This window comes from Mus caroli, chromosome 11 (genome assembly GCF_900094665.2).
Source record: "Mus caroli chromosome 11, CAROLI_EIJ_v1.1, whole genome shotgun sequence".
NCBI classification, from domain to species: domain Eukaryota; kingdom Metazoa; phylum Chordata; class Mammalia; order Rodentia; family Muridae; genus Mus; species Mus caroli.
In genome coordinates, this window is record NC_034580.1 from 463,615 (window position 1) to 534,679 (window position 71,065).

The 71,065-nt window shown below is 41.7% G+C and overlaps 1 protein-coding gene and 1 long non-coding RNA gene across 4 annotated transcripts; one reads left to right on the forward strand and one right to left on the reverse strand.

Moving 5' to 3' along the window:
• Positions 1–3,842: 3,842 nt before the first annotated feature.
• On the reverse strand, positions 3,843–13,161 carry LOC110304905. Its single transcript, XR_002379115.2, has 3 exons — positions 10,692–13,161; positions 8,904–9,655; positions 3,843–7,302 (listed from the first exon to the last, which is right to left on the reverse strand). It is a non-coding gene; the product is annotated as an uncharacterized LOC110304905 (long non-coding RNA).
• An 85-nt stretch (positions 13,162–13,246) lies between these two features.
• Morc2 (MORC family CW-type zinc finger 2) lies at positions 13,247–55,240 on the forward strand. 3 transcript variants are annotated; one of them, XM_021176583.2, is made up of 26 exons: positions 13,247–14,562; positions 22,730–22,783; positions 26,308–26,342; positions 33,342–33,410; positions 33,757–33,847; positions 36,905–37,013; positions 40,648–40,807; positions 40,924–41,035; positions 41,493–41,618; positions 42,263–42,342; positions 43,119–43,201; positions 43,429–43,514; positions 44,528–44,668; positions 44,753–44,907; positions 45,048–45,176; positions 45,658–45,763; positions 46,384–46,516; positions 48,249–48,320; positions 48,403–48,780; positions 49,297–49,431; positions 49,523–49,577; positions 50,077–50,218; positions 50,350–50,574; positions 50,668–50,761; positions 52,895–53,083; positions 53,802–55,240. In XM_021176583.2, exons 1-26 carry the CDS (start codon positions 14,495–14,497, stop codon positions 53,868–53,870), a joined length of 3,096 nt encoding a protein of 1,031 aa, XP_021032242.1. In that variant the 5' UTR covers positions 13,247–14,494; the 3' UTR covers positions 53,871–55,240. The 3 variants fall into 3 exon arrangements, with proteins under 3 accessions (XP_021032242.1, XP_021032243.1, XP_029338938.1); XM_021176584.2 differs by having other exon boundaries at positions 49,297–49,428; XM_029483078.1 differs by lacking the exon at positions 13,247–14,562 and adding an exon at positions 19,775–20,248.
• Positions 55,241–71,065: the final 15,825 nt, after the last annotated feature.

The window sequence follows — 71,065 nt, forward strand, 5'->3', positions numbered from 1 at the left end:
TCCAGAAAACCTGAATGATGCTCTTTTCTGGCATCTGAAAGCACCAGGCATGAATATGGTGTACATACATATATGCAGGTCTCTCTCACACACAAACCTTAAACAAAAGACAAGGAAATAGCTACTGGCAATCCTGAGCCTTACAGGATGTCACCTTAAAGACATTTACCAACAGCTGACATTTGTTGAGGGCTTATTATGTACCAGTCATTGTATGTGTGTTCACTATCCTGCTTTCTAACTGGCAGTTTAAGGGATAGATTGCTTTTTTGTTGTTGTTAAATGAATAAACAGACTCAGAGATGATGGTTAGCTTATGTCCAGATAGTGGAAGAGAATTGGAAAAGACAAAGACAATTCAAATATCCTCATCAAAAGGAGGAAGGATAGTGGGTAGATAAAAGCAACAGATATCCAATACAAAGATCTCTTGGAATAAAGAGGGCCACCTAGCTGATAAACAATAACAACAAAAAAACCCAAACAATTTGTTAATTTTCAATTGGAGATAAATACTTGATTCATGATTCAAGTGTTCATCTACTTAGGGTGTAGTGCCGTCTTGTCTATAAGCCTGGCTAACAGCAGGTTGATTCAGTAGTATACATGGAATGAGATGTTCCTAAAAATGTTTCCATCAAACTATTTAGGTCTGAAGAAGAGAAAAAAAAAATCTCAAATAGAATGTGAAGACCAACATGCATTCTAGAAATGAAGTCCAAAGGTAAATAGTTTAGGCCAATGTTCATCAGGAACCTTCTGCTCTGAGGCTCTACCAGCATCCATATAAAGGTCTTTCTTCCTCATGGTCCAGCAGCAACACACCTCAGGATTCAGGCATTAGGTTCAGCCTCTAACTGACAAGTGGAAGAAGAGAAGATGGGTACATTGTTAAGGCAAGTCTCAAAAATTGCTTATGTCTTTGGCTACAAAAACCTAATAGGTATGACTTCTAATCTTGTGTCATTTGTACTGGTTTAGGGAGAACAAAGAAACTAAGCAAAGCAATATATTTTTCTAGTGTGTCAAGACTAGTCTGTGAGGATTGAGGAAGATCTACTTCCAATGCGTGTAAACAGAAAGAACAAAGAATTTTTTTATCTGGATTGAACCATTCTTTCAATATCCTGTTGGTTCTGCCTCTTTGAGAACCCGAATTTAGTGGGATTATACTTGCCTAACAGGATGAGAAATGTGTTTGAGGAACAGATGCAATGGTTCTCAACCTTCCTAATGCTGTTCCCCATGTTGCAGTGACCCCCAACCAGTTGTGGTGACCCTCAACCACAAAATTTTGTTGCTAATTTTTCTACTACTATGACTATCTGATATGTGACCCTGTGGGGTTGAGACTCCCCAGTTAAAAACCACTGAATAAAAGGAGATGACCAGTCTTTTTTCAGAATGTGGTTGTCTAATGGTCAGCCCTTTCCCTGCTGTAGTAGAGGCCTATCCAAAGGTTGAGCTTCGGCCATCTGGATTGCAAGCATCTTTAAAATGTAGTTGTGAAATTCATCTTTATTCTGTTCCTCTTTTTAGAGCTGGGGATCTAACTCAAGTCTTGAAAGTATGATGAGGTAGGTGTTCTACCATGATTCTTTTATTTTTAATTTTATCTTTCAATCTCCTGGAACTAGCCATGCACCAGGCTGGCTTTTAACATGCCTGTGACAGGCCTTACCATGACTGTTGGCAGAATGTGAACTTTGGATTAGGAAAGCAGTTGAACACTTTAAGCAGGGTTTTTTTGTTTTTTTTGTTTGTTTGTTTGTTTGTTTTTTAAGACAGGGTTTTTCTGTGTAGCCCTGGCTGTCCTGGAACTCACTCTGTAGACCAGGCTGGCCTCGAACTCAGAAATCCATCTGCCTCTGCCTCCCAAGTGCTAGGACTAAAGGTGTACGCCACCACTGCCTATTTCTAATTTTTGCTACTACTATTGATATTTTAGATTTTGTATCTTTTAAAAATATCTATGTGTATGAGTGTTTGCATCCATGTATGTATGCACATGGTATGCAAGGTCAGAATAAGGTATCACATGGAGCTTGGGATGGTTATGAGCTGCCATGTGGGTGCTGGGAACTGAACTGAGCAGATGGTACTCTTTTTTTTTTTTTTTTTTTTGGTTTTTCGAGACAGGGTTTCTCTGTATAGCCCTGGCTGTCCTGGAACTCACTCTGTAGACCAGGCTGGCCNACTCTGTAGACCAGGCTGGCCTCGAACTCAGAAATCCGCCTGCCTCTGCCTCCCGAGTGCTGGGATTAAAGGCGTGCACCACCACGCCCGGCTCAGATGGTACTCTTAATACATCTCTTTAGCCCCCTTTCATTTTCATTTAGACAGTATATTGTGTTTATAGAAGTCAGGATAACTTTCCTTAATACTTTTTTGCTTAAGAAATACATTATTAACAGGTGAATAAGAGATCTTACTTCCATGTTCAATTAACTTCTTATACCATATCTGTATGTATTATTTTTAGCATATGTTGAAGGGAGTCTTCAAAGAAGGGCTAGTGACTGAGAAAACACATTTCAAACTTTAATTTCTTTTTGAAATTACCTTTTAAAAAGACTGGTACAATCTACACTTCCACTAAAAATGTTAAAACAATTGTGTCCTAATTTATGTTAGCACTGTAGGTGGTTGCTGATATAAGCTTTTGCCATCTGATTCATGTGAATGGTACCTTTTGGTAGTTGATTTGTGTTTCACTGATTGCTTTGGATATTTTCATGTTTAAAGAAATACAGAAGAGCTCACTGGCTCATGCACAGATTGAATAGGCCACTGGAGGGAGACACAGCTCTATCACCTCCTGTGTAACATGGGCAAGTTACTTTATGCCTTTTAAAGGCTCTTTTGCAGTATTTCCTCTCTTAAAGCAGAATGTGAAGGCCTGAAACACCTAGCATAAAACAGCACTAAATGACTAACAATTCCACGAATGTGCCATGTTCTGATGAGCCACCCATACTACTGTAGTCCCTTGATAGATTCAGCCTAGTCACACCAGGTGTTTGTGTTGTATACTCTTATGTTCACATAACAAAAGTGTCTAACAAAGCATTTCTCAAAGATATATGCCTGTTGTTACAAGACACACAACTGTTAGTATAGTTAACCTATAGGAATCTTGTGTATGGGGGTAGTAATTATGAGTCTTTTTTTTACTTATGTTGGAGATGTGTCTTAGTCTAACAAATCCTGTTTTATATAGATAGATCATTCTCTTTGCCTTCTAGGGACTGTTTTATGAATGGCTACTGGTTTTCTTTTGGTTAATCATATTACTTTTAGAAAATTTTAGATAAGCTCTGGTTTAAGTAACTTGCCAGTGTCAAACAGTGGGCATTTATTTTTAAAATTATTTATTTTAAAATAAAGTTTAAAATTAATGTAGTCGAAAGTAGTCATACAGAATTTTAATACTATGTAATCTACTGCTCAAGCCAATAACAAACCTTTCTATGCATTTACAAAGATAAACACACAGCTTAAATTTGAGTTCACACCATACACTTCTATCAACTGTTTTGCTTTACCCATTGTGAACATTTTTCTATGTCTGGTCACAATAAATGTGTCTTTTTTATGTTAACTATGTAGGTTTTCTTTTTTCAGTGAACCATATTGTATTCATCATTTTCACTTGAATTTTTGTACCAGTAAGTTTTATGTTTCAGTAGTGTATTATTCTCAATTTCTGTTGTGCTTTTAGAAAATAATTCTAATGTGTCCTTGACTTATAGCTTAATAACTTGAATATGCCAAGTTCCATTGCTGCTAAATAGTGTTATTAGCCAGGACTCAATTTCAAGTAATAGAAACCCAACTCAAAGTAACTTAAACAAAAAGGGGAATTTATTGGTTCACATAACTGAAAAGTCCAGGTGATGTACTATTAGCTTCAGGCACAGTTGGATACAGGGGCAAAAATGTGATCATCAGAACTCAAGTCTCTTCCTCTTTTGGCTCCATTTCCCTCTGTACTGGCTTCATTTTCTGCCCGGCTCATTCAACACAGTAGTAGGCCTGGTTGGTTTGAGTTTTCTCCTACAATCATTCAACATAGTAGGTAGGCCCTGTTGGTTTGAGTTTTCTCCTACAAAGCTAAAGCATCTAAGAGAACTTCTCCACAACTGAGAAAACACCTAGGGTTGATTATCATTGGACAAACTTGAATCATGCATCCATTCCTGAACTAATCACTAGAGTCAAGATGGACTTTGCTGTGATTGATGAGGTTGCAACAAAATGTCCAGCATGAAAAGACTGTCTAAATCACCAGGACTGAAAATTGGAAGAGATGGTTCCAAAAAACATCAGGAAGTTAAGCGTGAGATGGAAATGGTCACTGGGCAATAAAAAACTAGCATCCAGGATAAGACCAGATATAGAGAGCTTAATCTTTGCCCATAAAGTTGACTGTTAGCAGCTGGTATTTCTTCCTTGGTAATCAAGTTCTAAAAATCACCAGGAGTGATGTCTGTTCTGTCCTCAGGAAACCTATAATCCACTTGAATAGACAATTTCCATTAGCCTCATAGTCTAGGATTCACCATAAGGTCCCCATTCAAGTCAGTATTAAGACTGACACCATTGAGCCCCACTACAATGGTGATATGAAGCAGGAAAACTAGCCTCCTACTTGGCAAGCAGGTCTGCGAGGCTATTCGAGTAAGTGGCAAATTAAGTTCAGCAGTAAACTTCTGGTGTTGCTGTTTCTTGTCAAGGTGAACTTACAATTTCTGGGCCAGTCATATTCATTTCTGAGTTACCAAAGAAGCAAGCAGTGTACTCTGCTGTCAATCTTCTATACTCCTATTAGATCAAATGGTGTTTCAGGTATAGAAAACAAGCAGGGTTGTTCTCTACTCCTCTACTTAAAGTTGCTGGTCAAGGAATATGCAGCACGGTCCTTCCTGTTCTGGTGGGGTGAGGTATGGGTTCCTCTTATTCAAAATTCTTTGGTGAAATTGGGCAAAGGAGAGGCTGAAACTGATTGTAGTCTTCTCAAAGCCAGTTAGTCTAATTGCAGTAGCATGTCAAAATAGGCAGGTTAAGAGCTGAAGACAGGTAAACAGACAAACTACTTCAGCAGGGCCAGTCATACCAATAATTAAGCTAGAAGAACAGGCAGATTAATAATGAAGCTCTGTAAATTAGTTTTTGTCCTGGGTACTCCATAGGGTTTAGTCCAGACATTATTTTTGGATCTTAAAGGGCCAGTTGGGTATAACAGCTTTCATTTTCTTGCTCACCTGTTGCAAGAACTGTCAGCTTAGAAGGCTATATCCTCAATGCAGACTTGAGGTTCTAGTTATGAGTCTATGCTACATCTGGAAGCAATAGGATCGTAGAGCCAGGTTTGTCATAGTTGGCTCTACTTTCTTTGGTAATCAAGTCTTCACCTTCTGTAATATAGCCCATCTCTAAGAATCATCTTAAAAGCAAGTCAAGACCTCAGACTGGTTGGGTGGCACTGTTGATTTAGATGAAATCCAAGACATGAAGATAGTAGAAAAGGCCCTAGATTAAGGCTTTTGCCTTAAGTTTTAGTTTTTTCTACTTATCCATTCACTGGTTAGATTCCCGATTCTTCATTTTAACTGAGTATGGCAGGAGGGAATAGCTGGCAGTGTAGCTTATTTTTGTTTTTAATACAAACACAAAAGAAAGAGCTAGCAATGTAGAGGTAATAGAAAAGTGAATTTGCAATTTCTTTACAAATAGTAGTTGCATATACAAGCAGAAGTCATTCAGAGTTTGATTTGTTAACTGTGAGCAGTCTAGAATAACCAGATGTGAGTCTGATTTGCTGATTTGTGGTGAGAATTACGTAACCATGATTAGAGGATAAGAAATAATGATATAAAGAAGGCAGTTCCAACGTTTACCCAGTGCATTCAGAGTAGCTGATAGCATTTGGCCCTTACATTGACTACGAAGTAGAGAAATGAGATTTTCTTAGGTCACAAATTGAAGTCTTGTTCACTATGATGATTTGGATGGTCAGGAATTTTATCCTTTCTACAAAAATAATCTTAATGTCTTAAGAATACTTCATAGTAAGGAGTCAGTCACTCTGTTAAGTGAAGAGACAGGTGAAAATTTCATTGAAATATCCCAAGGACAGAAACTCAGGAATACTGAAAAAATCCTTAGCTGCCATTTAGATTTTTTTCCAAGTCACTCTACTTTTCCAGCAAACAGGTTGACAATATGCTACTTGAAGTTACTAGCAAGCTATCATAGCCTAGAGTCAAATGCCTATGTCAAACTTTGCTTATCACACATATACAGTTGATGGTATCAGGCATGAAGACTAATCATTAAATATTTCACTGGGTAGAAGGAAAGTTTCCAGCCACATTTTAAGTCACAAGTATCACAAAGGATGCTCAAAGAGTGTCTTCAGAATCATCTGTTCCATATAGTGGTGAGTAGTTACTTTTGAATAGACAAGTATAGACGTGTTGGAGAAATTTAGTTTCGTTTTTTTAAGCCCTGGAAAAAGTATTTATTAAATAACAAAAAAACCATGGAGCAGTTTAATAACTACTGGTTGCATCAACATGACTTGAAACTTGAGATAATGATAACCAGGTTGCAAGTCCCTTTAGGAAAAATTGTATTTCAATTCTGCTTCATAGTTAATGAGGAGAGGTCAAAAGAACAACTTGGTCTAAGATGGCCTTAAGGAGGCATCAACTTCAATACCAGCTCTCATAGACTTCCAAGTCACGTACTTCTAGTAAGTCCACTAGCTATAGGTTGCTGAAAGTTAATGGTGTTCTTCAGTGTAGGATACATATGAATTGCTCTCTGGTTATATCCAACTCCAGGAAGTCCACCTTGGATGGAATGCTATTAATAAAACTTCATTAGACAATGCTGTATTATCATCATTCTCTGAATAAAGCATCTTCAAACATGTTGAGCATCAACTGAATATGAATTGTTTTGAAGAGAATGCCATTCAGGTCAAACATGTTGTCTAGGGTAGTGGTTTCAAGCAGGATTTTCTGAAGAGCTTTATATAAGGAAGTCCCTTTAGGCATCACCATGGTGGTCAAGGAAGATGGTTGTGGCAGGTTGTAGACCTTAACTCCCACTTCATTACTTCATCACCATGGTGGTCAAGGAAGATGGTTGTGGCAGGTTGTAGACCTTAACTCCCACTTCATTACTTCATCCAGAGCAGCTTCACTTTACTCTGGACTTCCACACAGCTTTCCTTCAAAGAACTTCATGAGCATAAAGCCTTTGGAAAATCAGTGATAAGTTGTTCACAAAATGCTGAAATACAAAAAATAGGTAATGGAAACCAGAATGTGGTAAGCAAGCTCAATGTTAAGACAAAGCAGACAAAGTAGACAAAGTTTTTCTATTTTTTCTCTAATGTGGACCATGTTACAGATAGAATTTAAGTTTTATTATAAATTTTGATTAAAGTTGGGTTTAAAATTGACTAAAAGGGTCAACCATGCTCTAGTGGATGTCTCATTAAGTATCTGAGCAGCACAAACTGGGGGATTAAAAAAAGACATGAAATTAAAAGAGGGTAGGGAATAGTTCTGGGGAAGTTGATCAAAATACATCGCATGAAATCCCCCCAAAAAGGATAAAAATATTAAAAATGACTATCAGGGAACAATATTGTTGGTTTTAAGTTGTAATAGCACTGGGAAATGTATCCATTTCTTTGCAAATATTACTTGAGATGGTCCATGGTTGGATGACTTAAGCAGTAAGATCTCAGTGAGCCATAACACTAATTCTATGAAAAAAATCTTTTCTCTCCTTTCATACCTGAGAATCAATCCCCTTAAAAGTTCTTTAGTGAGAAGTTATTGCTATTTCAACTATGACAAAAGTCATCCCCCACCCCTATTCTTCCCTATTATTCCCACAAATATTTTAGAGTTTCCCTTGGCAAAAAGGTAATAATCAAAATGTGTAATCTTCAGATGTAACACACTAATTCAATCAGTTAACAACAAAGTATGAGAAAGGGTGTTTCAAAGACAAGGAATTTATTATGGGGTCTCTAGGCCAATTTGCCAATAATTAAGAACCACTGGTTACACAGCTGAGTTTACCGTTCTGTTAAAAAGAATGTAGGAAAAACAAAATAAAAACACCCTGCATCAATCCATGTCTAAATGATGTATATAACACATTGGGCTAAATGAAGCTTTGCTGCACATCTTGAGACCTTAATATACTACACTCCACTGTTTGTGCGGAAACACATACTACATATCTTATCACGTCATTGGATAACAAAAATGATAAATTACATACATATATATAAAAGCAAATGGCTCATTCTACCTATTAATTTGGGGACAGAAGACTACAGGTAAGCTTTCTGTGTTCAGGAACATTAACAAAACTTAAAGCAATTAACAGAAACAAGTGCAGATCTGTAGTTAATTTCTTTTTGGGGAGACCATGAAAATGTACAAGAAAATCCAAAAACTTTTGTTTCATATTGTGTATTTTTTTAAAAAACCAAATCATCAACCACCATGGAGACTACTTATTCCTACACTTTAGGGAGGTCATCAAAGGATTCTGGTCTAGCGTAGTTATCACAATTGCACTTCAAACACTGTGCTCTAATAAGGGCACCATGTAAATCGGAAGCAGATGCATCAGTCTCCAGTGATTTTAATACTGTGGATAGAGTGAAGGCTAAGATAATGCCAAGGGTAATACTGGACTGGGAGTCAGAAGGACTCACTTCTACCACTATGTCACCTAGGAATTGCTGAAGTACTTAAACAACTTCTGTCCTCTCATTTCAAAAAGTGGTGTTGACTATGTTGGTAATCGGCATATGTGTATATGAAAGTGCTTTGAACCTGTAAAGTGCTATATAAAGAGGAGATTACCATGTAGGTTCTATCTTGATATATCAAGAGGCCTTTTCAGGAATCTGGTTGAAGCCTTGTGAGATGGTTAAGTAAAGGGATTCCTCAGTAGAATTTCTTAAATTGGTGTGAAAAGTTTTGGTTCCTGAGTAACCCGAAGATGATACTATGAGGAATTCAATATGCCTTGGTTTTGATCCCAATGGGTCAGAATATCTGCTTTGTCATTTAGAGACAGCTACAGATTTTGAAGTAGGAAAAGAACAAGAGTCCAGTGGCCTTGACAGGATCCTAGGCAGTTCATGAAACTTCAATCATTTGAGATTGTGGAGTAGGGTCCAATGCTGTTCTCAGAGATGCCTTTCTTCAGACAGTGTTGACAATATAAACAAAACAAAATCCCCTGGTCCAAGTTTACTATGTGTCTCTGAAGAATAAACTGCAGAAATTAACTGTACATTTATGGAATAGACCTGGCCTTTGTTGTGATAAAATAGCTTCAGTTATTTGGCTTGAAGACTCTTGACTGCACTATAAAGGGCTGTGCTGAATCTGGGCAGAGTAGGACAGGAGTGGAGGTAAAGGCCACATCATGATGGCTGAATGCTTCTTGGGTCACAGTGGTCCACTGGAATGGTGTCTTCTTCAGTAGTAAGGTGGTAGGAATCACCATGGACAAAAATCCAAGTACCAGGTCTGTAGGCTGATGGAGTAGCAGGAAGGAAGGTCATTGGAGGGTCCAGGTGAACATTCAGCAACCAGGAGGCACGGGACTAGAAGGGGCAGGGAAAAAACAGGTAAGGTAACAAACACATGGAATTATAAACAGAGGATTCTAACACTGGGATGGGAGTCTGCTGTCAGCATATCTACTGTGTGATGGGTATTCACAAGCCTGGCTTAGATGGTGGTAAGAGAAATCGCTAAAAGAGAGGATTAGCCAAAAAGTAAAAGCTGGATGAACAAATGCAAAAAGTTTCCTGGCAAAGTTAACTGTCTCAGGGATGCAACAAATAGAAAATGCCTTAAGAGTGCTATACTGGGGCATTAATGTGTGCTCAGGCATTGTATATATATCTTAATGGAGGTTTCTAGCCCTACAACTATCAGGTTGGACATTATAGTTGGTAGGGAGGAAAAGTTTTCACAATTGGCACACACACACATAAAAAATGATATCTAGGTAATATACTAATTTTACCTTTAACTTTCCTGGTGCCATCTTAATGCTCTTGTCCTTTAAACATTGCCCTAACTTTTACATTAACAAACTCTATTTTGAGCAAGACAGTATATTACCTTGGTTGGTCCCCATTCTCAACTATAACAATTTGACTCTCAGTTTCTTTTTAGGTCATAAGGTTTCCTAGCTTTTTGTTTTTTGTTTTTAAATCTAGGATTAAGAAAACATGAAATCTAATCAACTCATATATCTAGAGTAATGTTAATTAGAATGTAGCAATTATACATACACTGAGGATTAAGGGTCCCTGATTTTCAAAAGGCTTCACTAGAAATGATGGTATGTTTGGGCAAAGATACATAAAACCAAGATTCTTTCAGTGTTTGCTATATGGAAAACAAAAAAACAAATGCATGTGATGAACCAGACTTTGCATATAAGAGATTAAAGTTATCCTAAAGATGTTCTTTTTAATATTAAGAGAGTTACAGGGTTAGAGAGCATCTTAGTTTTATGAAATTGCAGAGATCTGCCAGGTGAAGAATCACAGAAGTGCATTTCCAGTGTAAAGAGTATGAACAGCAAAAGCGCAGAAATGAAAAGGCATTTTGGAAAATGGCAAGTACCGTAGTTCACTTTGGATGGAGTGTTGTCAGATTGCACTGAGGTTCTGGACAGAAACTTGGGTCTTCAAGTTCCCAGTAACAGTGCTGGTGGCAGTGCTTGGTGAGTCGTGTCTCTCTTTACTCACGGCAAGATCAACCAGTTCCAAAATTGAATATAAAACGTCCACCTCCAGAGTTCCTGTCATATCTTGACAAGCTCTTCTGGGTCACAGGTCCAGTTCTTGAAAATCTGGGAGCTTGGAGTCCATGGTGGCAGCTACACTGAAAATGGAATCCACTCCAACTACTGCATGTACTTTATGAACCTCCAATCCTGGACATCTGTGTTTTGTCATGGAATTTCAAGTTTTTAAGTTCCAGTTGATATTTTCTCCTTCTCCAGAGGAAAGCCTTTTAACACCACAGTCTTAAAGAGTCTTTTGAGGTACATCCAGATTTAATTACAAAAGAGCTAAGACCAACACAGTTTTTCTTCAAAACAGTCATTTCTCTTGAAAGGAAACCATTTGTCTCTGGCCCTTTGGTAAAGGGAATAAGTCAACTTATTTTTTTAGACATTTGAATAAAATATCAGAATTGGTAACATCTAATCATACAAAATACACTTAAATATGTTTGTGTTCACTTGCTTAGAGAGCTGTACCACTTAATAAGCACCACTCCACAAAACAAAAATGTTTGAAACCCAACTGTTCAAACATTTTAATAGTGTTTGCTGGATAATGGCCTGGAATTTGATAAAAGCAGCTGACAATAAACAAACAAACAAACGGCATTTTGGCCATTCAGTCTCACATTTGCAAGCAATTAGAATACAAGGCTGGCTAGGAAAAAGTTAAGCTTCAAAATGATTCCAAATATCTGATTTTGTGTTCCAGCCAGAGTCCAACAAAGTTTTTTCGAAAACTTTAGCCTTCAATTTAAAAAACAAAACAAAACAAAAAAACACCAAAAAAAAAAAAAAATAATCCCAAACATTTTCAGGAATCCAACACCTGGTTCAGTCTGTTCCAAGTAGCCCTCTTGCTAAAAATCCATGTGCACTATTAATTGGTTTTGGCAGCACCATTTAAAAATAAGCCTGTTCACTATCAACCACGAAAACCAGGGATACAAAATAGGAGCAAATAATGGATGTCAATCATGGTTGTAAAAAAAATAGCTAACAAAAGAAAAGTAGTCAGGCACCAGTATGAGCAGCAGAAAACAATCGCTGGGCCAAAGATTACACTTCTTGTTACTCATGAACACATTCACTCCTAATTGTAGCTGCTTTCTAGTGGGTGCCATTGTACCATATGCATTAGCCACCCTTCAGGCACCCTATGGTGAAAGGAAAGGGCTTTGACTAAAAGCCAAGCAGTGAAGTGATGGTACCTGAAACAGCCATTATGCAATAAGAAGCAGCTCACATATACCAGGGACTCAAATGGGGGCTTCATATTGGTTGTGAAGGGTCCCAAATGACATGTAGGCCTCAGTTTCCTCCCGGTGGCAAAAACTGTTCTAAACTCTTCTGGGTCATAGCCCCCTTTGAAAACTCGCTACTGAAGGATCTACTCATCCCCCTAGAAAACACTTTCCCACGTGTTTCTGTACAGAAGAAGTTCAGGGAACCTTCCCATCTCCAACTCCAATGAAAGGTTCCCGAATTTAATTTCAGGGAATGAGCAATTGTTACGTCTTCTTGAAACTCAAAGGAAAAAAAAAAACAATAATCATCTTTCTGTAAACCGACACTTTTGAAGAGAGCTTCCAATTCCATACACACACTGATAGGCAGAGGAGGAAACTGAGGCGCAGACAGATTACAGAGTGACTTGCCTAAGGTCACTCGGCCAGCGAGTGGCTAGGCCCGGAAGCAAACCCAGATCTTCCGACTCCGGAGCTCGAATCCCCACCCCGGAGCTGCCGCCAGCGCTCTCGCTCCCCACTAAGGTGGCATAAGTAGGAAAAGGCAAAGGAGGAAGCCCACCACCAACCATCCTCCAGCTCCCTCTTGACCCTCCAACTGGGTCCTAGCAGGCCCCGAAGGGTGGCGCCAGGCCTCCAGGCCGGCCCCGGCCACCCCAGCCTCCCCCGCCGCCTCCCCGGGAGCGGGGCGGAGTTGCCCGCCGCCGCCAACCACCCGGACGACCCCTCGTCGGATCGCAAAAGCATAGGCCGCCGCCCGAGTTCTGCGTACGAGAAGAAAGACGCGGCGCGAGCGCCAACGGCCACCGGGCGCGCGCCGCGGCGGCCGGGCCTGCGCCCCAAGAGCTGGATGCCAGAGCAGGAGAAAGAGCCGCCAACCGATCGCTCGATCGACCGCACGCCCGCTCCTTCGCCCTACCAGACCGGGGAGGGGGGGAGGGCGCGCCAGGGCTTCTTCGAGTTAGGGGCCTGACTCCCCGGCGACAAGACAAGATGGCTCCTCTGCTCTGCGCTGCAGCTACCGTCCCGGCTGCGTCTCTCGGCCCGCCCCCGGTACTGTTCCTTTAAATGGCCGAGAGGGGTCAGGAAAGCAGGAAGAGAGGCGCGCGCCCTCACGTGATGGGGGCGGACCGGCCAAACAAGATCCGGTCACGTGGACCGACGTCGCTCGCCAATCAGAAGGTGGAGTCTCAGGGCGGGGGCGGGAAGACTTCGAGCTCTGTGATTGGCCGAAGGTGCGCTGGAGGCCTCGGCGGCCGGGCCGTCGGGAGTGAGCGAGGTGATTCGCGCTGCGTGCGCTTACGGAGACAAAGCGGTGGCTGAGGTAGCGGTGGCGCCGGCAGCACCGGCCGCAAAGCCGTACTGAACGCTGAATCTCGTGAAGCCCGTCCTGTCATCGTCTGTTGTTGAGGCGCGGCGTGTCGTGTCGTGTCGCGGCGCGGGCGGGCGGCGGCGGCAGCGGCAGCGGAGGCAGCACATGGTTCCAAGAGCGCGCTGCGGTGGTTGAGTTCCAATTCCACGGGGAGGGACAAAGGCATCTGCGAGCTGCAGGCAACGCCCGATCGGATCTGGTGGTGCACTCGCCACTGTCCTCTGTTCTCCCAGGCTCTGGGACTCACTCCTGTCTGTCGGTAGCGAGGAGGTGGCCACAGGACCCAGGCCTGGGAAGGCCTGAGGGCCCGAGGCCATCTTCTGAAGGGTGTGGGGGAAGGGCGCACCTGAGGTGATTCCGGAGGGTAGGTTGTGAGGTGTTTCTGTGGGCCACTGTGAGTAATTTCACCCACAACCTGTGGTGATTGTGGCATAGTTGCAAGCTGTGTTTGGGCGGGGTTTGGGAAAAGAAATCTGTCTGTCAGCATCAAGGACCTTTCTGTTGGAAAGCGGTGAAGCCAGAAGTAGCCTCCACTCCACTGCACTGTCCAGTAGAGCACTCTTTTGAGAAGCCTGGAGTCTTCGGTGGTGACAAAGTCTTCGGTGGTAATGAAGTAGGTGAACCGTCAGAAGTAGGTCAGTTTCCTGAATTTAGGAGAACAGAAAAGGACTTGAACGTGAAGTTGAAGCTGTAAACCTCCAAGTTTGAAGACCATTCAGAACCGTTCACTTTTGATGTGCATCGGAGTTGTGTGAAGAAAGTTTGACCCCCAGAGCACTTAAGGACAGTAGGTTTCGAATATAGTTCTTTCCAAAGTATTACATCAGAGTCATTGAAATACTTAAATTACTCGCAGTTTTAAATATCTGCCTGTATTTTGAATAGATACTAGGGAATTTTTTTTCATGTGTCACTAAGAAGAACAAATTTACCCTTTACTGGTCAGAATCCTGGGGAAATCGATTTCACTATATGTACTTTCCTGTTAATGGGCAAAGACTGAAGACTCATTGCTGTCATGGCCTTCACCAATTACAGCAGTCTCAACCGAGCTCAACTAACCTTTGAATATCTCCACACAAATTCGTAAGTATCTTGTAGGTGCCACTGAGGTAACCAGTAACTCCTCCTTGATGTTAATATGGAAATCCTTTCTCCAGAAAATTTTGCTTTTTTATTCTTTGGCTTGTGTCATTGGAGTAAGATGTATCACTGGATGTCTTGAGCTCTGTATTGAAGAACTGAAATCAGTGAAATATTTGTTGGTAATCTAGAAGAAAATGATTTTCACTTACTGGATCAAAAATTTCAAAATACAAACTTTATATCATATTGAGTTGTTTCATCCAAGTGTTTAATAGGAATCCAGCAAAACTGCTCTTTGGATCATCAAAATTTGGATCATCTAGTATCAACTGTTGCACATCTTTAGTAACATCCTAGACAATTGGGTTTATAACAAGTGTTTCTAACAACAGCAACAACCACAAGATGATGATGACAAAAATGACCAACTTGGAAGAAGAAAGCATTTGTTAATTTTCAGCAAACAATTGGTTTTGTCTTTTTGGCAAATTGGCTGTAAATCCAATGTAGTTTATATATGCTAAGGAAGAGTGGAAGTTTCTTTAAAGGCCTTGATTTAGGTAGTCTTTTCCCAAAGTATGTGAAATCACAGAAGGATGCTGTGTTCATGGTCTTGAGTAAGTGAAGAGGTTAACATCATTACCATTTGGTATGGAATATTTTAGGGTTTGTGTATTTGTTTAGTTAGTTTGGAAACAGGGTCTTTCTACCTAGCCCAGCCTGGCCTGACCCAGACCAGGCTAGTCTGGAACTCAGAGATCTGCCTGCCTCTGCCTCCTAAGTGCTAGAATTATAGGTGTGTGCCACCAAGCCCTTCATTAGGTTATCTTGCCAAAATCTAATCTTTCCATTCACTTCATAAATGCTGGGATTATAGGTGTATGCTACCAAGCCCTTCATTAAGTTAGCTTGTCGGAGTCTAATCTTTCAGTTCACCTGTTACTTTTGGGTTCAAGGTAAGTATTAGAGTATTTGGATAAGGAGGTAATGAAAACCTAGATGAATAAATGGTCCAGTTAGAAAAAACATCTGCAGAGTAGAGACCATAGACTTTAGGTATCTCATAATAGTGCAGTAATTTTCTAGTCTTTTGTGATTCCATGATACTTTAAAAAAACCTTTTGAATAGTAAATTTTTCTGAGCAGTGATTTGTTTAATGCCAAGAGGTTTAATTTTGCATTATTTAGGAAGGTTCTTTCTTTCTTTCTTTCTTTCTTTCTTTCTTTCTTTCTTTTAATTGAGGTAGATCACAGAGAGAGATGGTACCACAGAGATTACCTTGGATACAGATTATGAATCTGGAACCTAGGTCACTGATCAAAGATGCTAGCACAGCCTTTGGCCACACTTTCGATATTCTTTATATTTGAGCTACATATTAAGAATAAGCAGATGAAGAGACTTAAATGTTCATGGCTGCGTGTGTTCTATAAAGGGGACAGATTTGAATTTTGAACTGGCAGAGCAAATTTGGAATTATAAATATACTGAAACTTGGATGACCCTGAACTGGCCTTCAAAATCTGTCTTGTTCCAATAGAGTTTGTGCAATAACAGTAATATCAGCAATTCATTGCTTCCACTACTTACTGTTTTAAATATAAAGTAATTTCTAAGACAAATCTATAGGTTTAGAATTATTCTTGTCTTGCATTTGAGAAACCTGAGACTCAAAGAAATTAAAGGCTTACAGAGAGGCAGCTGGAGAGGCAAATTAAAGGTATCCAGATTTAAGACAGTATGAAGCATTTGGCTACAGTGCTTAATATTTTTAACCTACTATTGACCATTACTTTGAAGGTTTTGTTTTTCTGTCTGTAAGGCAGAGAATTTAACTTCCTGATTTATTATTTTGGTTTATTAAGCTTCTGAGTATAATTTCTCCCTTTGTTATTGTACACATTATTAACAGTTTATGAACATTGCCAAAGCAAGGAAGTAAACTGAGTTACTTGAATAAAGTGATGTTGGAAAATTTTCTGTGAATTTTATCCATGTTGAATTGAAATTAGTGCTTGCTTCAACATAGGAGTAGCATATCATTTTGGAAACTCTGGAATTTCTTACCTGGACCACAAATTTGAAATAATTCTACTATGAATGTGTCTTGTTTTACTTGAAGAAAAAACACTAACTGTACAACACCACAATGATGTTTTTCTTTTAGTCAAAGCTTAACTGTAGCCCAGGCTGGCTTCGAACCTCATACCCTCAACCTCTTAAGTGCTGGGATTTCTGGCGTGGGCCATGGTTAAGTTTTTTTTTTTTGTTGTTTTTTTTTTTGGTTGTTGTTTTTGTCATTATGACTTGATGGGAAGTTCATTCTTAGAGAAGAATAAAACTTAAAAATTTTTTATATGTTGTAGTAGTAGAATAGTAGAATGGGTCAACAAATCAACTCCAGAGAAGGAAAGATTGATCTTACCGTACCTCCTTTGTTCTGTTAAAATCTTAAAAATGCCAATTCCAGATGTTACAATATTAACCATATTTTGAATTGTGAAATTAACAGTATTTTATTTATTTTTCTTTTTATGTAGACTTGCAAGCAGAGCCTAAGCTAGAGTGTAAAACTTTTTGTGGTTTTGTGAGAAGCCTATGCTTAGAAACCTCAAAACTCTTTATTTGAATGCTGCTTTTCCATACATATCCACAGGGTAGCTTTTTTGAGCTTTTCTTTCTTTCTTTCTTTCTTTCTTTCTTTCTTTCTTTCTTTCTTTCTTTCTTTCTTTCTTTCTTTCTTTCTTTCTTTTCCGAGACAGGGGTTTCTCTGTGTAGCCCTGGCTGTCCTGGAACTCACTTTGTAGACCAGGCTGGCCTTGAACTCAGAAATCCACCCACCTCTGCTTCCCAAGTGCTGGGATTAAAGGCGTGTGCCACCACACCCGGCAAGCCTCTGTTTCTTCATTTGTAAGATGAGCTAATATGTTAGTGTTTGAAGATTATGCCATATAAAAATCAAATGGTATTCATTATTTTCTTTATATTGTTTATGTTATGTAGTCTGTCATTGGTGTTAGACATTAGATAGGTTTTTAAAATATTTTTTATTTTATGTGGATCTTTATCTGTATGTATGAATATGTACCACATTCATGCCTAATACCTACAGAGTTCAGAAGAGAACATCGGGTCCCCTAGAGCTGGAGTTAGGGATGTTTGTGAGCCACCATGTAGGAACTGGGAACTGAAGGAACTGGGAACTGAACCTGAGTCCTCTATAAGAGCAGTATGTATTCTAAAGTACTGAGCCAAGCTTGCTTCGGCAGCACATATACTAAAGTACTGAGCCATCTCTAGTACCTAAGCAGATACATTCAGATACATACATGTTGGAGAGAGTAAACAGGTTTCAGTTTTTGTTTTTGTTTTCTTTTTAAAATCCTATGATACTTACTGTTAATGGTTATTCTTGGTTATATCTGTATCAAGGATGGAATGGGCTACAAATTCTCATGACAGCCTGAAAAATCTAGTTTCTTTTGATATACATTTCCTTTTACGAGATTTTACAAGTTAGGGTTTTCAAATTAAAGGAATCTTCCTCTTTGGTGCTAGGTTTTGTGCCTGGCATCCTTGGTATAGTGGTAGTAATGTTCCTTTGATATGAGATGCATATCTTAAGTCATTTGACTTGATATACTTTTATGTAGTCAGGTGAGCATAATGTTTAATTTCAAATGACAGGTTTTTTTTAAAATAGTTTTATTTATTTTATATATATGAGTACACTGTAGTTGTCCTCAGACATACCAGAAGAGGGCATCGGATCCCATTACAGATGGTTGAACCACCATGTGGTTGCTGGGAATTGAACTCAGATCTTCTGGAAGAGCAGTCAGTGCTCTTAACCACTGAACCAAGATGACAGGTTTTATGTCTATTACTCTTGGAACATTCTGTGACTTAACCTTTGGCATATGGTATTTTTGGGTAGTTGTATCAGTGTGAGAAATGAATGTGCAGGGACCTAATCAAGTCGGAGATTTCTGTATTTCATATGACTTATAAGCCTGCTGAAATAGAGGTTGACCCTATATTTGTGTTTGTGTATATACCCACACTATTTGAATATAAAATGATTCCAGAATTTCTCAGCCACCACCACTGCTGCTGCCTCCTCCTCTTCCTCTTCCTTCACTTTTTTTTCTTTTCTTTTGAGACAAGGTCTCACTATGTAGTTCTGGCTGTCTTAGATGGAAGTCACAGAGATTCATGCTTTTCTTTGTCTCTCTAGTGCTGGGATTAAAGGTGTATGCCACTAGCTTTATTTTCTACCAGTCAAGGCAATTAACTATTGTCAACTAATTTCAAAACTCAGCAAAAATTTTCATGGCTTTGAACTTGTGGATAACTTTTTGGTTTAAATTCAGGTTGACTAATCAACCTGAGAAATCATTATCTTTACATAAAAAGCAAAATGTGAGTTTGTTGTTGGAAATGCTGAGTTGGAAAACTGTTTCTTCTGGGTCACAAGTGTTAAATCATGATTGAAAGTATCAGTTTATACAAAGCCTTTGTGTTTTACCAATTAGTTGACTTTGGATAATGTACAAATGAAACTTAGGTCTGTAAAGAAGGGGTTTTTGTTGTTGTTGTTGTTTTTTATTTTTGTTTCTGGCTTTTTGTGTGTGTGTGTGGTTTTTGTTTTTTGTTTTTTTGAGACAGGGTCTTTCTATGTATTCTCAGCTATCCTAGAACTTCATATGCAAACTAGGCCAAACTCAGAGACCCACCTGCCTCTGCCTTCTGAGTGCTGGGATTAAAGCTGTCTACAACCATTTTTATTTAAAAAAATACTTATGTCTTCTTAAAATGCTAGCTACAGTGTACCCTTTGAAATATTTGGCAAAAAAAGGAAACTTGCATTTTTGTGTGTTCTAATGATTTTTAAGAAATATTTGGAACAATGGCTTCAGCATTTATAGGCTCCTTCTGTCATTTGAGATTCTGAGTATTGTGGGTTTTTTTAAAAAGATTTATTTATTTATGTATATGAGTACACTGTAGCTGTACAGATGGTTGTGAGCCTTCATGTGATTGTTGGGCTCCGGTCAACCCCGCTCGCTCTGGTTGGCCCTGCTTGCTCCAGCCCAAAGATTTATTTATTATTATAAATAAGTACACTATAGTTATCTTTAGACGCACCAGAAGTGGGCGTCAGGTCTCATTACGGATGGTTGTGAGCCACCATATGGTGCTGGGATTTGAACTCAGGACCTTCAGAAGAGCAGTCAGTGCTTTTACCTGCTGAGCCATCTCTTCAGCCCTGATTCTGAATATTGCTTCTGACTTTACCAAGAACACCAAGGCCCTTTAACGATATGTATCACTATACAAAAATACTCCTTAGCAGTGTTTTAATGTCAGTTAGCTTATCTGACCTACACATGTATAAAATACTGCTGTTACTGGTAGCAACAAAATTTGGGGATTTTTTTAGTACAGTGAAATTTTAGACAGATGTGCTTTGTGCTTGCCTTTTTAATAGCCATTTACTGGATTCTAAGTGTCTTGTTTTTATATGAAACAATTGGACGTAGTGCTTATGGTATTTTTTTGTTCTTGTGGAAAAAGGTGTTATAATTTTCCCCTTAATTCTTACTTACAGTTTTATATTTAAAGGACAGAAGTGTTTTCTTTTTTCTTTTTTTTGAGGCAAGGTCCAGGCTGACCTTGAATTTGGTAAGTAGCCAAGGCTGATTCTGACCTCCTTATCGTTCTGCCTTTACTTCTGAGTTATGGGCATTTGCCATCATACCTAGTTTTATGTTGTACACGTTAGTCAAGTACCCTACCAACTAAGCTATATTCCGCAGCCCAGAAATATAATTTTTCTTAAGACAGAAAAATTTGAGCTCTATTTTATAAGGGAAGTGGTAGTATATTCTGATGTGTCTTCTTACTATACTCCAGAAGCTATTTTTTTTTTTTGAGATTCATTGATGGATATGAAAAACATGTTTGTGTTTAAATAAATGAAAATTGTTAAATATAGAATTGGCTATTTTATATTTCTACATATCCATTTTGGATTGTATAGAAAACTAATTTGATATAATTTTCTGGCTTACATCAAACAGGAATATAGATGACTGAAAACTTGAGAACAAATATTTGAGTCTTCTTTTTAAAAATAATTTGAGTCTCTATAGAGACTATCAGGAATTGCCAATGCTGACTATATTTCAAGTCATCGTGGTAAGGTATTGGGATAATTCAATTAGCAACAATTGCACCTTAGAGAAGACAGGTTATAGTTAGTGCTCAAAGCTAGAGTCCTCTCTTAATAATTTTGTTGTAAAGATAGGATCTAGCTATACAGCCTGGGCTTGCCTAAAACTTGTCATTGTCCTCCTGTGGCCCTATGGAATTACAGTTGTGTGCTATAATGTCTAGCTGTAGATGACTTTTTTGTCTTTTTTGCCGTACTAGGGATCTAACCCAGGCAAGTGCTCAGAAACTGAGCCACAGCCACTGTTTCTAGGTTGATCTTGCTACATACACAGTCTAGGCAGACCTTGAGTTCTTCATATTACTATATCTTGAATGATACAAGGAGATTACAGGCTTGTGGAAATATGGGCATTGATACCATAACTTGTAGACACTTATTTATAATAAAAAGATGACTTTTAAAGGCAAGGTTTCTTTTAGAAATTTAATTTTTTCCAGGTCAAATACTCAACATTTGGATTTTAGCCAGAAGAATTTAAACTTCATTCCATAAGTGAATTGGTAATTTAAAAAAATGTCTGTATCTTGCTACAACATATCTCTTGGTTCTACTGCCTTTGGATTAACAATAGATAAATTCACTGAACTCATGAGAGAAAATTTCTTATTAAAATTCTTTTTTATTTTCCAGTTTTTTTTTTCTTTACTTTTCTTTTTTTTGGTTTTTAGAGACAGGGTTTCTCTGTGTAGCCCTGGCTGTCCTGGAACTCACTTTGTAGACCAGGCTGGCCTCCAACTCATAAATCCGCCTGCCTCTGCCTCCCGAGTGCTGGGATTAAATTAGGCATGTGCTACCACTGCTCAGCAACATAAATCAGTTTTCCTGGATAGTTCAGTTAGGAGATTTTATAAACTAGTGGTTTATAATTTGTTTAGACCAATATAGTAAGGGAGCCAAGATCTTAAATGCTATGTATTAGTGCTATATTTTTAAGAAAATGTTATCTTGACTATTGACTGAAACTGAAAAAGCAAGAATAATTTATGAAAATTGATTATGGTTTGTGTCTGTTACTACTTTTCTATTTCCTTTGAAAGTCAAGCTGGTTTTCTGGATGGTTCTTTGTAGACCTGTTCTTCTTTATGTTTAATGAAGACTATTATAAGAAAATACATGAAGGGCTAGTGAGATGGCTCAGCAGTTAAGAGCACTGACTGCTTTTCTGAAGATCCTGAGTTCAAATCCCAGCAACCACATGGTGGCTCGCAACCATCCATAATGAGATCTGACGCCCTCTTCTGGTGTGTCTGAAGTCAGCTACAGTGTACTTATTTATAATAATAAATCCTAAAAAAAAAAAGAAAATACATGAATTAAGACAGGGAGAATTGATCATACCTTTTAGCGGTGTGTTTTATAAATGCCTGAGTGTGATCTGTACCAGTGAAAAGAGAAAACTCATCCTCTTGGGCAGCTTTTAAATACAAATACTTATTTTTGACTTCCTCAGATATTGGGTAAAACCAAGTCTTACATAGAGACTTCAGTGGTTATCTCCTGGAAGCTTCTGGAAGTGTCTGAAAGTTTGGGTTTAGTAATCATATCTTTTCAGAATTCAAGATATTTACTGCTAGGATTATATATTTCTAATTCCTTCTGTTTAGAAACTGACAGGTGCTTAAAGCAATTAAGTGATAAAATATAGTCATTTTCCCCCTTAGGAAGACTATCACTACTTTTAACAGTGCATGTATTAATTTAAAGATTCTTTAAGGTGGACTTTTTAATTAAAAATAATAAGAATAAATGGTAGGAGTTGATTTGAGAAGAATTAGCTCTAGAAAGGCTTGTGTTATGGAGAAGTTTGAATTTAGTAATGCATATGGGGATTTGAGATTGTTTTCTAAAACCTCTTAAATGTTTTATAACTTTAAGACTCATGTACAGTTCATAATACTTTTGTTGACTCTTAAAATTTATTGTTTCAGAACCACTCATGAATTCTTATTTGGTGCTCTTGCTGAACTGGTTGATAATGCAAGGTATGTAGTCTTCCAGCCTGTAATTGCTTAGAGTGGAAACTTTATGGATTATCAGTACCTTTGCTCTCAGAGGACTTAAGAGAAAGACATTTTTTTTTTTTTTAAATTTGTTGTAACTCCTAAGAGACTTGTTAGCAAGAAGTATTTTTATTAGCACAGTAATTGACACTTTTCTTGATTACCTTAAATGCGTTCATTGCTCTTTGTGATCTAACCTAAAAATAGGGAGCTAACCACTTCCAAAGCACTCGCCCTTGTGTATTAGGGCGTGGTAACTGTGATAACTAGGGATTAGGATAGGAGATTCACTGATGGGACACGTAGGTGATAACATTAATTTGTGCTGCTAAGACGCTATGCCACTGAATGCCTTTAAAACTAGGCCAGAGTTTTACATCTTCTCCCAAGTACATGTTTTTATTGCAAGTGGATGTTCTTTAATCATTTTCCGCTGTGAATTTTTTGTTGGTCATTTTGAGACAGGACCTCACTGTGTAGATAGACCAGGGTGACTTTGATTTACAGAGCTCCTCTGATCTCTTCCTCTCATGTGCTGTGTGCTACTATGCATGGTCTAGTATCTTCCATTGTTAGCATCAGTGTTTGGAAGGAATCATGTTTCAGCATTCACATATTTTTTTCTAGTGTTTAAAGAATATACATATTACTGTATAAGACCAAATAAAAGTTGGGGTCTGTTCACAAAGACTAGTTCAAACAAAGATTCTATTTATAGTTATATTATGAAAATATCATCTTAAGTTTTATTGAATGTAAACTAAAACTCAGATATATTTATTATTTATTGACTTTATTTTTTTTGTTTTTGTTTTTGTTTTGGTTTTGGTTTTCCAGACAGGGTTTCTCAGTGTAGTCCTGGCTGTCCTGGAACTCACTCTGTAGACCAGGCTGGCCTCGAACTCAGAAATCTGCCTGCCTCTGCCTCCCGAGTACTGGGATAATTTACTGAAGGAAGAAGAGGGTAATGGTTGATAGTAGAATTTGAAATATCCTCAGTTAGTGAGTGAACTGACAATTCCTAATGTCTGTTCAGCTGACATAGACTGTTAGTGCTTGCTGTTTGTTTTATTGAGACAGGTCTTACTGATAGCATAGATCCTTCTGACTCAGTCTCTTGAGTGTTGGCATTATAGATATGTGTTATACTTTTTTTTAAAAAGATTTATTTATTTATTATATGTAAGTATACTGCAGCTGTCCTCAGATACTCCAGAAGAGGGTATTAGATTTCGTTACGGATAGTTGTGAACCACCATGTGGTTGCTGGGATTTGAACTCGGGACCTTTGGAAGAGCAGTCGGCGCTCTTAACCACTGAGCCATCTCGCCAGCCCCGTATTATACTTTTTTATTTTGCTTTTGTTACTATATGTTTGTTACCTGCTTATGGAAATGTACTGCTTATGGAAATTACTAGATGACACATTAACTACAAAATTTCCATTTTGTTTTAATTCTGATTAGTTTATAGTTTTCCCATTCAGTTAAAAAATGTAACTGAATGGAATTATGTTTGAAATCGCTGCTTATTAATTTAGTGGAACTCTGCTGTTTCACTATGGCAGATAAGTTCTTTTTTTTTTTTTTTTTTCAAGACAGGGTTTCTCTGTGTAGCCCTGGCTGTCCTGGAACTCACTTTGTAGACCAGGCTGGCCTCGAACTCAGAAATCCACCTGCCTCTGCCTCCCGAGTGCTGGGATTAAAGGCGTGCGCCACCACCACCCGGCGGCAGATAAGTTTTTTGAGATAGATCTTATTTAGTCCAGACTGGCTTCAAATTTCATGTGTTGTTAGGATGGCCTTAAACTTTGAATTCTCCTGTTTCTGCTGTCTGAGCACTGGGATTACTCAGTTCTGAGGCCTGCGTCACTATGTCCAATCTCAGACTAGGGCTAAAGCCCAGTATTCTGTCCCTCCAAGCACTATACCAACTGAACTACGTTCTCACTTTCTCAGCCTCATATGTTAAAACACATTTATGCCTTTGAGAATAGGTATATATGCAGATATGTATATCTTTTTTGTTCTATGGTTTTGGTGCTAGGATTGAACCCAAACCTTACATGTGCTAAGCATATACTCTACCACTGATCTATGTCTCCAGAGCTGTGTGAATTTTTAGTGAAAGTTTTTTTTTTTTTCATTTAAAACCAATGAAAGTATGCCTGTCTCTTTGTCTGTACTACTTAGAAGTATACTAATATAATTCCAGGCCTTTAAAGAAATGATTTACGACAAATTTGTCTGACTTCAACTGATTGCTGGAATCTAATGAGATTTCTTTTAAGATTAGGAAGATAAGATTGTGGGCTCAGGAACTGATTTGTTTATTGAAGTGTTTGTCATGAGACCTAATTTTTCATAGGTCTGTGGTGGGTTATACCTTTTCAATGTTGGGAAGAAGGAAAAATACATGTTGGAGCATCTTTTTATGATTGCAGTAAAGTGAGTGAAGGAAAAAATATTTGATCTTGGGGTGTGTGTGTGTGTGTGTGTGTGTGTGTGTGTGTGTGCGCGCACGCATGTGCACTTGTGTGAGCTGTGGGCCTGGCTGCCATTCAAGAATGAGACCTGAGTCCCCAACACTCTTAAAAGCCTGGCCTAAGAGTGCATCTTGTAAGTCCAATGCTTGAGGACAAGGAAAGGAGAAAACTCTTTGATACTTGTGGCTGGCCAGTTTAATTGAGTCTTCAGGATCCATGTTCAGTAAAAATAAGGTAGAAGGTTCAGTAAAATGGCTCAGTCTGCTGCTAAGCTGATGACCATTTTGAATACACATGGTAGAAGGAGAGAACCCACTCTTCCAAATTGTTCTCTTACTGCATGTGCTCCATGACCATGCACAGGAACACACACCACGTTAAATACATGTAAAAAGAAGGAAAAGTGGAGAGCAATGAGAAGTGGACAGTCAGTATCAACTTTTGGTCTTCACATGCATACTTCACATGCCCAGGTACATTCACACATATATGAATGTTACATACACATGTACATGTACATATATAATATTCTTAATGAACAATTTTTACAGTGAAATCAACCTTTAAAGAATATATCCAGGGTGGTTGAGCATGTAGTGCAAGTTATAGAATGTGTACTAACATGCACAAATTCTGTGTTTTATCTCTAGCACTGTGTAAACTGAGTATAATAGTGCACACTTGTATTCTCGGTGCTTAGGAGGTTGAAGCAGGAAGATCTGAAATTCAGGGTCTTTCTTGGCTACATATTGAACAAGGAGATACTAGGATGTGTGAAACTCTTAATGTGTCCAGGTACTGTGTGTCATGTATCCTAAATAATTTGGAGTGCTGGAAATAGTTCATACACATGTCAGGGAAATTGTGTGATCAAGTTTAAAAAAACCCAAAAACCAAAAACAGTCTCTCCTATAGCTGAATAATTCAAAAATAGTATGTATTGCACAATGCATTTTGCTGATTAATACTTCATATTCTCATTTGTATCTCAAAGTTTTTTTTTCTCCCTTTAATTTTGCAGAGATGCTGATGCTACCAGAATAGACATTTATGCTGGTAAGCCAGACTTTAGACCTTATTTTGCTAAACTTTCTTCTTCTTCTTCTTCTTATTTTTTTTTTTAACTGTACTTCAGAAGTAAGTGGTTTCTGCAGCCTGGAGATGGCACAATTTCTTTATGTTACAGATGGGAATGGGGCAGTTCTGATTATATATGTCTTAGAGCCTAGGAGATTTATGAGGGTAGTGGGACAGAATAGTGGGAAGTAAAATGACCCAGTATTTCTCATCTTTCTGGAAGGCAAGATATTGTTGGAATTAATCCCTCACTACTCTTGATAGATCCCTCCCTGAAAAGTTGCTGATGTAGCAAAAATGGCTTGTAATTGGTTTATAGAGATGTTGAGACCATGTATTAGGGTTCTCTAGAGTAATAGAAATTAATAGAATGAATAATATAATATGTGTTTTAGAATGACTTAGAGGCTGCAACTCTAACTCTAATTGGGTTCCCCTCATCCAACAATCCAGTCCAACAATGGCTGGCTGTGAGTGGAAGAAAAGTCCATGAATCTAGTAGTCTCTCAGTCCACAAGGCTTAGCTAGTCTTCAGTATACACTGGAATCCTAAAGAGGTAGGTTATAATGGCAGTGAGGGAGCAGTTGTGCTAGCAAGCTGAGAGCAAACAGGTAAAGAACAAAAGCTTCTGTCTTCCATGGCCTTATATAGGCTTCCAGCAGAAGGCATGGCCCAAATTAAAGGTGTATGTTCCTGCTCAAAATCCAGATCAAATTCATGTGCCTTTCTACCTCAAAGGTTCAGACTAGAAGTGGATCCACCCACTTCAGACCAAGCAGAAAATCCCCTACAGGTGTGACCTCTATTTCTGAATTCCAGTTAATTCCAGATGTGGTCAAGTTGACAATCAAAAACTGCCATCACAAATCCACCTTTGTCAACTTGTCACAAAATCATCTCTCTTTATGTTGTGGTTAATTTACAAATGAAACCAATAACCAGGTCATAATAATGCCTAAATCATAACTATCCCACATATAATTATAAGCATATTATATATTTAACAAGGTCATAATTACACCTAAAATGATATAACTATCCCTTGTAAAACCTCAAAGTCATAAATTTATAATAGGTGGAGATGTCCCTTGGGGGACATTGTTTTAGTATCTCAAACTTAAATATCATAATCATTGATATTTCTTAATTGATGTTATATTGCATGATAAAGAAATTGAAAGAAAACATACATATCTGTACAAATACATTCTTAGCAAAATATATAAACACTTATGCCAGTTATAATTTTCATTCCTGTAATTGGCCATGTGGCCTTAACTGGTATTTATAACTACTTTTTTCTACTACCCATTCTATTCTACCCCTGTCAAGCACCTCACTGGGTCTTGTCCCCCTCCCCTCCCCTTGGAGGAGTGACCCATATCTTCGTTCCTGAAGGACCTGTACTTGGATTAAGCTGTTGTTATTTCCCATTGACTTAATCACAGGACCTGGTAGCACCAAGTGACACCTTAAAAGATCTTCTGCACTCCAGACACAATTCTTCTTAACTCCATTGTGCAGAAGCAATTCAATCTCCCCCATGGTAATTTGTATCAATTATCCCGTATAACAATGTTATTTTATTTTATTTTTTTAGCCTGTTTTAAAGGCATTAGAAGCCCAAAGTGTCCAGGAGGAAGTCTGAGCTTCAATGGCATGTTTTGTTTTGTCTCCTGGTAGAAACATTCCCCATTCTGAAACCAAAACTTCTATGTCAGCAGAACTTAGAGTTGCAAGAATAAGAGACAACATTTTTCATAGTAGGTTCACTAGTGGTGATAGTGAATGGAACTATTATTCTCTTTTCACCCCTTGATTCCGGCACGCATGGTTTCTGGCAGTGGGAGAAACTGTACCATATATTGGACACGGATTCAAAGCATATACCTCCTTCTGGAAACATTGCCACAGCCTTCCAGGCTGTTGACACTTAATTGGCAGTGCAACCCTGTCTTCCAAAGGACATTCCATCAGTATTGTAGGAACATGGTGAGACCAGTGGGTTCCATGGTTGTGGGCCCACTGCTGCTCTTCTCTGGCTCTGAAGTGGATTCCTAGAGCAGAAGCAATACTGTGTGGAATACCATGATGGTGGGTAAGGCCTTTCTCTAAGTCCATGGATGGTAGTTTTGACAGAACCGTTATGTGCGGAAAAGGCAAATCCATAACCAGAATAAATATCTACTTTAGTACAGAGTATGAAACAAAGTTGTCTATTTCACAGAGGAAATGGTCCAATATAGTCAACCTGGCACCAGGTCACTGTTTCTAGTCACCCTAGAGATGATGCCATATCTGAGCCTCAGTGTTGATCTCTGTGGTTGGCAGATCTGGCACTCAGCAGTGGCTGTAGCCAGGTCACTTGTTGAATGGTGATTCATATTGTCAAGCCCATGCATAACCTCATCCCAGCTACCAAGGACACTTTATTCATGGGCCCATTCAGCAGTGACAGGAATGGCTGGAGAAAGAAGCTGACTGTCCACAGAACAGGTCATTCTATCTACTTGACTATGGAGTTTCTCGCAGAACTCACCTTTTGATGAGCGTTTACATGGGACAGAAGTATCTTCGTATAATTGTGTCATTTGAAGAGATCTACTCATACTTCTCCCCTGATGTCTTTCTCACCAACTTTTCCAATCATGCTCTTTTCAAGTTCCTGATCATCCAGCCAGTCCATTTGCTGCAGCCTATGAATCAATGAACAACCATACATTTTAGCCATTTCTCCTTCAGAGAAAGTCACTGCTGGTTTAGCAGACAATAAGGGATTAATTTTCCCAGTCAAGGGTGAAAAGGCAGTATTAAGGAGTGAGGCTGAGAGAACTAATTCAGTGTTCTCAGCTTCTCTGGGATCCTCCCACACATCCCAGTCTGAAGTTACAGGCTCCCATTCTCTACCAATCAGTGCCTTCCTTTAACTGCGGATACCTTCTGAGTCTGGGACTTGAGTTTTCGCTGTCTTGCCAACTCTATAAGGAGGGCTTCAGTTTGATTTCCATAACTTGAACTCTGTGGCTTCTGGAGAGAAGATTCTCTTCTAGGGCATACTTAGAAACTTTTAGGCTGTTGATGTACATCTTTTTATCACTAAGTTCTTTTTTGTCCTTCACCATATTCTGAGATGCTAGAAGTTGGCTGATTTTATTATGGTGCTCATCCCTGTCTTTTGTCAGTTAATCCATAGATAAATTGCATAACCAACCAGCATTATCATTTTCCTTACTTCCCCCAAACTGTCATATATATAGGGTCACCAAATCTATTACTACTCCCAGTTGGTAAATCAATATAGTCAAATGCATTTATCTCCATAAGTTTGTAATATAGTTCATACCATGAGCTTTTAGTCCTCTTCCACCTCCTAGGAGACAGGGTAGCTGGAGAGGCTTTGGTAATTATAGGTCCTGATTAATTGAAAAGCCAGTTACAGATACTTATAAGATTCATCCATACACTACTGTTGTTCTAGAACTACTTCTGGTACCAAAGTTTGTATTAGTCAGGGCAAAAGGCACTGTCTTCCTTGGTAGGCTTCCAGGCAGAAGGTATGACCCAAGTTGAAGGTGTATGTTTATGCTGCAAGATTCAGATCATAGTCAGGTACCCTTCTACCTCCTAGGTCTAGACTAGAGCTAGGTCCACCCACTTTAAACCAAGCAGAAAATCCCTCACAAATTTGCTCTCCGTTTCTGGATTCAACTTGATTACATTTGGTATTACCTGGAATGAAAATCATAGACCATCTCTTTGAAGTGTTAAGCTTAAAACTGGACACTGTGGCAGCCTCTGGTGTTCTACTTCATTGGCTCTGCTGTCATATTTTAAGGTCATCTTAAGCTTCCAGAGTGATGGTAACAATGAAAGAGTTTATAGTCATTATCACTGACCTTTAATTTACTTTTTAAGTAGTTTTTTTTTTTTTTTTCTGCCTATTCAGTATTTATGGCAACACCCATTTGGGTCATTTTGATATTAAAACCTTGAAAAATAGAATTGAAATCCATTCTTAAATCCAATTTGTTTAATGTGATATATTTTATTGACACTTTTTTGAAATCTGAAAGGTTTTTGGTCATATTTTGAGCAACATGTCTAGCTTTTGGAAGTCTGAGTTTATGTGGAACATACAGTTATCAGATAACCTTCATGGAATCACTTGATAAATGGGAATAAAACATAGAACCGTTAGTGTAATATTATTAGGAAGACTCTCTAGGTAAGATGAAGCACTTAGACTAAATTATTTGGAGAAAAGAATACATATTAGTATCCTGCCAAAATTCTGAAAGCCTTCTGTTTTTTGTTTGTTTGTTTTATTTTTTAATTTTTTTTCGAGACAGGGTTTTTCTGTGTAGCCCTGGCTATCCTGGAACTCACCTTGTAGACCAGGCTGGCCTCGAACTCAGAAATCCGCCTGCCTCTGCCTCCCAAGTGCTGGGATTAAAGGGGTGCGCCACCACGCCCTGCTGGAATCCTTCTGTTAAAAAGGCTGCCAAAGTGGTGGAAATACTTTGGGTTCGTTATTGTTTCTTGTTTTTGTTTTTAGACAGGGAGATGCTAATTAGCTTAGATGAAAGTAAAAAAAAAAGTAGTATAGTAAGAGAGTAAGATGATGACTGCTCCTACATAGTGCTGTCTTTCCAAACTATCGCTGAGTTTGCTTGTAGGAGTGCTGACAGTTACTTCTCAAAGAAACAGTGAATAGTCAAACTATTATCCAGAGGATTAAGAAAAATGAGCCTCTACTTCAAGTGATATTGAAGGAACACATCCTCATAGCTTGAGTTCTTATAAAGAAAAGATCATCTTTGTTCCCTTCCACCACCTTCACTGGTAAATTTTAGAAGTAAATCCAGGAAAATTAGATTATAAACGAGTGCTTAGTGTACTTCTTACTTGCTTTGGGAAAAGTCCAGAGCCTTTGAAGCCTTTGCTCTAAGAACCTAATATCCAATTGAAGAAACAGCACACTACCGATGGTTACAGACTGATAACTAGACCTCAAGGAACAGTCATGAATGTAAGAAGCTGGGCATTGTGGTACATGCCATTAATCCCAGCCCTCTGAGGGTAGAGGCAGGAGGATCATTCCAATCATCTCTGCTATGTGGGGAGTTCAAGGCCAACCTAGGCTCTATGGTCAGACAGTACTTATAAGCCGCATGAAGAAACTTACAAAAAAAAATTCACTCTCCCCATAGGAAAAAAAAATTAAGATAAATTGAACTAGGAGAATTCCAACCCACAGTTGAAGTGTTAACTCTGCTGAAATAATATGGCAGTTTTACCCTAACCCAAGGGCCTAGAAAGTAACGTTTTGAATTATTCAAGGAGTTTCAGTGGTCTTGGGACTTTTCAGACACATTTAGCTCCAGTTTTTAAATCCTAAATCAGTCTTCACATAATTTTATAGCATAGTATACATTAGTATGCATAATCTACATCTCTGTGTATGTGCTAAGACAGTGCTGCCATCATGCTCTGTACCTTACCTAGTTCCAGTCTTCATGTGACACTGCTTTTTATAGATGGAAAATTGGAAGACTTTTAGTACTTTAAAGACAGCAACAATAAAAACTCTTGTTCCTACTTGCCACATTTCACTTGGATTATCTACATTTTGATAAGAGGTATTTACTATCTTAGGGAGGAATATTCTCATCTACTAGGATCTAACAGGAACAGCCTTCTCGAACTTTGAAGAGCCATTTTAGTGAGGGTTCAGCCTCCTGAACATTGATACTTGAAAATCTCTGTGGTTTATGTTCCATCTAAAATAGTATTTTAATTTACATTAGTTTGTCTATTTAGCAGAGGGTAGTCATGACTCATTTAGTTTCACCCTGAGGCAAGGACAAAAGAAACCGTTTAGAACAGATTTGTCAGGATAGATAATTGCACAACATGAGTCTTCTTTAGGGAGTGCGCTCCAAAGTAGCCTTGGGCTTGACCTTAGATTATTTTACAGACTTCCTCCTTTTTAGTAGCCTTTTGTTCTTATTAACTTTTATTCTTGTGCTGAGCAGTGGCCCATGAACAGCATCCCTACTGGGGAGATTGAGGTTAGTGGTTTGTTTGGGTTCCCTGCTTCTACTTCTGCTTCACTCCCTTCTCTATTTTATCTTTATGATCTGATTTCCATTGTTTATGTAGACTTCATTGAGTTAAAGGGCACCTTGAAACTTGGTATGGTCTTTTTCCTTATTTGAGAGTCTTTTATCCATTATTACGACCTGCTATGAGTTGCCACTTGGCACTGCATATGACACTTACTAAGGAAATTATTCATCTACTTACTGGTGGCCACTGTCTGTTATATCTCCTTCCTGTTAGCCATGAAGTCCTGCCACAGCTGCTGTGTATCTTAATTGTTAGAAGACAGTAGTTCTGACCTGGCAGGTCTAGCCCAGAACCTGTGTCTTAAATCATCAGTTTTTTCAGGGGCCTGTATCTAGGAAAGGATGTGAGACAATCTGCATTTAGTCTGTAGTGATCATATATAAACACAGTAGTGGTAGCTGCCACCATTGTACTCAGACTCCATCTGGCATCATCATTTGAATGTTACCTCGGACTTAAATCACAAAGGAAGATATCCTGTTGAGTTTGAAAAGTTGATGAGGTATAGTACATAATAGACTACTTAAATGACTTGAGATCCATGGCATTGGGTAGATGTAAAGAGAGAAGATATGCATATATAAAAATATGCATATTCAATGATCTTAAGTGTGGTTCAATACTAGCCCCTTCCAATACATTCTTGGAAGCTTTGTTGTGAGTTAGAAAGCACCAAACAAGCTCAAGGGCCCTAAAGTTTAACTCATACTAGCTTAGTACTTTTAGAAGAAACTAGATTTAACCTAACTCTTTTTACCAGGCTTCACTTTGGGTCACTTTTTCTTTATACCTAGGCTGTGGCCCTATTAGTGGTAACAGCTGAGTAATGGCGGCCTCTTCTTTTATAGAGAGGCGGGAGGACCTTCGAGGAGGATTTATGCTTTGCTTTTTGGATGACGGAGCAGGGATGGATCCAAGTAAGTGGTTATACGATGGTTGTTTCTTTTGTGGAACATAACAATTTACTATTAAAGTTGCTTTTTTGTGACCTCACTCTTGTGGCTAGAAGATCCATCTGGGGAATGAAAAGCCTGTTGCAACATCTCAGGCTTAATTACACTGCGTGTTTGCCGGGTCTTGTCCTAACATGGGAGGTTTTGGATAACATGAGTGTCAACCTGAAATCAGTTAGATTACCTTTCTCTTGACAATGTATTTATCAGCTTGTGCAACATCCTGGAGCCATAACTACTGAGGCTTCTTCCCCTGAGACTCTTAACCAAGTAATGCTATTTTTTTTTCCCCTCTTGTCAACCATTTGAGGTGATGCTGCTAGTGTGATCCAGTTTGGGAAGTCAGCCAAAAGAACTCCTGAGTCCACTCAAATTGGGCAGTATGGCAATGGATTAAAATCGTACGTATATTGGAAGCCTAGCATAGGGCTGGGTACAATTCTTGCTGTCTTCCTTTTTGTTCCTCTAGGACTATTAATTTGAAGCAATAGGAGAGTCAGAAACGAGTGGTGATTGGGGGGTAGTTAACCAACTGTCGAGCTGAAATTGCTCAGTATATTGATTAGTATGAATATCTAAAACATTATTCTCTTGAGCTATCTCTTTCCTCTTATTGAATATTTATATCCTGTGGTTGAGGGTGTGAGTGGTTCCCTTCTGGGGCTGGAGCATATCTGAGATGGCAAGGGAATCACTTCACAATGTTATCAGTATGCTTATGCCAGGCAGGGGGGATCCAGAGTGAATACAAGAAACACAGGATTTCTGTCCTGAAGCTAACTGTCTTATGTGGACATCTTGCAAGGATGGAGGAGATCCATCTAATACCTTCAATCTATTGATCCCTCAGACCTTGGTTTCCAATTGTTTAGTGCTTGGAATGTGTTGTTCTGGTTTGGAGTAAAGCCCTGAGAAAAGGGATTTCTATTTCTGAAATACTTAACTTCCAGCTACACATACCTTTCAGTGGAATAAGATTTAGTGGAATTGGAGTTTGTGCAAGTGGAATTATGAGTCATGTTCCAATCTTGCTGTGGAAACATGTTGTTTTATTTGAGGAAGGGTTGTGGTTTGATCTGTCAACAGCCTTGATTGGGCCTCAAGTGCATTGTGCCTTGGGTGTGGAGAAGAGAGTGCCTCCAAAGTGTCCAGGGGCTTGGTTTCTGGGCTTTGATTTCTTCTCAGGACAGGAACCAAATGTTAATAATAAGCACTTAACCATGTACCAGGAGGTACTGTGCTAAACTTCATATGGATGATAATCATTTTAGCCTATGATAGGTGGGTTTTATTAACATTCTCAAATGAAAAAAAATTGAGATGTATAGGAGTGAATTGACTTGCCTAAGAGTGTACAGGTGTTTCTGTGAGAGTGAAGATATGAACCAGATCTTTCTGATTAGAAAATGGAAGTGACTGTCCAATTCACTTTGGTCAGACAAAGGTTCGGATCTTAATCCAGCCATTTAGTCATTAAAGTTGTGATTTCGCCGGGCGGTGGTGGCGCACGCCTTTAATCCCAGCACTTGGGAGGCAGAGGCAGGCGGATTTCTGAGTTCGAGGCCAGCCTGGTCTACAGAGTGAGTTCCAGGACAGCCAGGGCTACACAGAGAAACCCTGTTTCGAAAAACCAAAAAAAAAAAAAAAAAAAAAAAAGAAAAAGAAAAACACACATACAAATAAAGTTGTGATTTCTTATAAATGATCATACTTATCAAGTAGTTAAGGATTAAATGTTATTACTGCTTTGAGAGTCCCCAGTCTGTGATCACAATGGAAACTTCCCCAGAGGATTCTGAAAAGGTAATCTAAGACCTAGGAAACTGAGGTCTCGATATCCTATCTATCACTTTTGCAGACTCAGCTTTAACTTTCTGATGTTTCCTACCTAGAAAATGAGGTTCTAACTTGTGATATTCCCTCAGGAGCCAGTAAAACATAACTCAGAAAGTGCTTAGAAGACTGGGAAGAGACTTAGAATGTAGTTATCAACATGTTGAGGAGGTTTGAGGAGGTTCTTGTAAAGGTCTCATTGAATTGGAGCCATCTAGTGTTCAACGTTCAGAAGTTAGATGAGGTGATTTAGGGTGAGTATAGGATTGATCAAGGAAGATGATGTTTTAGGGTTTCTGCTAATCAGACTCTATAATCAGGATCAGAAACAGAAACAAACAAATGAAAAGTGTGAAGAAAGATTTGTCAAACTTGAGTGAGGGCAGTGCTGTCCACAAGCTGTAGGGAAGGAGGGAGTATACTGAGATTTAAGGAAAATGAGCCCTGTCATCAGGAAAGATAATTGACAGCTCTAAGGGTATCTATGGAGTGTCTTGGGAGTTGTTGAGAGTACTGGGAAATGGAATGTGACATTCATTTGTATGCCTGGCATGCCAGGCTGGAGTGTATATAGAGATTAATGAGGCTCCCTACCATTGTCTTTCCCAGGGGTGTTGTAAGGACTAATGAGAGAATAGCCATAAGACTCAGAAGCTGCTCAGAAAAAGGGAAGTAAATAGCCTCATTGTTGAGTACATAGTCCTTGTGCTGCTGCTTCTTACTTCTGCCCTGCCCTGGGCTGCCTGGAAAAGCCTGTCTCAACCTGTTCTGTAGAAGGATTAGCATGGCCCAGAGGAAGGAAGCCACTGATTCCATTTAGACTTTTGCCAGATGAATTTTGTTTTCCATTGACTGTGGGGATTGAATCCAGACTCTTGCCCATGCTAAGCAAAGGTTCCGCCACTCTGCTCTATTCCAAGCTTAAACTTTTGCCTTGTTGAAGACAAACTCAAGGCTGTAGAATAAGCTCAAATAGCAAAGCAATTCTGATACAGAGAACGGCTATAGTTACTGGACATGGATGTAGGCCTTGATCTTCAAAGATCAAATTGCATTTGTATTTGGTAAGTGTTGCAGTCATACTGGGTTTTGAAAGACTTGTGAGACTGGTCTTTGACACTTCTTGACAGTATTGCCATTTCATGAGTGGACAGGAAGGGACAAAAGTGTTAGTGAAGGAAGGGCAGGATAGGAAGAGTGTGTGGCCACAAAAGATGATGATGACTTCAAAGTGTCAGCTGCAGAGGGAAATTTGATAACGTCATAGAGTACCCCATGAACCTAGAGCTCAAGCGTGATCCTTTGTTGGGGTTGTGCCAGTAAGCTGGGAAGGAAGCTAACCTAGGCAGGGCTTGGCATCTTGGTGAATATGTTCTAGAGGGATTGTGAGTAACCTGAAACCCTTGTATGGAAGGGAACTTTGCTCAAGGAGGTTATAAATTATAGACTAAGGGATTAGAGACCCTTCAGAAGGCACAGCAAGGAGTGCTGGCTGAGTGGAAGGGAACAAGGGCTGTTGGAAGTCTGGAGGAGAGCTCTCTAATCAGCTGCGGTTGTGCCTGGAAGGTGTGCTCCCTTTTCAGATGAGCTCTGAGTCTGTAATCTGTTTTTTGTTTCCCTTTCAGGGGCTCAATGCGGATTGGGAAGGATTTTATCCTTTTCACTAAGAAGGAAGATACCATGACCTGCCTCTTCCTGTCTCGCACCTTTCATGAGGAAGAAGGCATTGATGAAGTAGGTTTTATCCTTGTGGCCTGAGTTGCTCCTTGACATTTACTGGGCTTGTCTCTGGTTCTGAGGTCCGTGGAACTGTAGAATTGGAGCAGGTGCCTGTTATTACAGGATGAGATGGGTGATGCATTGGTACCTTTATGTCAGAGGAAGTAAAATCTCAAGGTACTTCACACAATGGCTCTTCTGTTTCTGAGAATGAGACTGAAGTGGTAAGAAATAAGAGTTGGATTTGAAGCTTTTCCGTATCTGCAGGGTACTCCATTTCTGTGGAGAGTGTCTCCATGGACTGTTAGCAGAGCAGGTATTTTGAACTTTCCTAACTGATTGGAAATTATAGCTGGTGGTAATAATGGAATATCAGTGCCTTTCCCCATGATGATTATTTTATGGAGTATGTTGTGAACACATTTTCTTTTTGAGGAAGTGTGTTGATGGAATTTATATAGGAAGCCATGAGTCAGACCCTAACCAGGCGGTAAAGCAGGTGAGTATATGGAAGACATCACCAGTATGATCTTCATTATTAGCGCTCTCCACCTGGTGTTATTAACAGATGCTTCCTTGCCCCTGTAATTATTACTGTCCTGGAAGATAGGCTTAGTAATAAATCTTAACTTATAGAATATATTAGTGATAGGGGCTGGCAAGATGGTTCAGGAGTTAAGAATACTCGCTGCTCTTCCAGAGGACCATATGGCAGCATACTACTGTCTGTAATTTTAGTTCTAGAGAATCTAATACCCCCTTCTGGCCTCTGTGGGCACCAGACATGCATGTGGTGCATAGACACACATGCAAACAAAACATCCTTATACATTAAAAAAAACCAAAAACCTGTGAGCTAAACAAAAACCTACCTGATTTGATTCTCTTTGTGGTCAGGTGACTCACACTAAAGAGCAGGTTTTCTCTTTTGAGACAGGATTTAACTATGTAGTTCTGGTTGGCTAGAACTTATTATGTATACCAGGATGGCCTTGAACTCACAGAGCTCTACTTGTCTCTGCCTGCTGAATGTAGCAATTAAAGACATATGCCACTGTTTTTGTCAAGAATGGGAGTAGGGAAAGTTTGTCCAGTGTCCTTTCAGGTCTGAGTAAGAGGCTTGCTAGGGACCTGTGTAGAAATTCATAGTTGCCACTTAAGTAGATGGTCCAGTTGAGAATTTCAGTTTGTTCCTCTCTGTTGGTTAGCAGTGATTGGATTTGTACTTGTCTTGTTGAAATCTGAGAATAAATTTGTGGCAAACTAATTGATGTTAAAATAGGAACCTTTTCCTACCATTTTTAGTTATCCAATCAGTGGATTTTTTTTTTCCACCTACTAGATGAGGTTTCTTACCTTATTCTGCATATTTGGAGGGAGAGAGATGCATGCAGTGAAGTTGTAAAAGACAAACCTGTTAGAAATGTCACCTGGTCAAAGAAGTCTTGGAGTGAGTCAGTAAAAACATCCTTTAACCTCTGAAGTTGATGTTGGGGAGAAAGATAGTCTTTGGAGAACAAGGCCAGGTAGAACCAATGCTTGGGGCCTTGTTTGAGTGAATGAGATTTTAATAAAGCAGTTCCTAGTATCAGATTTTCTTTAGAAAGTCCGTGTGGTTACTTTGCAGTGATTGGATTAGAAAGATTTGGGGTGGACCAATCAAGAGGCCCTGTTTATGGTAGCAAGCTGGGAGCTAAGAGAAATGGAGTTACCTTTTTAGAATGTGAGACTCTGATATAGTATTTGATAATTATTGAAGGAGGAAAAGGAAGGGATTAGAGAGACTTGGAAGTTCTGGTGTGGTGGTTGGAGCTAGTGGGCCATCTGGGGCTGGGGAAGAATGGAAGAGGGGTATTATGGAGGGAGGACGGTGTAAGTTAGTGTAGGACATGTAAAGTGAAGTGTATGGAGTTTGGGGGCAATATTAGCTCTTGGCTGTCTGTCTGTCTGTCTGTCTGGTTACCTGCCTGCCTGCCTGCCTTCTTTCCTTTCTTTCCCTCTACATCCCTGGTCCTAGGCTCTGGAATTGATAGTAGTAGCAGATAACATCACTTAAAAAAGAAAACAGAGGGGCTGGTGAGATGGCTCAGTGGGTAAGAGCACCCGACTGCTCTTCCGAAGGTCCTGAGTTCAAACCCCAGCAACCACATGGTGGCTCACAACCATCCGTAATGAGATCTGATGCCCTCTTCTGGTGCATCTGAAGACAGCTACAGTGTATTTAGATATAATAATAAATAAATCTTAAAAAAAAAAGAAAACAGAGCAAGAAAAGGACTTGAGACCTAAGCAGACCACCATTAAAAGGTGTGGGTCAGGAGAAAGTCTAGGAAGAAAACTGGGAGTTTGGTGACATCAAAGCTGAAGGAGAAATGCCAAGTGGGAGTGATAGTGGAAGTCAGTGCCTACAGGTCAGAGTGGTGCTGTCCTCACCTGGGAAGGTACAGACGAGTTCATGGAATGCAAGTGTTACTTGATCCCTTGGTGGAACCGCTGGATTGAGATTTTTCCCTTACTTGGTGCTAGAAGATCACTGTTTTGGATTGTACTCTAGTGCAAACTCTGCCAAGATTTCAAAATAAGATCATTTTCAGTCCAGGAGGAATGTGTCCAAACCAGCCTTGTGGTTGAATGATTTCAGCATGAAGCTTTTCAGAAACAGCAGTGTTAGAGCTCCTGATGAGTTATCACGCGGGCCTGCATTAGGATGCTGCATCTCTCCTTTGTCTTATGTGTGGGCCATTTGGCTTGAGCCCATGACGTGCTTCATGTGGGTTCCTGCACAGAGAATCCCTTTACCAACCCTCAGACTACTACAGCTTGGAGCAAGGGATGAGGACGCGATGAAGCCGCTAAGAAAGAGTTTTGAAGAAAAGGGATTCTTTTCTAATTAGACATAAAATCAGATTCCATATATGTTGAGGAATTGTTACAATAAAGCACACTCCCATGTCGCCACAATTATAAACCAAAGTTAGAAGTTCTTAGGAACACCTGACCGATGTCGTCCTTAGTGTGCTGCTGGGGGAGATCACCACCTGGTAACTTTTAGGACGATCATGTTCTTTTTGTGGGCTGGCGGCATTATCTGTCATTGGTGTTTGTGTATTAGTTTGCTTTAGTACCTGTACACATGGACTGACAATGTAGAAATTCACTTGTATCTCTTTCAGATAATACTGTGTTTATGAGATCCATTCATATTTGTGGCTGTGCCTTTACTCTGTTTGATTACCAATGACTATTTCAGTTTAGTCACTCTGTAGTGGATATTTGGGTTATTCCTATATGTGTATGCTGGTATGTACATGCAGAAGTTCCTTTGGGTGTATTTACTCAGAAGTAGAATTGCTGAGTTGTAGATTATCGTTTGTATCTCTAGATTCACTGGATGATTGCAATTATATTTTTTCCTAGTGGTAAAAAGTAGAATTTTTACCAAATTAATGAAATGGCCAATGACATCCCAGACAGGCACACAGACTTTGGAGGCACAAACCAGCATAGTGACAGAAGTTTGGGGAAGGACCAGAAGCTATAAACCTGATGCCAGACTATACAACTGAAGGGACAAGAAAGCTGCTTGTTTTGGGGAAGGTAGCTCTGAAGCCCCAGTCACAGTGCGTATCTGTGCTAACCTCCAAAACAGGTGATTGTCCCATTGCCCACCTGGAATGCTCGAACACGGGAACCTATCACAGACAATGTGGAGAAGTTTGCCATTGAGACAGAGCTTGTCTACAAGTACTCTCCCTTCCACACTGAGGAGCAAGTGATGAACCAGTTCATGAAGATTCCTGGGAACAGTGGTGAGTAGGCTTTGGTCCTGCAGCCCAGAGAATCCAGAAACTCTAGATAGAGCCTTTGGTAATTTGGAGGGTGAGCCAGGGTTGGCTGGCAGAGAGAAAGGATTTCTGTTCCCCAGGAACACTGGTGATCATCTTTAATCTCAAGCTCATGGATAATGGAGAGCCGGAACTAGACATAATCTCAAATCCAAAAGATATCCAGATGGCAGAAACCTCCCCAGAGGGCACGTGAGTATGGCTGGGAAGGGTGGTAGGACCTGGAACTGGTCTTTATTTCCTTAGATGACTTCAGGGAAAGATAGAAGAGCCCCTTTCCTGGCTTTCTCTTGGTAGCAGTATTGATAGAGCTGAAAGTCTGAGATTTCCTGCCTGCTTCATATTAAAAGCAGGACAGTGATTCCTCAGGCAAGCTAAAGCAAAGATTAGTGATTCTCTAACTGAGGTCTCTGGGTCTAGGGGTGGTGAAATTGCACTGGGGTTCCTGTAATGGCCAGGTGAGGTGTCTCTTGGGGCACCTGTACTAGGGACATGACAGGGCAGGAGGGAGTACCTGTGATGAGTCAAAGTGGCATGAGAAGCCAGGATGTGAAATGAAAGGTGAAGAACTGCAGAGAGGAAGACTGTACATAGCTTTGGGCTTACTGTGGTGTGAGCGGCAGGATGTCTCAGTTCCTGCTTTCTCCAGGAAGCCAGAGCGACGCTCCTTCCGAGCCTATGCTGCTGTACTCTATATTGATCCCCGGATGAGGATCTTCATCCATGGACACAAGGTGCAGACCAAGAGACTCTCCTGCTGCCTATATAAGCCCAGGTAAGGGCCTAGCTCCATGATCTGGACTGGGAAATGGTGCCTGGCTGCATTTCTCTGGGGCATTGTTAGGGTGGTGCAGTGGGAAGCCTCTATCTAATACTGTTTACCAGAGAGACATTTTCTGGATAGGACAGATGTGACTGACAGGCTATTGGGTTGGTTGACCAGGCCAGTTAAAGGAAGTGCCTTCCGAGATATGGAGAGTGGCACAGCGAGCTGTCTTGTCTCAAGTTCAGGAGCCTATAGACCCTTTACAGGAAAGGCAAAGCCATGGCTTATTGCTGAGACTTGTTCCTGCTGTGAGATTAGTTGGCAATTCCTGGGAACAGTGGTGAGTAGCCTTTGGCCCTGCATCCCAGAGTATCTGGGAGCTCTAGAGCCTCTGGTAATGTGGAGGGTGAGCCAGGGTTGGCTGGCAGAAGAGAAAGGATTTCTGTTTCCTGGAACACTGGTGATCATCTTTACTCTCTTTAACCTGGTGAACACCAAAGACAGATTGGTTAAGGAATTGAGCTTGGATTTGTTACATCACAAGGAGCCAGGGCAACACCACATGGGAGGAGGCAGGGTGCTTCCTGAGCTGCTCAAGTTGGCTGCCTGCCCCACTGCTGCTTGGCCTTCAGGTTGCTTTTTCCACTCTTCAGGATGTACAAGTATACATCAAGTCGTTTCAAGACTCGGGCAGAACAGGAAGTGAAGAAAGCAGAGCATGTAGCACGGATTGGTAATGCTGCTCCCTGTGTTAGGAGGAGGGATGGAGCTGGGGGCACCGCTTATATCCGAAGCCTGGAGACAAGGCTGTTCTCCTAACTTAATCCACTTCCTCTCCAAGTCTGCCCGTATCTAGCCTTTGAAGTACTTTTCTCTAGACTTGAGTCTCTCCTCCCACTATTTCTAGGGCTTTATGAATGGCTGGAGTGGCATTAAATGCACCTCTAGTTTTATTTTAACAAACATCAATTCTTTGGCTTGACCAGTTGATATATCTTATACTTCATACTGCTTGTCCTGAAGCAGAAATTAAAAGGTTTTTTTTTCCCAGAATAACAGTAGTTTTCTTGGCTGTGTGATGAGGGTGATTGTCTAAAGCATTCTTCAGGCTCCAACTCATGCTGATGGTTGATCCCCATTGACTTTCATAATCCATTTGTAAAGCTTGAAAAGCATGTCAGAGGATAAATAATACTTCCCTTGGGGTTAAAATTTTTATTCGAGGTAGACTTATTCTCTGTCCCATGTTGGCCTCAAACTGGATTACTGGAATTAGAGACAGGTACCATCTTGATCATGACAGTTTTGAATGTCAGGCTTTGTTGTTGTTTGGTTTTTGTTTTTTTCTGAAGCAGTTCTTTAGTCCAAGCCCAGAGAATGCCCGTGTGGCCATTGCTTCTCTAGATAGCCTTTTCCTTGTTAGCATACACTCCTTGTGCAGCAGGGACTGCTCTGTGGATCAAGGAAGGACGACAGAGTTCTGAACCTTTGATTTCTTTTCTGTTTTAGCTGAAGAGAAGGCCCGGGAGGCAGAGAGCAAAGCTCGGACTTTAGAAGTACGCATGGGTGGAGACCTGACACGGGACTCCAGGGTAAGTCCTTAGACTCAAACTCTCTTTTATGGCATATGTGGTATTGGAATCCAGTGTCCTGAACTTAGTAAGATGAAGTGTCCCCCACAAGGTCACTTTTCTGTAGGAAGAAATAATCTTCAGGTATGTTTTAGCTTCCGGGTAACTAATATCAGTATAAAAACATCGTGTTACTTCATGTAACAGAGAGCACCTCCTCCATTCACCTGATGGTGGTACATTTGCAGGTGATGTTGCGGCAGGTCCAGAATACAGCCATCACCCTTCGTAGAGAAGCTGATGTCAAGAAAAGGATCAAGGATGCCAAGCAGCGGTAAGTACTTGACCAGTCTTTTAAAATTAGGTAGCATTTGCACAGACAGGTTGCCATTCGGCACCAAATTTACTTAGAGAAAGCAATCTCTGCCGTTTTCACAGATGTGGTCCAGTGCTTCTGCTGACAGGCAGAAGGCAGGCAGGTTGACACTTGAAACTTCCTTCACACTGTTTTACTTTTCTTATTCTTTTCTCCTAAGATTGCAAAGAATGCCCATTGTATGAAACTTGAAAAATATAACATATTTAAGTAAAAAATATGACACTCCCTTATTCTTCTGAAAATATGCATTTTATTTTTTTCTATGCTCATAATTCATTCTCCCTACTGGTTACGAATGTAGAATGATGCTATGGATTGGGTTTTGGGCTGTTTTATTTAGAATGTACTGTTTGCATCTAAATCCTCCTCCTCGCTGTGTATAGAGCGTCTCAGGATCGAGGGCGTGACTTCCTCGCTAGATCCCAGGTGGTTTCCTCACCACGCACGGAAGCTTCAGCTCACTTCGCTCTAACTTGTCACAAGATTTTCTTGACATATCATGACTATCTTTTGTATTTGTGTTAATTTTTTGCCTTTAAAACTGTTATATAAGTCAGGTGCAGTGGTGCATGCCTTTAATCCCTGCACTTGAGAGGCAGAGACAGGTGGATCTGTGTTGGAGGCTATCCTAGGCTACACAGTGAGACTCTTACCTTGAAAAACAAGCCAGACTGAAGTATTATTGTTATAAATTAGGATTTTGAGGAATGTAAGACTACTTTCTCTGCAAAGATTTGCAGCAGTTTTACAGTAACTCATTCATATTTAAATCCACTCCTACATTAAATTCTGTGTATACACAGAGGATCATGGGACAGTGCAGATCCTTATCAAATCTAACATCACATATTGAAGGGAGATGTAAAACTTTAGTACGTCTTAAATTAAACTTAACATACTATTTTCACTATGTTTTTCTGCTTATGAGTTAATATGCTTGATTTTTTTTTCTCTCTCTCCTTTATTAGAGCTCTCAAAGAACCCAAGGAACTTAATTTTGTTTTTGGGGTCAATATTGAACACCGGGACTTAGATGGCATGTTTATCTACAACTGTAGCCGCCTGATTAAGATGTATGAGAAAGTAGGCCCGCAGCTGGAAGGGGGCATGTGAGTACTTCAGGAGAGTTTTCCAGCCCTGGTGAATGGCAGAAGAGTTTTGGTGACAGTGCTATGACCTCTTTATCTTTGCAGGGCATGTGGTGGGGTTGTTGGGGTTGTTGATGTACCCTACTTGGTTCTGGAGCCTACGCATAACAAGCAGGACTTTGCTGATGCTAAGGAGTACCGGCATCTGCTTCGAGCAATGGGGGAGCACTTGGCACAGTACTGGAAGGACATAGCCATTGGTAATGTGACCAGGCCACTAGGCCTCAGCCTCTCTTTTATGAGCCTTAAGGTGCTTATGTGACTTGAGAGGGTGAATTTAGGAAGAGGATTTTACGTTGTTACATGCTTCCATTGTAATGTGTGGGCATTTGCCTTCTAGCCCAGCGTGGAATCATCAAGTTTTGGGATGAGTTTGGCTATCTTTCTGCCAACTGGAACCAACCCCCATCTAGTGAGCTGCGTTTCAAACGCCGGAGAGCTATGGAAATTCCAACCACTATCCAGTGTGGTGAGTTTTGTGGCAGGAACTCTCTCCAGACTCCTGTCATGATATTCTTGTCTGTAGTCTCAAGCTGGCCTTCTGACTTGAACTTGGGTTCCACAAGGAACAGGATCTGTTTGGCAGTGGCTTTGTGAGCAATCTTGAGGCCCACAGTTCCTCCTGTCTCTTAGTGAGGCGACAGTCGCCACACCTTAGAGACACTTCATATCACAGCTGGGCCAGGCTCAGTAGGTTTGCTACCATGTAGGGTTTAGAATGGATAACTGACTGAGCCCAGAGGAAGGAAGGACTGATAACATTAAGATTCCATGATATTTTTAATCCTTGCTGCAATCACTGTTCATAAGGTGAATCACTGTTTTGTAATAATAAAGAGGTTGAAGTTCAAGGACATCTTTGCTGGTGAGCCTAGCTCTGAGGAGCCAGGATTCCAGTAATTGTTGATAGTGTGGTTGACCTGTTGAGAGGGGTATTTTTTTTCTTGCAGATTTGTGTCTGAAATGGAGGACTCTCCCCTTCCAGCTGAGTTCAGTAGAAAAAGATTACCCTGATACTTGGGTTTGCTCCATGAACCCTGATCCTGAGCAGGACCGGTGAGCCTTTGTTTAACCGAGGTTGTGACCACTCTTCCCTCCCTGTGGTAGTTTACTTTCTCTTGCTGTGATTGACATCAGGAACAGAAGCAATTTAGCTACACTCCCAAGCATAGTCCATCATGTAGAAAGTCAGGCAGAGCCTGGTGTAGTGGCACACGCCTTTAGTCCCAGCACTTGGGAGGCAGAGTAACTCAGCTCGTGCTTAGCCAGCTTTCTGAGACATCCCGACCACCTGTCTAGGGATATTACTATCTATCCATAGTGGACTGGACCCTCCAACACCAATATAATTTAACAAAGCAGTCCCCCCCACCCCCACAGGCCAGCCTGATCTAGGCAATTCGAAATCCAGGCTTTCGTTAAGTCTATAATTAAAGCTAACTCGGACGTTCACCATGCCTGCCACAACACCTCCACTCTTGGGGTATTCCTCAAGGCCATTGTTTCCATAGCCTCACGTCTCTGGCTGCTGCAGGTTGTGTATTTCTAAGAAGGAAGAGTAAACATGTCCTATAACACATACCATTTTTATACATTGGAAGCTCTGCAGTGGTTGCAGGACAGCAAGTCTCTGTCCTCTTGGAGCCTTGTTTTGCTACCAGTCTCTCTCTTTACAGCTGTGAAGCTTCTGAACAGAAGCAAAAGGTTCCTTTGGGGACATTAAAAAAGGACCCAAAGACACAGGAAGAAAAGCAGAAGCAGCTAACAGAGAAAATTCGCCAGCAGCAGGAAAAGCTAGAAGCTCTTCAGGTATGTGGTCATGGGAAAGTGAGCATGGCCAGCCTGTGTCAGCAGTCTGTCCAGGACAGGAGTCTTCGGTGCCTTTCCTGTCCCTTCCATTCCCCATATGTTCCCACCAAGGTTTTTCAGCCCTGAGTTCTTAGTTCAAATGCTTCCAGTATACCTTATTAATTATTTAGATAACAAACCATTTTGCTTATATTTTCAAAATTTATATACTCAATGTATTTAGAATGTATAAGCATTCCAGAAAATAAATATCCTATCATAAAAGAAATCTCACCATTGATTCAGTAGTTTTATAACTTTGCATCCCTCCTCTTCGCCTCACCTCCCCCCGCCCCCATCTCTACCCACCAAGAACAGGAATTAACCTAGAGCTTTGTATGTGTTAGGCAGACACTACCGCTGAGTTAGTTATATCCCTGACCCTTTTCTTGCTTTTTATTGTATTTTTTCTTGGTACAGTGTCTCACTGAGATCAGTTTAAGTCCAGAGAACTTAAGTTTCTCTGGAGGAGCTAGGATCACCAGAAGTAGCGCTTTCCAATTTTGCATAAATTACCTACACATAAACATTTCTATAATTTTTAGTAGTCATAGGGAAGCATTTGTATTTAAAATATACACATGCTATTTTTTGTACATAATAATTTCTTGATAATTTGTAAGATTGGAAAAGAATTTGCAAAATATTAAGGCTTTTTAAAAGATTTCTCTCAAGCCAAGTATGATGGCGTACTCATTTAATCCCAGTACTTGGGAGGCAGGCAGATCTTTGAGTTTGAGGACAGCCAGGGCTACACAGAAAAACTGTCTTGAGAAAACAAATAAACAAACAACCAAACAAGAAAAATCTTCTTAAGCTGCCTTGCAGAAGATGCACTATTTTGTATTATTTTACACTTTTTAACCAGTGTTTAGAAAAGTAAGCAAAAAATAATTCTAATATTTGTTTTTGGTCTTTCAAGACAGGGTTTCTCTGTGTAATAGCCTTGACTGTCTAGAAACTTTGTAGACTAGGCTGGCCTCTAACTCATAGAGATTCACCTGTCTCTGCTTCCTAAATGCTGGGATTAAAGGCCTGTATCACCACCTGGCTAATTTTTATTTTTAAGGTTGATCAAATTTTCATGTGTACTTAATATTTTCAGTGTTTCATGATTTCAGTTTTTTTATTATTTTAAAATCATTGTGTGTGTGCTCATGTGCACATACATAAGGAATTTGAGTGCGGGTACTTGTTTATTCCAGAAGGCATCAGATCCTTGTTCCTAGTGATGGGACCTGAACTCTGGTGGTGCCCTACAAGACTAATCTACACTCTTAACCAATGAGCCATCTCTACAGCCCCCAATTTTATATTTGTTACAAAAGCATTTTTCTTTCTTCTCTGTCTGTACAATGCTCTATACTTACAAACTGGAAATGTCTTAAGTGTGTTGATCCCATCCAGTTTTCTGGCCTTATGACAACTTTACCAGAACTTTCCCACCTTTTTGGTCTCTTTTTTTTAGAAAATTTAAAGACTTTCCCCAGTCTCTCAGTTGATGAATCAATCAATCAATCAATCAATCAATCACATAGGTGCCCGTTTTTTGTGTCTGTGTATTGCCTTCCTAGTGATAATGAAAAGCTTTCAGAAATAGAACTGATCACCGTCCCAGGCACATAGTGAGGATCCAAAGAGATATTTCATTATACCAAGATATACAGTTTCATTGTTATATTTGTTTTTGCAGAAAACCACGCCCATCCGCTCACAAGCTGACTTGAAGAAATTGCCCTTAGAAGTGACTACAAGACCTACTGAAGTAAAGCCCAGGAACATAAGGGAGGCGGGGCTCTTCTGGTGTCTAAGCTCGGTTCAGTGTTCTGTCTGTGGGCTCTTTTTAGGAACCTGTACGGAGACCTCAGCGTCCTCGGTCACCTCCTTTACCTGCAGTGATCAAGAATGCTCCTAGCAGACCCCCTTCTATTCAGACTCCCAGACCAACTACCCAGCTCCGAAAGACGTCTGTTATCAGCCTTCCAAAACCACCCGCTACAGCAGCCCGAGGAGAGACTAGTACAGCTAGGCTCCTCCAGCCAACTGAGGCACCTCGAAAGCCTGCAAGCCCTCCCATCAAGACTGTACCCCGACCCACCCCTCCTGTGCACACACCCTCACTATCTTTAATCCCCAGTTCCAAGAGCCTTCGGGAGGTCCCTGCTCAAAAAGCCATCAAAACTCCAGTGGTCAAGAAGACAGAGCCACCTGTTAAACAGTCCGTGGTGAGATGCTTTCCCTCCTCCATGCTCCAGCTTATTAGCAGTGCTGTAGGAATCCAGGATCACTGAGCCTTAAAGCTTCTCTGATGCCCTGAAGAAAGTCTCCATAGCTGAAGAGACTTGCTCAGAACTAACACACATAGCACGTTTTTTACCTAGGGAGCTTTTCATTTTCTCTCAGCACAGCCAGCCTTGGTCTGCTGTAAACTTGAGTTGGCTTCTCATGGTGTGGGCATAGTTTGTTAACTTGATGACATATGGCTTTGGTATGCTATGGTAGTAGTCATTGTGTGTCAAGGAGGTCTCAGCTGGCTGGCAGGCAGGTTAATTTAAGCAGGGAAGAAACTGAGAAACCTGAGCCAGTTGTGGTCAGACCAGGAGGTTGCGTATGTATGTACTGAGTAATTCCAAGTGGGAATTGACATAGCTCCTCTGAGTAGTTCCTTTAAGCTACATAAAGTCTTCCTGCATCTTGGGAAGTGAGCGTGGTCAGTTCATGCTTCTACTCTTCTGCTGCAGGCAGCCTCAGGTCGGAAGCGGAGTCTTGCCGTCTCAGATGAGGAAGAGGCTGAAGAAGAAGCTGAGAAGAGGAGAGAGAGATGCAAGCGGGGCAAACTTGCTGTGAAGGAGGAAAAGAAGGAAGCAAACGAGGTGGTCGCATGAAGTCCCCAGGGATTGCCTCCCTGGGGCTGGGGCTGGGGCCGGGGCCATTAAAGAAGCTTCTAATAGACTGTTGTTCTTGCAGCTCTCAGACAGTGCTGGGGAAGATCACCCAGCTGAACTCAGGAAGGCTCAGAAAGGCAAGTCTGGGGAGACCCCTGTCATGCTGTGCTGGAGATGGGAATAGAACCTCCACTGTCAGCAGCTTCCTCCTGAAAGTTAGCAGCTTCCTGGCTTGGGCTCTCTCCCATAGTTGGTCCAGCTCTCCCTTCACAGTTTTTTTTGTTTGTTTGTTTGTTTGATTTGTGGCCCTAGAGGTTTTTGAGCAGATATTGATATTGTTCAGTTTGGCCTTGAGCTTATAATCCTCTGGATCAGTGTCCCAAGTGCTGGGATTAAAGGCATGTGTCACCATGCCTGGCTTGCTTTTTTATTTTTATGTTTTTACTCTTTTTAATACTAACTCTTTGGTGTTTGCCCTTGGCAAGTCATTCATCCTGTGCCTTGGCCCCATGCCAGATGGAAGAGGCAGCATTGCTAGGCCTAGGTGGATACCTAGGGATCCACCGGTACACTGCCTTTTACAGATACAGCCTGGCTGAGGTGAGGGCACTAATACAGTTCTCGTCTGATTCTCAGATAAAGGACTTCATGTAGAGGTCCGTGTGAACCGTGAGTGGTACACAGGCCGAGTCACAGCTGTGGAGGTGGGCAAGAATGCGGTTCGATGGAAAGTGAAGTTTGACTATGTGCCCACAGATACAACACCAAGAGACCGCTGGTAATGCCCTCTTCTGGGAGAACAGAATAGCAGAAGTCGGCTAGGGCAAAGAGAGGAGGTACCCCCGTGTTCCCTCCTAGCAACCTATTAGGATCCTAGGACAGATACGATAAGCTCTGTGTCCCCCGTAGGGTGGAGAAAGGCAGTGAAGATGTACGACTGATGAAGCCACCTTCCCCAGAGCATCAGAGCCCTGACACACAGCAAGAAGGTGGAGAGGAGAAGGGAGCTATGGTGGCCCAGCAGGCTGTGGCATTGCCTGAGCCTTCCACCTCTGATGGTCTTCCCATTGAGCCTGATACCACTGCCACCAGTCCCAGCCATGAGACTATTGATCTCCTGGTCCAGATTCTTCGGTTTGTGTTTCTTTATCCTTTTCCTTAAGGCTGACACTAATTCTTTACTCTTTCCATGCTATTCTGAGTTCCAACCCCTCTCTTCCTGCTTAGGAATTGCTTGCGGTATTTCTTACCTCCAAGTTTCCCCATCTCCAAGAAGGAGCTGAGTGTTATGAGTTCGGAAGAGCTAATATCTTTTCCTCTGGTGAGTCTGACCCTACTTTTGCCTTTTACACCTGAGCGCCTGTCATGCTTAGTATCACTGTCTCACCACGGTCGGAGTCGACAGGACTGATGTGCAAAAAAGACAGACAGCTTCACCGCTTGAGACCCCTTTACAAGTGCACCCCTCCCCTCCCCACTTCTTTCTCAGACCCGTCCTCGGTAACATTGATGAGATTAGACTCACTCTACCTAAAACGTGAGACTTGGAGAGAGGTAAAGAGAGATCAGTGGCATGTAGAGATGAGCATGAGAGCCCGGGTAGCTCAGCGGACTTTCTGTGTCCACCATCTTAACGTTTGCTAGAGGTGGAGTTGCTGCTTCTGGGTAGCTGGCCATAAGGCTGAGAGAAATGTTGCTGAGAGGCAGTGCCCAGAGAGTCTTGGCAGCTTGGGTAGAGAAGGAAAACCCTTATTTAAAAACCTAACCTAACAATCAAACAACTCCACTAGGGCTTCAAGTGCAGGGGACTCTGAAGTGGGGCAGGAGGCTTTGTGAGCACAATAGGCTGGAAAAGGTTGGAGAAAATGATACATCTTGAACCTCATTTTTATGTAGGAAATGGAGCTGAAGGAATTGTTGATCTGAACTATGCTGAGGGCCAGATAGTAAATAACGGGTTTGTAGGCTGTCTAGTGTCTGCTAACTACGAAGCTCTATAATTACAGCATGAAAGTAGCCAGAGGCAGGCTATCAAGCAATAGCTTTATTTACATAAACATGCAATAAGCTGATTGTGTCTGCTGCCCTTGCTGTTACAGGGGCACAAGACCCACCACATTCTTGTTACAGAGTAAGCCCAGCCCAGGCTTTGGCTTTTACCCTTGTTTAGACCAGGCTTTCCAGAGGTTCTAGGAGAATAGACATCTTCTTACAGTTTGATTTGTTACCTTTGGCATCAAATCGTGAAATTCAAAGCAAAAGCCATGGCACAGCAGAACCTCAGCAGTAGGCACTGTTACTCAGCCCAAAACAGTCAGTTTTGTGACTGTCCAAGTCTAAAAATAATATCTAGCTTGTTTTTGCAAAAGTGCTAACCAGGGGACTGGAGAAATGGCTCAGCGGTTAAGAGCACTGACTGCTCTTTTAAGTTCAAATCCCAGCAACCACATGGTGGCTCACAACCATCCCTAGTGAGATCTGATGCTTCTTGCCTAGGGTTCTCAGGGTAGAGATACTTGTACTGAGACTGGGAGCTCACGAAGCTGTAATAGGAAGTTGTAGGCAGTAGGAGAGGTTGGAGACCTCTACATTTGTGGTTTGATGCTTCTGTGGTGTCTGAAGACAGCTACAGTGTACTTAGATATAATAATAAATAAATCTTTTAAGAATGTGCTAACCAGTACTAGGTCACAACTTTATCTTCTAGTTGCGATTCCTAAAACCAATTTTCAAATGTTAATTTTTGACCTTATTGGTGTGTAAATGGTAGTATTTTCACAATTAAAAGCTTGATATAATTGCCTTCAAGATACTCATTTGACTTAAAATTTATTTTGTGTAACCAAGGTATTTTTTTTATATAGAATGAAGTTTCTCTTGCTATCATGGTGTAAGAAGGTAGTCTAGACACAAATGCAGCAGTTAGAAGCCCCTCAACCCAGCAGTTTATGCAACCTTCACAGAAGCAGATGAGTGCTAGAGTTTAGACTTCAGAGGGCAGCAGGGCCTTCATGAAGATGGTTCCTTTATCAGTAGGTATATACTATGCAAGTTGTTTTAACTATTTCATAGGAAAAGTACAACTATTTACTATACAAGTCTGGGAATATTTGCTATTGGTAGGTACCAGAGACAGTCCATAACCTAACCTTGGTCCTAACCCTGTTAGATATGGCAGTCCTATTTTGGAGTTAGAAAGGTGTGTTTGAACTGGAAGAATGCTCCCACAGTCCCTTTTTTTTTCTTTCCATGTGTAAAGGTAAAACTTCCTTCCACTTTATTAAGCACTTGACTCAGTGCATGTGTCTTTATCCTCATGGTATCCCCAAAGGACTGCCACTAAGGTCTCTTTACCCTGGTTCTAGAAAGCTGCTTTTTCCTTGTAGTGAAATAAAGCCAAGTGAACTCATTGCCCACTCTCCCCTTGTACCCCATCTCATGTTTCCTTCCACAGAAAGAATACTTCAAGCAATATGAAGTGGGGCTCCAGAATCTGTGCCATTCCTACCAAAGCCGTGCTGATTCACGGGCAAAAGCCTCAGAGGAGAGCTTACGCACATCAGAGAAAAAGCTTCGTGAGACAGAGGAGAAGTTACAGAAGTTGAGGACCAATATTGTAGCGCTCCTGCAAAAAGTGCAGGAGGTGAGCCGGCAGCCCTCTCAGGAACTGGACCGACTGGTCTCAGGGAGGGGCTGGGCTACTCACAGGAATCTTTGTTTCCAGCCCTGGCTGAGGGCTTGAAATGATAGAGCTGCCGGGGCTTTGTCCCACCCAGACCCCTAGGCATTAGAGTTTCTTTGAGAACCCTAAAACATAAGCAAAATTCTTATCTAAATGATATCCCAGATGTGCTTGAGTAGAAGTGGGACATTGCCCCTAAGGGATGTGGTATATATTTTTGCTGCATAGTAGACACTGAGAACCTGATTGATCTCTGGGGACAAGCTGGGGAAGGAGCTGGAGCTATTAATGGGGTAGTACTGTGAATTAAATAATGAGAGATGGAATCCTGGGGGAAGCCACTTGCCTAGGGTTCTCAGGGTAGAGATACTTATACTGAGACTGGGAGCTCACGAAGCTGTAATAGGAAGTTGTAGGCAGTAGGAGAGGTTGGAGACCTCTACATTTGTGGTTTGATGTGGCATAGTCCAACTTTTAATATAAGACACTAATCAGTTTGAAGATGTGTGGGTTAGAACCAGGAAACCTATAAGAAAGCTCCCATCCTTTTTTGGGTATGCAGATTTAACGGAAATTTGGAAGTAGGGCAGGAGCAAGAAACAGAAGCTGACAGCTGGCTCAGGCCCATTCTCCAGGCTGTTTTCCTGCCCCATCTGACTCCCACCCCACTCTGTTCCAGGACATAGACATCAACACAGATGATGAGCTGGATGCTTACATTGAGGACCTCATCACCAAAGGGGACTGAGGAGCCGGGAGGTTAACTCCTTCTCATACCTGCCCCTCAACACAGCAGCTTCTGGGGAGGGGAATTTCATTTGTGAGTTGGTGGACTTGATCTTGGTTTGAGTCATGTGAGACATTTGTGCTTTGGGAAGGAGATTCTTTGAATCTTCTTCCCTAAGTTTACATAAATATTTATTTTTTAAAAGAGAAGATGTTAATGCCTGCTGTGAGACCGTACTTTTTTTGTGTGACTCTTGAAAGGGCACAGAGTCTGAACCATTCAGCTCCTGGCACCTCAACATAGGATGAAGAAAGCACCATCCTGAAGTTGGAGAGGCTCCAAGGACATCAACAATGGGATATGAAAGATACATGACCCCAGGGACTCAGCTGTGCAAGACCCTCAAGGGGTGATCAAAACAGGCCCAGTATCAGAAAGACTCTCCCTGTAACAGATCTCCTGGTGTCCAGACAGGGCTGTGAAGGTCTGTAGGCTGCCTGAGCAGCTGTCAGTCATCTTGGATGTGACAGTATCCAGACAGCTTGGAGATGTTTCTTAAGGCTCAGATTTCCCAATATGCCACCTACTTTGTTACTGGAGGAGCCATTTCCTGAGTCAACCACACTATCCAAGCTCAAGCATAGACAGCTCTGACTGGTCAGATCCCTGGGCTGGATAGCACTCTGAATGTTGAACTCCAAAGATTCTCAGGGTGTGCAGGTGTGAAAGCTCTCTGGAGGAGAAGGCTTCCACAGTGGTGCTAGTTCCTGGAGAGCCTTTGCTGCTGCTTTTCTATGTACTCTCTGGGCTCCAGAGAGCCCTGCACCTCCCATGCTCTGGAGGTGAGGAGGACAGACCATGTGCTTCAGACAACCACTCAGAGCCAGAAAGGCACGAGCTTCATCTGATGGCTGTCGGAAGAATTCTGGTTCCAGTCCCAACTCTTCACACTCCTGTTCAAGACTGATTTTGTACTCTTGATCCAAACCACCTTGGGATTTGTATCCATCAAGGCAAGACTGCCACCTTATGTCCCGGGGTCTCTGCAGAAGATGGGGAAGTGCTGGTGAGGGAACTGTGCACACATGGCTGGAAGTGCCTGCTTCTGCCGTCAGGTTGTTTGGGGGGATAGCATTCAGAAGTTCTTCTCTGGAACATTCTCCAATAGATGGGTTTTAAGTTGGTGCACTTACCCCCACGGCTGCCCCCCATCCAACTTTCTGTTGACCCTATCCAGGCAGGGTATGGTCCATTTTTGTCCATAAACCCACTGTTTAAAAGGAATTTGGCCCTGCATTTTTATTGGCAGGTAATACTCATTTTGATTTTTTTTTTTTTTTTTACTTACACATGTAATCAAAATGTGTTACTATAAATTTCTACTGGTGAGACTCCTGCGTTCAGTACATTCTTATGTGAATCACAAGACTTTTCTCTTCATTCTGTTACAGCTCCACTGTTTGTTTTAGCTTTAACTTTTCCAGATGTGCTAAATCCAGCCTCAACTTTTCTGAGTGTTGGGTCTTTCCTGGGAACATCATGGAATAGCTGACCTGGAACATTTTGATGATAAGACATCCACTGGCTCTAAGGGAGAAGGGTGGGATTTAAAATGCTAAGTAACAGTGGACTTGGTAAGAATTTAAATACAAAAGGCTGAACATGAAAAAAAGGGCTCTCTTCTACCTGATCCCTAAGTTTTCCCTGGAGATCAGAATATTTTTCTTGGGCACCCAGTTTCCTTACATTATTTGCCAAGAACATCATATTGTTTCAGAATGGCCAGTATGGGTCTACTTTGTTCTGAACCATCACAGGGCATTTCATTATCTTGGTTGTGCTGTCATGAAACAGTATACTTAACAATTGTAACACCTGCGAAGAAAGCTGTGGTGTGTGTGCCTTTATCCATTACATTTATATAAAGGATAAGTTCCAGAAAGGCCTATCATTCTGCTCTCAGCATCTTCCAGTTTCAACTCATTAACTGTAGGTATCTCCAATCCTAACTTTTCACTATTAGTAAAAGGGATTTACTTCCCACATAATGGAGCATTTTGGCTGGCCTAGGTTTATGGTTTTGTTGGTAGAGAGGTGTCTGCAGTTCTGAGTCTAGAACTAGGGTTCTTTTTGTAGATAATGAGTCCTCAGGATTTCTAACTCCATTAAGGAGTAAAATGCTGGCTACCACCAGATAAGTAGTACAGGCTAAAGAAACTTCTCTCTTTTCGTCTGAGAGACACTGCTTTTTATCTTACAGGCTTGTTTCCCAAGTCTGCATGATGTTCAGATACAGTGGCTGCCTGAGAGTTTGCACCTTTAGGGATCAGTAGTATGTGCCTGAAAAAATTCCAGATTTGCTGTTTACATAGAACTCAGGTTTTGTGCCTGCACTGGCTACTTGATCCCTATTGGGAAGATCATCCAACAGGGTAGGGTGAGCCCAAAACATCCTAAGAATTCTAACAAGGTTCTGGACTGGAGATAAAACCACAGGGCCTCCATGTTCAACAGCTACATGGTACTTACTTCTCAAGCAGCTGCAGAGCCAGCTTGACCCAGGAGGCAGGGCTCAGACTGCCCGTTCCCTCCACTGCTGGAGGGACTGTCTCCACGGTGAAAAGGGATGGTAAGGCAAGGTGTTGCCATGCCTACACTTCAATCTTGCTATTTTCAGTAACCTGCCAGGTGCTAGGCTCACCCAGGGCCACTGCTGGGTTCAGCAGAAACTTGTTTCTTGCTTGGAAGGCAGGCAAGCCACTACTCTGGCCCCTGTTCTTTCTCTAAAGGGCTTGCTTACATGGCAGATCTTCCAGTTTAGTAAGCCACAAGGGCAGGTTCCCACATGAAATTCAGTGCTTCTAAAAAGCCAGTAGCTAGAGGTGTGTGTTTACTGAGTGGCCATATAAGGGGCATGCTTTTCCCAGGGCTGCCATCATGGCTAGCTCTTTAGCCAGCTTCATCAGTATCCCAAAGGAAGAGCTGGGCTTCCATTCAGCTTCCGCCAGACTCTTGCCATTTCTTAGGGCTCTCATCCTCAACAGTTGCCAGCTAATACCTGGAAGAAGGGGTGGGGGAACATCTGCCCTTGAGGGCAAGAACACTACAAACTCAGGTCTTTGGGACCTTCCTGGAATGCTACTAGGATTCTCAGTCCCTTGCAACCCCCCATTTCTTTTAAAGCGGTGGCCACCTCTACTCTGCTACTGTGACTTGCCGTTCTTCCTGCCTTTTTGTTTGTTTGCTTGTTTTTCGAGACAGGGTTTCTCTGTGTAGAGCTGGCTGTCCTGGAACTCACTCTGTAGACCAGGCTAGCCCAGAACTCAGAAATCCGCCTGCCTCTACCTCCCAAGTGCTAGGATTAAAGGCGTGCGCCACTACTGCCCTTCTTAGGCTCTAGGCTCTCAATGCCCCTCCCAGATGTCTCACATGTGAGACTGGGGTGCTTCCGTTGACACTGGAGAGGAGCCTGGCAGGTAACTAATGCTCAGTCCTGAGGGCACTGGCCTTCTAACTGGCCAGTGGTGGTGGTCTGAAGAGTGCACTGCCCCCAGCTCAGACAGCACGTGATCAGAGTTGCACAGATGACATCACGCAGGAAGGTTGCCTGAGGGATTCATCAAAACCTGGGGTTATCTTAGAGGCCAGCAAAGGTCAAAGATTTATTTTTATGTGTATGAATGTTTTGCATTCCCGGATGCCTGTGCATCACTTAAGTGTGTGGTGCCCTCAGAAGCCAGAAGAGGGCATTGAAACCGTGGGTGCTAAAAACAGAAGCCTGAGTCCTGTCCAAAAGCAGTAGGAGCCATGGCTCTGGCCCCCAGTCTTTTCAACTTGTTAGGATCACTCCAGGTGACACTTCACACAGACACCCTTCTCTCCAGCAGCCCTTGTTTCTGCAAGGTGGAGGACATGGGAAGGGCCAGCCTGTGTGCAGGCTTACCAGCCTTTGTGTAGAGCTAAGTACCTGAGACCTCTTGGGTTTCACAACAGAAATAGGTTTGCTCTTAGCTCCATTTGCAGTGACTGTATGAAAGGTAAACTTTTTGTTGTAGGTTTTGTTCTCTGTAGCCATGGCTGTTCTAGACCTCCCTCTGATCAGGCTGGCCTCTAGCAGATCCTCACGCCTCTGCTTCAGAGGTACTAGGATTAAAGACAGGCATCACCAAACCTGACTAAAACTAAATCATTTTAGGTTTGGGGGCTTCCTTACCTACTGAGGAAGATCACTTTCTTCCCAACCTTGCCTCCACAAACATCCATTTTATTGCAATGAATAATTTTATTTAAGTCAGCCTTCGTGGAACTATTGTAGTATAAATAGTAAAGATTACATCAAGTTTTTTTTTACCCCTAGGAGGAAATAGGTTATAATTGTGTTTGAAACTATTACATTTAAATATGTTTTGAGATTGTTGACATTTTTTTTTAAAGATTTATTTATTTATTATATGTAAGTACACTGTAGCTGTCTTCAGACACTCCAGAAGAGGGCGCCAGATCTCGTTACAGATGGTTGTGAGCCACCATGTGGTTGCTGGGACTTGAACTCTGGACCTTTGGAAGAGCAGTCGGGTGCTCTTACCCACTGAGCCATCTCACCAGCCCCGACATTGTTATATTAGTAAGCTCCCAGAAAGATACAAATGGTTTCCCATGTGTTCATAGTAGTTTAGGGGGTTGGAGATGACTCATTGGTTAAGAGCAGTTCTTTTCCAAAGCTGGGTTCCCAACACTCAAGTCAAGTGGCAACACTTGCCTGTTACTAACTCCAGGAGATCTGATGCCCATTTCTGGACTCTGGACCATGCACATAAACTTTTTAAGATCTGGTGAAAAGATGTTTTAGATTATCCAGTGGGGTTTTATAATTTCCTTGCAAGGGATCTACAGCTTTCTGACTGTAAGCCTTTATAATTTCTTCACACAGCTTTAGTAGGTTTCTGACTAAAGTGATTTCCTGTTACTGCTTTTGTCATGATTCCGATGGGGTACCTTTCCCTGTGTCTAGTACTTACTGGCTACTAATATGAAGAAAAGCCAGTAATACTTGAATATATGTAATTTATCTTTATTTTATGAACTGATAGTTGTGAAAGCTTGTTTTTAAGGTCCTTGCTCAAGCTCTCTACCACCAAGCTCTAACCCCAGTCATCAGCTCCCCTGTATTTAAACCCTTTTTGTTTGGAAACAGTCTAAGTTTCCAAGCTGTCCTTTTATTCATTAGTCCAAAGCAGGCCTTGAGTCCTCTTGATCCTCTGCTGCTGCAGGATTACAGGCTTGGGCTGCCTTCCAACTAGACCTTCTACTTTCATATTGTGTGTGTGTGCGTGCGTGTGCATGTGCATGCATGTTTCATTAGGGTTGTTTACAGGAGTGTGGGCACCTTACCAGTGGTTATAACACTGAAGAAAATCTCTCTCCACACCAGCCATAATTTCCTATAAATCTTCAGAGAGCAGTGAACCCCCATAAGCTATCCTGTTTCCAGGAGAGGGTATTGATAGCTCCAGTCTTGTGGAGATTGTGTGCAGGTCATTACAGCTATTGCAACAGCCATGTAATGTCCTCTCATGTATGCCTCCTTCCTGACTCTAAAATTCTGTCAGATGTCCCATTTATGAGCATTCAGCAGTCATTCTCAGTACTTTGATTAAAGTCTCTGCTTCAGGGACCAATTATTAGTAACCACTACAAAAAGAATCTTCTCTGATCATAGCTAATTAATTTAAAGGCAACTAGATAGTTGTATCATATCCATTTAGCAAAACAACAGCAATTGCTTCCCCATTACAGCCTATGACTTCTAGGACTAGGGCTTTTGACTGGTTCACAGTACCAGATATAAATTCTCTTGTGGGGTGAGCCTCAGGTCTGATCAGAGAGCAGTTGGTATCCCCATAACAGACCTGCTACTATTGCACCCATGGGCACATCTTGCCCAGCTGGTCAGTAGTGTTGCATACAGGGCCCACAGCTGAATAAGATTGGTTTTGTTTTGGTTTTTCGAGGTTTCTCTGTGTAGCCCTGGCTGTCCTGGAACTCACTCTGTAGACCAGGCTGGCCTAGAACTCAGAAATCCGCCTGCCTCTGCCTCCCGAGTGCTGGGATTAAAGGTGTGTGCCACCACTGCCTGGCATGAATGAGATTGTTGATGGAAATTCTGCAGCAGCAGTGCAGAGAGGCTAAGCAGGTCTTTTGAGGTATTGAAACCTTTTTGGTTAGGCTCACTGGCTCAGTACCATGTCTGTGAACATATTCCTTGTATCTTTTCCAGTTTATGATTGTGCTTAAGATTTAAAATGTCAGGGCTAGAGAGAAGGCTTAGTGGCTAAGAGCTTGGCTGCTCTCTCAGAAGACCTGTGTTTGAGTCCCAGCACCCATATGGGGCTTACAGTTGTCAGAAATTCTGGTTCCAGCAGATCTGATGCTCTCTCTGACCTCTGTGGGCACCGGGCATATATATGGTACACATACATACATTCAAGAAGCATTCATAAACATAAAATTTTAACAAAATATTTTAAAATGTCTAGTTTTGCATTTTTAATGAATATATCCTTAAACCCAACTGGCCACGAATTTACCACTTAGCTGTATGCCTTTTAAAAGTGGCTACATTCTATTTGATATGGTTTTATTTGTATTTGTGAAAAAAATCCTGGTGATGGATTGAACAGAGGACCTTACACATGCTAGCAAGTGCTCTACTTTTTAAAAAGATTTTATGTATGTGAATACACTTGCTATCTTCAGACACACCAGAAGAGGGCGTCACATCTCATTATAGATGGTTGTGAGCCACCATGTGGTTGCTGGGAATTGAACTTAAAACCTCTGGAAGGGCAGCCAGTGCTCTTAACTGCTGAGCCATCTCTCTAGCCTCTTCACCCCCCCCCCCCAAGAATTCTTTTTCATGTAACACTGGGCTGAATATGTTATATTTTAGCTCTGTCTTTGTTGGATTTTGTTGACATTATACATGCTAGTAATAAAAAGAATAAAAAGGAGTTAAAATAAATAGATAAATAGACAAATAAATAGAATAAAAGGTTATTCCAGGGCTAGAGAGATGTCTCAGCAATTAAGGTCACTGGGTGTTTTCCCCCCTTCCCTTTCTCCCTCTTGCTCCGGCCCCCACTCGCTCCAGCCACTATCTCCACCCCCCCCACCCCCCTCCCACTCTCGACCCAGCTTGCTCTATTCCATAGGTTATTTGTGTCTCGTTATGGATGGTTGAGCATCTCACCAACGTGATCACTGGGTGTTCTGCGGAAGACCCAGGTTTGGTATCTGGCACCCACATGGCAGCTCACAATTATCTGTAACTTCAGTTCAGAGGATCAGACACCCTCTTCTGAACTCCATGAGCAGTCCATGCATGTAATGTACCAGCACACATGCAGCAAAAAAGTTTATACACGTAAAAATCTTTAAAAAGGAAGTTATTCTTTGTTGTTATTCTGTAGGTTGTATGTTGAAAGTTATCTGTCTTTAGATCCCTTCTCGCTACATCTCTTCTTTCCTATACAGGTGATTCTTTTAGACACCTATCTCAGTCTGTCAGGAGCAACAGTGTGGGCCCTACAGTTTGGGGGAAATCAGGAGTTTCCTGGGTCATTGCATGCGGCTCTTCCCCAGTTCATCTCTAAGGCCTCATCTGAAGCTGGCATGAAAGCAATGCTGCCCAGCTGCCCAGGTGCTGCCTGCATTTTCTCTCTGCTCTGGCTGGTCTTTCTGGCTTGATATTAAAACAGCAACCACTTATAGGGTACCATCCTGTGAGAGACACTGGGGTGCTACAGTGTGTGTGACAGATGCCCTTCTGCAGCTCCTAGGCCACACTGCAAGTAGGAGACAAGCACAACCCACAGTATGGCAGGTGGTGACCTGCGCACTGGAGGAAATGACGGCTGCTGAAGATTTGTAGCTTGTGTATCTATAGGTCAATTTTGTTGTTTTGTTTTTTTTTTTCGAGACAGGGTTTCTCTGTGTAGCCCTGGCTGTCCTGAAACTCACTCTGTAGACCATGCTGGCTTCAAACTCAGAGATCTGCCCGCCTTTGCCTCCAGAATACTGAGATTAAAGTTATGTGCCACCATTGATTCTTCATTCTCCCTTCCATGCCCCATTGAGAAACGTTTATACCTTTTTGGGGAGCAGCCATCTCAAAGTCACTTGGTCAGTTTTTTAAAAAGTATGTTAGAGTTCTGCTAGGGATCATGTTCTGTTTGTAGATTCCCTGGAGCTGCAATTAGAGGCCGTTGTGAGCTGCCTGACATGGGTGCTGGGAACTGAGTCAGGTCCATGGCAAGAGGAGAATGTTCTTTTAACTGTGGCAGTCTCTCCAGCTCCTCTTCCCAATTGTTCTCCCCTCACAGTGCAGAAACAGTTATGAAAACTGTAGGCATTATACACAACTCAGAATCTCCACATGGCAGAGCAAAGAACAAAGATAAGCCAGCAGCTCTCATCGCTCCTTACAACTCGTGAGATATACGTCTGGCAAAGATGGTAACTCTTACAGTTGTATTCTCAGTTTTGTTACTGGTGATGATACCAGGGGCCAAATTCAGGGTCTGGCGTGCACTACAACTGAGGCACACCTTCTGCCCTGTGGCTTTTACTTAACAAGTAGGGAGAGCGGAAAAATTCTACTTTAAGATTATTATGAGTGACAGTTAGCAATGACATGAAGTGATCTGAACAACACTCTTATAAGCTGAAGCACTTTCCACCTTGATAAAATATTGATCCATAACCAAATCAATAAGACTTAAATAAGTTGATTAGATTTTCCGACTACTGAACAAAGAGGTGGCCTCTCCAGTCTCTTTTTTCCTGTTATCTTTATCTCACTTTCCCTTGCTAAGCTTCTGCTATGGCTTGCTGCCATGAGGGAAATGCTCTTGTTCAGAAAAGGGTGAAGGTCATCTTTGTTAGAACTACCAAGACTGGGCTGGAGAGATGGCACAGTGGTTAAGAGCACTGACTTTTCTTCCAGAAGTCCTGAGTTCAATTCACAGCAACCACATGGTGGCTCGCATCCATCTATAATGAATGGGATCTGATGCCCTCTTCTGGTGTGTCTGAAGACAGACAGCTATAGTGAACTCATATACAGAAAAAACAAAGGAGAGTGGTTTCTTCTTGTTACAGGAGCAATAAAGAGTCATTAATAAAAAGCCAATCTATTAAAAAAAAAAAAAAAAAGGAACTAGCAGGACCTTGATGTGAAGAATCCCAAGGACAAGCTGAGATTGTGTCCTTGGTTGTGGTGCTCCAGCAGGAGGATCTCTGTGAGTTCAAGGCCAGCTTGGTCTACAAATCGAACTCCAGGGCAGCTGGGGCTACACAGAGAAACCATGTCTAAAAAAAAAAAAAAAAAAAAAAAAAAAAAAGGAATCCAAAGGAGGACAGTTCATTTAAAAAGCAAAGTTGATGGGCTGGCGAGATGGCTCAGTGGTAAGAACACTTACTGCTCTTCCGAAGGTCCTGAGTTCAAATCCCAGCAGCCACATGGTGGCTCATAACCACCCGTAATGAGATCTAACTCCCTCTTCTGGTGGATCTGGACTCAGCTACAGTGTACTTATGTATAATAAAAAATAAATCTTTGGGACTGAGCAAGCAGAGTTGACTGGAGTGAGTGGGGTTGACCGGAGCGAGCAGAGGTCCTAAAAAATTCAATTCCCAACAACCACACGAAGGCTCACAACCATCTGTACAGCTACAGTGTACTCACATACATAAACTAAATAAATCTTAAAAAAAAAAAAGAAATGGAGTTGAAGAGAAGATTAGGTGAAAACCACTTCAGTTATGATCTTTAAGGTGATAATGTATTCTGGGAGCCATAGCACATGAAGAACAGGCACTCCACAAATCATGACCAAAGTTATGGTAGGAAAAAGCTTTTGACTAAAGTAGAGGAAGAATATCAGAACATTTACAGTAGGAAAACTAGTTAGTTGGGACTAAATGAATCCACAGTGAATGAATAAATTCACTGTGGTTAGTTGGGACTAAATGAATCCACAGTGAGTGAATAAAAGCCCCAGTAAGGGCTTTTACCATAACCAGGCTGCTTTGAGCTTCCAGACCCTTTCTGTTCCTCTCCTTTGGTTCTTGCTCACATTTCCTCCCTGGTCTAGAGATGAGGGTTTGTAAGTTTTCCAGTGGAATCTAACTCTGCGTACCCATTCCTTCAGAGAATTGTTCTCTTTAGATCACCACCAAGGGTGATGTAAGTGAATTGTGTTGTTTCTTTGAATTCTTTTTTCCTGTTGTTAAAAAAAGATGTATTTACTCTATGTAGAGAACTCTGTCTGTATGTACTCCTGTGTGCCAGAAGAGGGCATCAGATCACATTATAGAAGCTGTGAGCCACTACGTGGTTGCTGAAATTGAACTCAGGACATCTAGAAGAGCAGCCAGTGCCTTTAACCCTTGAGCCACCTTCCAGCTACCAGGGCTCCATTGTTCTTTAAAGGAGTCTTAGGAAACTTAAGTTAGTGGCTGCAGTCCTTTTATTGTTTCCATGTCTGGGAAGCCCACCCATGCAGAGAGATCTTGTCTCTAAAAGGCCTCTTTGGACATTTAGTGTCATGTATTTCATTTTCCAGAGGAAGCTGCAATTCTGTCTTCTTGGCTCTGGTCTGGCAGAAAAGAAACCTTTGTGGTAGTTCTGAGGTGTTGATTTGCCTGCTTTTCTTGATTCTGAAATGTTGTAGGATCATTTCTTTTTATCTCAGAATGATCCTGGAAGTTAGGAATTCTGTGGACTGTCTCGGGCTTTCTCCTCGGGTTGGTGACATCACCAGCTGGTTCCCTCTCAGCTGGCTCCTTACTGTTAATTTGTATCTCAAGCTTATCACAGGAGAATGGCTTGTATTTTCCTTCCCTGATTCTGGATTCAGGTGGGCTTTCAAGACTCTTAACAATGTGCCTCACCCAAGCTAGCCCAGAGGCCCAGCCTTTTGGCTAAATTCTGCAGGTCATTGTACTTGATAGAGTCCCGTTCCTCTGCAGAGGGGACAGTCATTAAGTTCTGCCATCCCAGTGACACCCAGAAAAACAAACAGCACAGTTCAAAAGTGGTGCCACCCAAGGCGTTGACTTCCATTCCCAGACACTTCGGAATGTTGCCTTTTCATTTTCATCAGAGGAATGTTTTCCATTCCTTCTTTATTTCTTCAATGACCAATTCACTTTTCAATAGTGTGTAACTCCCCCAGTTAGTGCATAGCCTACAGTTTCTCGTTTTATTGCACTGTGATCAGATAGAATACAATGGGTTGTTTTTTTGCTATATGTAAGACTTGCTTTGTGTTCCAACAATAGAACTGATTTTAAAGAAAGTTCCACGGGCTGCTGAGAACATATACTTTGAAGTGTATTGATAGAATGGTTTGTAGATGTATGTTAAGTCCATTTGATCTGGGATGTCACTTGAGATGTTTCTCTGGTTTTTGCAGGGATCACCTGTTGTGAGAGTGGGCTTTTGAAGTAACTCACTATTGTTGTGCAGGAGTTAATCTGTGACTTTATATCTAGATATCTTTGTTTAATGAAGCCAGATGCTCCTGTGTTTGGTACCTATGTTTAGAATTGCAATGTCCCAGGACTGGAGAGATGGCTCAGTGGTTAAGAACACTGACTGCTCTTCCAGAGGTCCTGAGTTCAATTCCCAGCAACCACATGGTGGCTCACAACCATCTGTAGTGGGATCTGATGCCCTCTTCTGGTGTGTCTGAAGACAGCTACAGTATATTCATATAAATAAAAAATAAGTATATTAATCACACACACACAAAAAGAATTGCAATGTCCCTTGAGGGATTGTTCCTTCAGTCAGTAGTCAGTAACTTGAAGTCTATCTTGTCAGGTACTAAAACATCAGAGCTTGCTTCCTTGTTCTATTTGTGTGGAATACCTTTTCCATTCTTTCATACCAAGATAGCATCTGCCTTTTGTGGTGAGATATGTTTCTTGAAGGCAACACATAGTTATATCCTGATTTTTAATCCACTAGTCTGTGTCTCTTGATTGGGGAATTAAGACCATTAATACTTGTTTTTTATTGAAAGATGTGTATTAAGTCCTGTCCTTTTATTAATTCTGTAGTATTTGTTGTTTACCTTTTCCTTTCTTGCTTATTCAAATATTGCTAATTTTTTTTTTTTGTGGCCTCACATACTTGTCTTCCTCTTCAGTCTGAAGGATTTCTTCAAGTATCTTCTGTACTTACTGGCCATGAATTCCTTTATCCTGTTTTTATTGTGGAAAGATTATATATATATATATATATATATATATATATATATATATAAAATGTTATATGAGTACACTGTAACTGTATACTGTAACAGGGATGTGTAACAGGGATGGTTGTGAGCCTTCATGTTGGAAATTGAATTTTAGGACCTCTGCTCACTCCAGTCAGCCCAGCTTTCTCCGGTCAACTCTGCTCTCTCAGTCCTTGCTCGCTCCAGCCCAAAGATTTATTATACATAAATACACTGTAGCTGTCTTCTGACACACCAGAAGAGGGCATCAGATCACATTACAGGTGGTTGTGAGCCATCATGTGGTTGTTGGGATTTGAACTCAGGACCTTCGGAATAGCAGTCAGTGCTCTTACCAGCTGAGCCAATGAAGACAGATAGCTTTGCTGAGTATAGTAATCTGGTTTGATGGTTGTCTTTCATTCCAAGCCCTCCTGGTGGTATGTGGAGACTTTACCTGGAGAGATGCAACACACACAAATCTATTCACTACAAAAGGGGAACTCGTGGCAGACCAGAGTATTGATTGCACCAAAGAATGACTTGGTAAACCAATGAGTTTTTCTTTGGATATAGATGAGGAGTTACTTACAGGAGCAGAGATTACTCAGTAGCTAATACATTACTAAAAAAGCTCACTAGTCTAGGTGTGAACTCACCAACCCCAGAGCTCTCAGTATAAATTACAGGCAGCTCAACAGGTCCAAGAATCTTTCTCCAGCTTGGTTTGCCAGTCTCCTCCCTAATAGATGTTTACTCGCCAAATGCTTGGTGGGGCCTTCAAGAAACCTGCTTCCCGAGACAGGTGATGTGAAGTTATTAATCTCCCTCCTGGAGGGAATGTTTTAGTTTGGAGAAAACTGCTATACAAAGCTTTGCTTTTAAAGTGTGTGTCAAGAAATCTCACGGGTCTGCCTTTATACACAGTGCTGGTTATACGGCCATTTTCTTATCTGGGTTTAACATGCTGCCTGCCATCTTGGACTTGGCCCCCAGTAGCCATGACAAGAGAATAATAAAGTAGTGCCCAGAGCTATGGGAAATGGTAGTGGAACTACTGACACTCCCTAGTAGATGGAGGCAGTCAGGGTAACAAGAACCTCACCTAGGTTATCAGTTATTTCCTCTCAAAGTTCGTGACCTTGGGAGATGCTAGAGCCGGGATAGGAAAGTTACTGGAACCAAGCAGTCAGTGATGCAGCTGCTAAGAGGTTGTCATCTGTGATAGGGTGGGGCTATGTGATGCTTCAGCTGCTTGCCTGTATCCAAGCCTCCTCAGCTGACTGCTCACACACGCTCTGTACGTCAGCCTAGTAAACTCATCAGTATACTGAGATGGACCTTCATTGTGTCACCGGTATACCTCTAGGGTAACATATTTGTTCAGGTATGACTTTACCATACTCTTCATGTGCTTCTTTCTCGAGTACACTGACTAGTTTAGTTACCTACCCTGTGAGGGTGCTCTTGTCCAGTCACCTGCTGGATGTTTTGAATGCCTCTCATTGTGTGGATTGCTATCTTTTTTCCTAATTTTGGGAAATTTTCTACTCTGATTTTATTGAAAATGTTTTTAATGCCTTTAGGGGGAAAAGCATTGTCCATATTCCCTCTAGAGTGCTGCATGCACCTTACCTGTCTGTGCTGGGACTTTCCAAGTTCTCTTGTCTTCAAGCTCAGACCTTCTAGCCTGCCAGTGAGGCTTTCTGCAGGGCTTTGCTTTTGTTTTTTTTCATTTCCAGATTATAGTTTTTCATTATTTGTGTTTCTTGAACTCTCTGTCAGATCTTGCATCGGCTTTACTTCATCCAGCCATTTGTGTTCTCCTGGAACTCAGTTTATTGGCTTATTTGAACATGCAGTCATCCTTTGGAGTTCTTTTTCCTGGATTTCATCAAGTCATTCTTGATGGAGGCCACTGCTGTAGGGTTAGGGGTGTTGTGTCGCCTGTTTTTGTTTGTTTGCTTTTGGTTTTGTTTTTTATTACTTGTGGTTTGCACTGGGACTTGGATGTCCTTCCCCCAAACCCAATACATGATTTCTCTGTGTGGCCCTGGCTGTCCTGGAACTTGTTCTGTAGACCAGACTGACCTTTAACAGAGAACCACCTGTCTCTGCCCTCTGAGTGCTGGGATTAAAGGTGTGTACCACCACTGCCTAGCTTGATTATCTTGGGTTTAGTCATTGGCTGGGTTCATTTTTTAAAAAAAATATTTATTTTTAGAGTGCTTTTATTCTTTCAGAGAGAGCATTTGCATGGTTAAAGATGGACTGAGTTGTCCTGGTGACATTTTCCACAGCTAGACATATGGTCAGGGTAAAGGGCATAGATATATGGGCAAAGCAGGGGAAGAGGCAGCTGTGGCTAGAAACTGAACAGAGAGAGGCTCGAAGCTATGCAGTAAAAAGATGGACAGCATACCCTGGTCTTGGGAGGCTGCAGAGATCCCTATGCCTGGGCCAGCCTGTGCTCAGTGAGAGAACACTAGAGAAGGGGCAGGAGGCCGGAATGAAAAGGAGAGGCTGGAGAGGAAGAGCGTGAGTGCTGTCTAGCCTGTTTGAACCAGCAGCCTGTGGTCTGAGTGGCCCTCCTTTGAGCCACCTAATGCTCTCACACCCGCCACACCCTTTACCTCACTACCGAGTGCCCACACTGTTGCGGAGGCCTTTGCTGCCGGGCCTGCACCCCATTCACAGTGGCACTTGGCACTCTGTGCATCTGGGGCAGCTTCCATCTCCCTTCCCCTTGGGCTACTGAGCCTCCACAGATGCGGACTTCTTTGCACCACACTATCATCTCTCTAATACCTTGTCACCCTGTCACTCTGTGGGTTTCTGACACACTTCCTGTGTCTTATGGTACAAGCGTATGTTCTGTGCTGACTGCTGTGCCAGTTTAAGGTCATCTCTCCCAGCCAGAACTGGACTGTGGTGCGTGTTTGTCAAGCAGTAGGTGAGAATGCATGCACATACCTTAGAGGCCTCACACTGGTGCTGAGTATCGTCTTCAAGCATGGTCCACTTGGTCGAGAGGGCTTTGCAAATTGAACTCAAGCTCGCCAATTAGCTAGTCTAGCTAGCCAGCCTGATGGCCCTACACAGGCACCCACACCTGTCTGTCTCCTGACTGCATGTGGCTCCCATACTTGCCTGGGGATCCAAACTCCCATCCTTATGCTGCATGGCAAGTACCATCCCCCAGACCCCTTAATTTGCTTTTACTATCCCTGTGGTCCAGTGATCTCAGGTCTTGACTGGCAGTGAATCTGCTGCTGCTGAGACCCTATCAGTTTAGCTATCATATGAGCCCTGCCTTTTGCTTACACTTCCTACTCAGAGGGCTTTTGTACAGGGAACCAGAGTGTAGGTCAATCTTTGTAGAACGTTGTGTTGCTACAGCTAGCTAGAGTTCTGCTGTTCCATTCCTGACTCTGGATCCCTCTTGGCTTCAGTGTGCAGGCCTTTGTCCTTTCTGGACCGTGCCTAGTACGGCTTGTCCCATCCCTTGCCCTTCTGAGTCAGGTCCATCCCAGGGCTGCCCCTCCTGCTCACAGCGGCCACCTACCAGGTAGGTGGAAAAGGCTGGATGGTGTTTTGTGGGGCCAGGTCAGAGCCCGTGGTGCTGGGCTTCAAGGCTCTGGTATCTGCAGTCCCCACCGCAGCCACTCTCCTCACCTGGAAGTCTAGGCAGTGAAGGTGGAGCCCACGGGCCAAGCCTCCAGCCTCTCTGCTCCCTGGCTCAGAAGCCAGTGATCTGAGTTGCCTGGCAACAGGACAATAGGTGTTGCCTACACCACAGTTGTCAGGCAGCATGGAACTCACCAGTCTTTGGTGAGTTCCATGGGCTGCCAGGTCCATGGCCATGCCACCTCTACCTGGACATGTCTAGGAATGAACAATAGGTACTGCTGGTGGCTTCTGGGTAGCTTGTGGGCAGATCTGGGCCCAGTTTGGGACCATGGCTGTAGTGTCACAGAGTTGTCCTTTCTCTGGGTTAGTAATTGGTGTTCCCTCTGTCCCATCATGTCTTCCCTTCCCCTCCAGACTCACTCTTGTGGCTTAGGTATTGAGCAGAATAAAGCCCTGTGCCTCCATGCTCCACCCCCACCCCCACCCGGCTGTCACCGTCATCAGCCACAGACAGAGACTCTGCAACAGGGCTGTGGAAAACTCCAGAACCAAGGGTTTTATTGTGGTCAGAAGGTGCTTGCTCATGCCTGCTGGGAAGAGGTACAGCCCAGCTCTGAGGGAGACCAGGTGCCCTCCCCCTCTCCTTCCCCACCCCGTCTCTAGAGTGGGCATTGTAAGGCATTTCATACGTGGTGTTTTCTCTTTTTTTTTTCTCTCTCTCTCTCTTTTAATAAAAAACAAACAAAACAATCAAAACTAGGCCTGGAGTAGAAAGAAAGGCCCTGCAAGGAACTTTCCAGGTCAAACTGAAGTGAGATGGGTTGGAGGCTGAGGGTCTGAGGGACAGGTTTCATGTCTAAGGTTGGCAGAAGCCACTGGGAGGACTACAAGGTAAGGGCAGGGCCGACAGGAGGCCAAACTCAGACAGGCACTCCTGTCTTCATCATTTTTCACTTTCATGTATCATAGAAATTTAAGCAAAATAGTTATGTTATATATATATTTGTATATTATATATATAAATTAGGCAAACAAAGATGTCAGCAGTGCTGAGGAGAGGCATCCTGATGCCGCCTAAGGACAGCAGGAGGCCAGGCGGCAGGAGCCCGGGTCACCAGCCCAGGCTAAATGAAGGTTTGTTCCTTATTGCTGACTTGGGAGCCTGATTCTTGGGCAGGAAGCACCTAAGGACCCTGCCTTTCAGCCCTTCTTGGTCTCTCTGGGGCTGGGGTGCTGTCCCAGCATGGCCAGGGCCTGGCACGGGGTGGGGGGCGCGTTTGCCTTCTACCTTCCTCTGCT

What these genes read in the sequence shown, in the direction of transcription:
- Morc2 (XM_021176583.2), top strand. Translation starts at nt 14,495, where the DNA reads ATGGCCTTCACCAATTACAGCAGTCTCAACCGAGCTCAACTAACCTTT. An exon ending in ATCAAGGATGCCAAGCAGCG is followed by an intron (nt 43,515 to 44,527) that starts GTAAGTACTTGA and finishes CTCCTTTATTAG; the next exon opens with AGCTCTCAAAGAACCCAAGG. An exon ending in ACAACACCAAGAGACCGCTG is followed by an intron (nt 50,219 to 50,349) that starts GTAATGCCCTCT and finishes TGTCCCCCGTAG; the next exon opens with GGTGGAGAAAGGCAGTGAAG.